Genomic DNA, 72,089 nt, shown 5'->3' with positions numbered 1-72,089 from the left:
AATGCCGCGACCCTTTAATACAGTTCCTCATGTTGTGGTGACCCCCAACCATAAAATGATTTTCGTTGCTACTTCATAACTGTAATTTTGCTACTGAATGCATTCTCTAAGGCCCAAGGGACCTCCTCTGTGTTATAGGAGGGGCCTTCTGGGGGCTGAGGGAGGCTGGTGAACAGAGCTGCCTCCAGGGCCATTAATGAAGACCTGGTTATCATCTTAGTGGCCCAATCTGCAAGTGTATTGCCTTTAATTATGTCTGTGTTCCCCGTCAGTTATTACTGCTACTTCCTGGGGGAGTGTTACAGCTACCAGGGGTTCTAAAATTTCTTTATGGTGTTTAATGGGGGAGGTTTTAACTGTTAAAAGTCCTCTTTCTGCCCTAGCTGGTTTGGCTCAGTGGATAGAGCGTCGGCCTGCAGACGGAAGGATCCTGGGTTTGATTCTGGTCAAGGACACATACCTAAGTTGCAGGCTCCTCCCCGGACCAGGCCCTGGTGCAATAGGCAACCAATCAATGTGTCTCTCTCACATTGATATTTCTCTCTGTCTTTCCCACTCTCTCTAAAAATCAATGGAAAAATATCCTTGGGTGAAGATTAAAAATAAACAAATAAATAAAAATGTTTAAAAAGTCCTCTTTCCTTCAAAGTAGCAGCATGGGCATGTAATACTAGAAACTCATACTTGGATTCAATATAGATATTAACCCAGAGCTTTTTCCCTAACTGTAAGGCACTAGTGAGTGCTGTAAGTTCAACTTTTTGGATGAAGCATTAGGGAGCTGGTGTTTTGCCTCTGTTGTTTCCTGAAGACTGACAATGGCATACCCCACCTTCTTTTTACCCCATTTTGTATAAAACTACTGGGATCTAGAAACCATTCTGCTTCAAGGTTAGGCAAAGGCTCATCTTTTACTAGTAGGTCAGTCCTGCTTGAATATACTTGTTCAATAGTTCCTGTTCATTGATGTGTGACCTGGGTTTCTTTGTTTATTGGTAGGAGAGTGGCAGGATTGAGAGTTTGGCAACCCTTTAGGGTTAATTCAGGAGAGTCAAGGAAGACAGCTGATATTTACTTAGCCTTCCCCCTATGAGCCACTGGTGTCCCTTTATTTCTAACACAGCTTGATGGGGGAGGGTATTTGTGTGTGTGTGTGTGTGTGTGTGTGTGTGTTCATTTTTTTTGGGGTGTGTGTGTGTGTGTGTGTGTGTGTGTGTGTGTGTGTGTGTGGTGGTGGTGGTGGTGGTGGTGGTGGTTTTTACCTCTAGTGGCCTAGAGTAAGTTTATTGGCCTCTCCTACTAGGAGCAGTGGCTGGTACAGTTGGAACACAATGTGGCCAGACAGCTGCTATAGGATCTAGTTGTTTTGAAAAGTGAACTACTGGTCTTAGAGTTAGATCCAACTTCTGGGTGTGGATACCAAGTGCTATTCCTTCTCTCTCTGCTAGATGTAAGTAAACAACTTTCTAAATTTGGCAGCCCTAAGGTGGGTGCACTGCTTAGTTTGACTTACATCCTTGAAGGCATGGTGGCATTCAGGGGTCCAGTCTATAGGCCCCTTTGTCATCTCCTTTTAAAGCAGTGGTTCTCAACCTTTCTAATGCTGCGACCCTTTAATACAGCTCCTCATGTCGTGGTTACCGCGACCCACAGGTTGAGAACCACTGCTGTAGAGCCGCCTAAGACCATCGGAAAACACAGATATTTACATTACGATTCATAACAGTAGCAAAATTACAGTTATGAAGTAGCAACGAAAATAATTTTATGGTTGGGGGTCACCACAACATGAGGAACTGTATTAAAGGGTCGCAGCATTAGAAAGGTTGAGAACCACTGTTTTAGAGGGTTCTCTCTCTTTTAGGGTAAGATACCCCTGGTTGTAGGGATATCTTTATTGGGTGGGGAGATACATTCATTGCCCTGCCTGATATTTCAGTCTCAGGTTTGACAAAGATGAGGACAGATTCTGGAATATTATTAATTCCTGGCCCACAGTGAGAAGTTAAATTGTCCATCAAAAACATAAAAATGTGGGTACATTTTTTTCTATGGTTAATGTTGCTAGGGTTATGATAGTTCTTAGAATGAACAAGATGTCCCTCTCTAGTAAGAGAATGAAGAACCCTGGAACTACAAGAAAAGCATGATTGAAAGCAAGATTTCTTTAGATTTAAAGCAAGGTTGTAGTGAGAGATTGAGCATTGAGGATGCCATTTAGCCCAGAGTTCAAACAGGTTTTGATCCACATGAGTAAGTCAGAGTGGAGTAAGCAGCCCCTGTGTCTAATCCTATATAATAAAAGAGTAATATGCAAATTGACTATCACTCCAAGACACAAGACGGCCGCCCCCATGTGGACAAAGATGGCTGCCTCCATGTGGACACAAAATGGCCACCACAAGATGGCAGGGGCAGATGTGGGCAGTTGGAGGTGACCACGTCGGCAGAGGAGGGCGGTTGGGGGAGAACAGGCCAGCAAGAGAGGGCAGTTGTGGGGGACCAGGTGACCAGGAAAGGGCAGTTAGGGGGGAACAGGACTGCAGGGGAGAGCAGTTGGGGGGGATGCAGGCCTGCAGGGGAGGGCAGTTGGGGGGCAGGCCTGCAAGGGAGAGCAGTTGGGGGGACCAGGGTGGCAGGGGAAGACAGTTGTGGGGGGACCCAAGCCTGCAGGGGAGGGCAGTTGGGGGGGACCAGGCCTGCAGGAGAGGGCAGTTGGGGGGGGACCAGGCCTGCAGGGGAGGGTAGTTGTGGCCAATCAGGCCAGCAGGGGAGGGCAGTTGGGAGAGACCAGGCCTGCAGGGGAGGGCAGTTGGTGGGGTCGGGGGGGACCAGTTGGGGGGGGACCCAAGCCTGCAGGGGAGGGCAGTTGGGGTGGAACCAGGCTTTCAGGGGAGGGTAGTTGTGGGCAATCAGGCCAGCAGGGGAGGGCAGTTGGGGGGACCAGGCCTGCAGGAAAAAGCAGTTTTGGGGGACCCAGGCCTTCACAGGAGGGCTGTTGGTGGGGGGGGGGGGACCAGGCCTGCAGGGGAGGGCATTTGTGGGGGATCAGGCCTGCAGGGGAGGGCATATGTGGGGGATCAGGCCTGCAGGGGAGGGCAGTTGTGGGCAATCAGGTCAGCAGGGGAGGGCAGTTTTGGGGGGGATGCAGGCCTGCAGGGGGGGCAGTTGGGGGGACCAGGCCTGCAGGGAAGGGCAGTTAGGGGGGACCCAGGCATTCAGGGGAGGGCAGTTGGTGGGGGGACCAGGACTACAGGGGAGGACAGTTGCGGGGGGGGGGGGGGGAACCGAAGCCTGCAAGGGAGAGCAGTTGGGGGGGGGACCCAGGCCTTCAGGGGAGGCCAATTGGTGAGGGGACCAGGCCTGCAGGGGAGGACAGTTGAGGGGGGGACCCAAGCCTGCAGGTTAGGACAGTTGGTGGGGGACCCAAGCCTGCAGGGAAGGGCAGTTGTGGGGACCAAGCCTGCAGAGGAGGGCAGTTGTGGGCAATCAGGCCTTCAGGGGAGGGCAGTTGGTGGGGACCAGGCCTGCAGAGGAGGGCAGTTGGTGGGGGGGACCAGGACTGCAGGGAGGACATTTGGAAGGGGAACCCATGCCTGCAGGGGAGGGCAGTTGGTGGGGACCAGGCCTGCAGGGGAGGGCAGTTGGGGGGGACCAGGCCTGCAGGGGAGGGATGTTGTGGGCAATCAGGCCAGCATGGGAGGGCAGTTGCGGGGGATGCAGGCCTGCAGGGGAGGGCAGTTGGGGGGCAGGCCTGCAAGGGAGAGTAGTTGGGGGGGACTGGGACTGCAGGGGAGGCAGGTTGGTGAGGATTCAAGCCTGCAGGGGAGGGCAGTTCGTGGGGGGAGGGAGCAGGCCTGCAGGGGAGAGTAGTTGGGGGGGGGGACCAGGCATGTAGGGGAGGGCAGTTGTGGGGGGGGGGACCAGGCTTGCAGGGGAGGGCAGTTGCGGGGGACTCAGGCCTTCAGGTGAGGGCAGTTGGTGGGGGGGACCAGGACTGCAGGGAAGGGCAGTTGGGGGGACCAGGCCTGCAGGGGAGGGATGTTGTGGGCAATCAGGCCTGCAGGGGAGGGCAGTTGTGGGGAGGACCAGGCCAGCAGGGGAGGGCACTTGTGGGGGACCCAGGCCTTCAGGCAAGGGCAGTTGGTTGGGGGGGACCAGGCCTGCAGGGGAGGGCAGTTGGGGGACCCAGGCCTTCAGGCGAGGGCAGTTGGTGGGGGGGACCAGGCCTGCAGGGGAGGGCCATTGGTTGGGGGGACCAGGCCTGCAGGGGAGGGCAGTTGGGGGACCCAGGCCTTCAGGCGAGGGCAGTTGGTTGGGGGGACCAGGACTGCAGGGGAGGGCAGTTGGGGGGGGGGGGGGGACTAGGCCTGCAGGGGAGAGCAGTTGTGGGCAATCAGGCCAGCAGGGGAGAGCAGTTGGGGGCTCCAGGCCTGCAGGGAAGGGCAGTTGGGGGGGACCAGGACTGCACTGGAGGGCAGTTGTGGGCAATCAGGCCAGCAGGGAGGGCAGTTGGGGGAGGACCCTGCCTGCAGGGGAGGGCAGTTGGGGGGGACCCTGGCCTACAGGGGAAGGCAGTTTGGGTGATCAGGCCAGCAGGGAGGGCAGTTAGGGGTGACCGGGCCAGCAGAAGAGGGCAGTTGGGAGGGACCAGGCCTGAAGGGGAGGGCAAATAGGGGGACCAGGCCTTTAGGGGAGGGCTGTTGTGGGCGATCAGGCCTGCAGGTGAGGGCAGTTTGACGGGGACCAGGACAGCAGGGGTGGGCAGTAGGGAGGGACCAGGCCTTCACTGAAGGCAGTTGGTGGGGGGGACCAGGTCTGCAGGGGAAGACAGTTGGGGGGGATGCAGGCCTGCAGGGGCAGTTGGGGGTGACCAGGCCTGCAGGGGAGGACAGTTAGGGGTGACCAGGCCAGCAGGGGAGAGCAGTTAGGGGCAATTGGGCCGGCTGGGGAGCAGTTAGGCATCAATCAGGCTGGCAGGAGAATGGTTAGGGGGTGATCAGGCTGGCAGGCAGAAGCGGTTAGGGGCAATCAGGAAGGCAGGCAGGCGAGTGGTTGGGAGCCAGCAGTCCTGGATTGTGAGAGGGATGTCCGACCACCCATTTAGGCCCACTGGGATCTGGCCTAAACGGGCGGTTAGACATCCCTCAAGGGGTCCCTGATTGGAGAGGGTGCAGGCTGGGCTGAGGGAACCCCCCTCCCCCATGCATGCATTTTGTGCACTGGGCCTCTAGTGTATAATAATAAAAGGGTAATATGCTAATTAGACCAGAAGTCCTTCCAGGTGTCATTTTGAACGTCCTTCCAGACGAAGCCAGGGCCACAGCAAAGCCCAGGTCCTGGGTGCCTGCAGCGGCTGGAGGGAAGCAGCCCAGGTCCCAGCTGCCAGAGGGAAGCTGGTGCCGGCAGCCGGGAGAAGGAAGGCCTACTCTTGCATGAATTTTCGTGTATCGGGCCTCTAGTAAAAATATAATGGGCTTACCTTCCACATCAAGGGTTACCTGAGGCTACTCTGGTGTGATGGTCAGGTGCTCTGGTGGGAGGACTCAGGCACCATCAATTCTCCGATGTTTTGACCATCATTGTTTTAGAGGTACTAGGTTCCCTCTGAGCCTGAGACACTCATTGTTCCAATGGCTCTCCTCCTTACAGAGGGGACATGGAGGCAGTCGTGCCAGAGTCAGTTGTGAGCACTCCTTTCTGTGCCTTTCTTGTCCACAGGAATAGCATTGCCCCTTCAATGTCCATTGTAGCCTGGGGGCCAGGTAGCCCTAAGGTGTCCTGGCCTTAAAGCTAACGAGTGAGCCTTTGTTTCCATTGGGCTGCATTTTGTTTTTCCTCTGCTCTGTCTCCGTTGTTGTAAACACTGAAAGCCATCCATACCAGTTGCTCAATGGGAGTTTGGGGTCCCAAGGCTAGTTTCTGTAATTTTCTCCAGATGTCTGGGGCTGCCTGCTGGATAAAATGCACCCCAGAAGTCCTGGGCCCTCAGCAGACTTAGGGTCAATATTTACATACTTTTGCAAAGCTGCTGTTAATCACCCTGAAAAAGGGAGGAGTTTTCATTCTTTTCTTGAACAACCTCTCTTATTTTATCATAATTAACAGGCTTAATTGTGCATCTTTTCATCCCCTCTATGAGGCACATAATCATATGGGACCAGCAGTCCCTTCCCTCTTGTCCTTCATCTGACCTGGTTTGATAGACACAGTTAGGGGCTTGATCTGGGATTGCATCCCACCCTGGTCAGTATACTAGCATATGATGTTGAATATGATGACCAGCTATTTCATCAGCAAAGGCCCCAGCAGCTCCTGTTATGCACTGCTTTTCATCTACAATACAGTAGTGGGAGAGAACAATCTAAATTACTCCGAGTCAGGCCATAAGTCAGTGTCAAGTGATTAAACCCCTCTATGAATTTACTAGGACTATTTTTCTTTACAAAGGGCCAGGTCAGACATAGAGAAGGGAACATATACCTGGCTTATTCTCCCACTAGGCTCCCCATTTGTAACATGAGGTAACATGTTAGGGTTTGGGTGATACTGAATCTACTCCTGGTAATGGCAGGACTACATGCAGGGGCAGGTGCCAGTGGCTCTCTAGTGGAGGAGGGGTTAGGCAGTGGCTGCATTTTGGGAGACAACAGAGAAGTGAGCTGGGGGACAGGCCACTCCATGCTTGGGATGAGTTCTGTGTGATCTGCTTGGGACAGAGACCGGCTTTTTGCTGGGACTGAGCGGAGAGTGTCCTCTAGTTCATCTGATCCAGCCATTGTGGCACCACACATCCTACAAGACTTCCTTTATCCTGGTAAAGGGCCATAAACATCAGAATTTAAGGTTTTCCACTCAATTTATCTTCATTTTTGCAAAACAAATCTAACTGGAAAATAGTGTTATAATTGAGAGATCCATTTACAGGCTAGACTTTTTCATCCCTGAGTTTGTATTGGGGCCAGGTGACATTACAAAAGAAAATGAGGCACTGTTTCTTTTAATTATCACCCTTAAAGGTGGCCCAATTGTTATGGAGACACCCTAGGGGGAATCTTAGAGAATTATTTTGGCACCACTCATTTTGTCTCCTTTTACAGCTGGTGACCAATTATTAGACCCCCAGTACCAGGATGTAGGGCCCAGGATGGAGAGTCACTCCAGTTAAGGGCTTGGTCCCAGTGAAAAGTGGCCTGGGTTGTCAACAAAGGAAAATATGGAAAGGGTGCAGGAAGTGATTAGGGAGGTAGGTGGTCCAGCAGACAGTGGATAAATAGGGGCTCTGGAGAATTTCCCAGAGGAGTATGAGTTTCCCCTCTGACTAGGTATAGCTGAGGTGCATAGCATGAGGACTGGAACCAGAAAGAGAAACTTGGTGACAGAAGATAAGGTGTGATATGACAAGAATGAAGTTTTCAAAGTCAGTGTTAAAATGCCCCAAATAGAGGACCAGGAGTTATAGTATGAGTCACAATAGTAGCATCATCTGGGAGCCTGATTAATGTGCCTTGAACCAAGTCAAGAAAGGCAGGTCCCTAAGAGAGAGGCCTTGTTTATCCTGTGTCCTGAAGGCAGACTTACCAACCATCATGGTGGTGGCCTGATACCCTGAGGTTTGATTTACTCTGTTCAGACAGGGGACTCAACTCCACACAGGCAAAATGGGGAGGGAGAGGGTCCATATGCATATCAGGGGTGATCAGGCCCTGACTCACCGATCCTATCCCCCAGGAGTCACCTGAGGATGGTTGTGTGCGTAGGTTACTCTGGGTCCAGAGGGCAGACTTACCCATGGTCCCAGTGTTGATGAGGAGCCTCTTGATGAAGGATTTACTCCCCTGCAGACAGGCAGATTTACCCCCACACCAATGATGTTAGAAGTGACAGGAAAGATGAATTAAAGGAAGAGTAAAGGAGAGATTACAACTTCAGGTCCCATCTGTGGTGCCAAAAAGTATGTCACTGGGAAGAGACCGGCACCAAGGTGGGTCTGTCTCCATATGGTCTGGACTGTGTAAACCAAGCATGTCAAACTCGCCGGCCGCATGCGGCCCACAATAAAAATTCCATAACTTATTTTTTACAATATCCTGTGATACATAATTATTAATAACGAACTACAATGTTTGCTAATGACTGATTACTATAATTGTGTTGCATTCATTTCCCTTACACGCCTTACGCACAGGCACATCATTTCTCTCCACTAATACTAGCAGCAAATAGTTTAGCAACTGATTGCCATGTCATTAGTCTTGACTGACTTGAACAGGAAATATTTCGCTTCCAGAGAACAAGAAAAATAGGTTTATTTGTGTTACACTTATTAATTTGTGCAGTTATTCAGTGTCTGGTAAGTTAATGTTCAAGAAAAAAATAATTTTTATTAAAATGTTCTATTATTTTATGTTAATGATTACTCATTTATTTCAGCCCTTTGTATTCAGCATGTCTCTATAGAAATAAACCTATGTTTCTATGAAAATTGAAGCTTTTGTTTTTGCGGCCACATAAACTTAAACCTTGTTTATTTGTCCCATGTTAGCCTTTGATTTTGACATGCTTGGTGTAAACCATTTCCTCCTAAGTGTCCTTGCTTAGGGAAGATAAGTCCTTGTGATTTATTATCTGGCTGTAAATTGTTCAACCAGTTTGTTTGGCTATCTGTCTCAGTTTCCCCAGTCTACTTGCCAAGGAATTTTCATAGCTTCTTATTAACCTGCCTCATCCCCAGTCAAAAATGCAGATGTAATTTTTGACTTCCTCAAAACTTAACTACACTCATCCCTATCCCTCAGTATCCAGCGGGGATTGGTTCCAGGACTTCTCATGATATAAAAATCCCTGGATGGTCAAGTTTTTTATATAAAACTAGTAGCCCTGTGCATGAATCCATGGGCGAGTAGCTTGCTGCAGCTTGCCTCAGCTGGCCACCCGCCCACCACCGCTGGTAGCTCTCTGCTGCTCGTAGCTGCTGCCCCACCTTCCTGGAGCTCTCTGCCTGCTGGCCCACCCTCCTGGAGCTCCCCCTAACCCCTCCCCCCTCATAGCTTGCTGCCCTGCCCCCTCCTGTAGCTCTTTGCCCCCTGCTTATAGCTCGCTGCCCCACCCTCCTGATGATCCGTGATCCGGTTATCATGAAGTTGGTTGTTACACCTCAGGGCATAATGGATAATTAGCATATTCCTCTCTTATATAGGATGGCAGAGAGCAATGCATACAGTTGGCCCTTTGTATCCACAGATTCCCAAGTATGTATTAAAAACTGTTTTCCATCTGGGGTTGGCTGAATCCATATATGCAAAACCTGGGGATACAGAGGGCTGACAGTGTATTTTTTGAAAAAAATTTGGATATAAGTGAACTTGAGCAGTTCAAACCTGTGTTGTTTAAGAGTCAACTGTACATATAAAATAACCAGCCGAATACCTGGGACTAGGACGTATAGCAAATAATGTTTTGTTCAATGTCATTTCATTGTAACATTGATGAGGAAAAAAATTTTATTCCAGCTGGGCCACTGTCTGTGTAGAGTTGGTACATTCTCCCCATGTCTTTGTGGGTTTTCTCCAGGGATTCTGCTTTCCTCCCACATCCCAGAGATGTGAATTTGAGGTGAACTGGTGTGTCTCCATTGTCTCAGTCTGAGTGAGTGTGGGAGAGGGCATGAGTGCCCCTATGATGGAAGGGCATCCTGTTCAGGGTGGAGCCTATCTTTTTAAAAAAATATTTTTATTGATTTCAGAGAGGAAGGGAGAGGGATAGAAACATCAGTGGTGAGAGAGAATCATTGATTGGCTGTCTCCTGCCCGTCCCTCACTGGGGATCAAGCCCACAACCCAGGCATATGCTGCTGACCAGAATTGAACCCGGGACCCTTCAGTCCACAGGCCGATGCTCTATCCACTGAGCCACACCAGCCAGGGCAGGGTGGGTCCTATCTTGCACCCGGAGCTGTTGTGAGAGGCTCCAGCCCCCCTTGACCCTGAGCTGGAATAAGCAGTTTAGATAATCATTCTGTTACTTGTTTTTATTCATCTTTCTTAAATGTATATATAACTCACATTTATATTAATGTCTAATATTAGAAATGGTTGGGGTCTTTATATAGAAGTTTGGTGGTGTTTTGTGACCAGAGATATTCTGATATGAACTTAATTCTTGTTTATATAAATTAGTCTTTGATAAAATTGGTTTCCTTATATTTTGTTTTGCTTAAAATTGCAGTTTCCAAGAACTTATCAGCGACGTTAAGTGAGGACTTACTGTAGTCCACAAATAGAAGCTATAACTGGTTATTATGGTTATTAACCTTAGACATGGCCAGACCTCCTTTCATCCTTATGAACTGGGTGTCTTGGTTCCTACTGCTCCTCTTTCCCATCAGCACTGATTGGGAAAGGCTTATCTTGGATGTGTTCTCCTTCCTCACTCCCTCTTTTTAGCTGGACATAGCACGTACACGGAAAACTTGGGCCCTGAGTAATATGAATGTGTCATTTCTGTCCCTCCTGAGCCAGCCTCAACTGAAATTTCCCCAGAGACTTTTGTACATTGGGATATCCTCAGCATCTCCTTTCTGATTCTGTCTACTTTTTGATGCCCCTTCTTCTCCCCTTGCCACTCAGCGTGGGCCACAACACTGTCTCAGTATGTTTGTTACACCCATTGCTTACAATACCTGAAAAAAGTGAAGGATGTAAAATAACAGGACCTATAGCCTTAGTCTCAGGGGGCAGAAATTCAGAATGCTTGGGGAAGGAGTTGACTGTTCCCTAAAGCAACTCCCCAGCAGGAGCCCCACAACCGATTGTGAAGAAGCAGAGACCAGAATGGTGAGACTGCTTTGGTTTCTGGAAGCTTCCCAGGTTCCTCCTGAGGCCCTTTGGCCTTGTGGCCTCTGAGTCACCTTAGTACAATAAACTGCTTAAGTTAACTTGGACCGAACACAGAGCTACTACAAATCCAGTCTCCTCCGCTGGGCCCTGGTGTAACCAGCAGTCTTTCCACACTTCTGCTACCGTTTCCCATTCTGCTTCACAGAGAAAAAAAACTTTTTTTGGGGAAAACTCTCAATTTTGAGCAACCTCCAAACACGAATCTTTCCCACCCTTTCTTTCTTAGTGTAGAGAGGTCTCCCTTCAAATTCAAGGTTAATCCTTTCACTGTAACATGTATTTCATTCCTTTTCCTCCTTCACTGACTCTCCTTCATGAATATTCAAATTTTTCTTCTCCTCTACTCTTTTATCTCAGCATATAAACTTGATCAACTACCCAAACCTTTTTTTAAAAATCCAATTTTAATCCCACACACTACTGGTTATTGTATACTTTTTCTTGTCTTCAACCAAGCTTCTAGGAAGTAGTCTACACCCTTCATTTCCATGTCCTCACCTCCCATGTATTCCTTGGGTCTAGAGCCATCTGACCTCTCCCCAAAATCTATGCTGAACACACTTTCACCAAAGTTTCAAATTACTTCCAAACTACTAAATTTACTGGAAATATTCTGATTTATTTGACTAATTGATGTCACTTGGCACTGTTGGTCACCCTATCCCTGCATCTCTTTTCTCTGTTAGCTCCTATAGGCTATGCTCTTCTTACACCTAATAGAGCTTCTTCACAGCATCCTTAATAGACTCCTTTTCTATCATTCGCTATTTAAATAAATTAAAAAGACAGTTCAATCCATACTCATTTCTACCCTCATCACTCTTCCCAGTGACCTCATTAGTATCTACCAGAAGCAGACCTTGGCAATTTGGGGATGTCCAGAATCTGAATCTCCTTTCTATGTTACAGGTCTTGAAGGTAAACACAGCCCACTTTCCATGACTGACATTGAAAAGGTTGGGTCTTTGCTTTCCCAGCTCTTTGCAACTAAAACAGAGGCATGTAACCTAGGCCTGGTCAAGTAGCCCCAGCAATGTAGATTCTGCAGTAAGTGATTAAGAGAACTAGAACAACAGCTAATTCACCCTGGTGGCAGTGGCCACAGTAGGGTCAGCTTTATTCCATGTTGGGGGAAGAGGAAGGCTGTAGTGGTGTGGGTACTGGTCATGGTGATACTCAGTGTCCAGTGATGATGTAGCGGCAGTATTGTCACTAGGTTGGTTCTAGCATCTGATTTTGACTTTTGCTCTGGTGGATTGGCATCCCATTGTTCCTGCTTACTTTCTAAGTTTGTGTCTCCTGCCTGGCAATCCCATGACCCACCCAGTGCCTTTTCAACAAATGGCTTTTCTGCTTAAATCAGCCTATGTAACCACTGATGGTGAGTTTCTAGGACTCCTAAATCTATGTATCCATCCTTTCCCACAACCTGGGTATGTGCCCTGACTGGGAATCGAACCCCTGACCCTTCGGTGCATGGGATGATGCTCCAACCAATTGAACTACACCAGCCAAGGTGGATAAGTTGCCTTTTAAGAAAACTCTTCACAGGCAAACTCATCTCCTCAATCTGCATTTTCTTCATGTTCCTAGCTTAGTAAATAACACCTACGACATGTTTAGTCTAAACCTTGAGAGGGAAGCATCTTAGATTTCTCCCACCCTCACTTAAAGTGAACCTATTTTACCTCATGAAGATCTCCAATTTTACCTCTTCATACATCTCAAATCAATCCCTCCTTTATATTCCTATTCCTCCTCACTAGAACCATTGTTCTAGCTTTCTAACGAGACCCCTTATCCCGGTATCTACTCCTCCGACTATTCTCTACTTAGCGGCCCAAGGAAATCTTTCCAAAAACCAAAATTAATCATTTTATTCCTCTACATAAATCCTTCCATGGCTCACTACTGGCCCCAAGATAAAACTTACACCCTTTCTTTGGATCTGCCTCCTACTTGACTTTTACCACCTTTTCACCTGCATCCTATACTCCACCCAGGCAAAATTACACGTTTTTCCCAGACCATGAAGTACATGTTTTTGCACTCCAAAAGTACTTGGGCCCAGCTGGCGTTGCTCAGTGGTTGAGCATTGACCTATGAACCAGGAGGTCACGGTTCAATTCCCTATCAAAGCACATGCCTGGGTTGCAGGCTAGATTCTCAGTGTGGGGCATACATCATTGATGCTTCTATATCTCTCTTCCTCTCCCTCCTCTATTAAATCAATAAAAATATATTTTTGAAAAAGTACTTGGTGGGACTGACAGTCACAATGCCACCTCTACCGCCTCCCCTCTTCTACTCCACAGAGATGACCCATCAGGCCAGGCGGGGGACTCTATCACCCTGACCAAGATAATTAGTTTTTATATGGGTTAGTGACCTAAGTAAAGCCAATCATAATCTTCCCCTCAAAGCTCTCTTGCTTTTGGGGACATGATGATAGGAGCATATAAGATTGAAGCAGCTGGCATTTAGTTATCTCTGCCACATAGAGAGTGTGTGTCCATGGCAGGAAAGAGAATGAGACCAAGGCACAAAGTAAAGTAGAGCCCTGAGTGATGGAGTGGGAGAGACATGGTGACATTTGGTTGAGCCCTGAATTCAGCTCTACCTGAAGCCAGTAATACCACCACACAGTTCCCTTCTTGCTCAAGCTGGTTTGTGTTGGTTCCTATCACTTGTAATTAAACCAGCCCTCATTCAGAAATGGGAGTGTAAAAACAACAGACTCCAGAATGTGGAATTGTCAGAACTGAAGTGAAATTTCAGTGGGTATCCGATGGTCCTTGGTTGAAAAGTTGGAAATCCTTGTTATCTGGTATCAAGTCAGCTGGTTAAATGATCTATTTTATCTTGAGATTTGGGTCATGCATCCATCATAGATGGAGATTTCAGGGACACACTGGGAAGATGTCTGGATATTGGAGTATGCTGGCCTCTTCTCAAGATTTTCAGTAAGGTTCTGCAGTTCAGCTTTCTTCTATGCTGGCAGAACCAGAACTGTACACAGCTGTTTAGAGTTGCCTTTCCTGCCCATGGCTAGCAAGCTAAGACTGCCAAGGGTCTAGTAATCATGTGTCTTATAGATGATAAAACCAGATCCTCCTCCTCCAGCTAAAGTGAGTGAGAACAAAGGTATAGAGATAGGAAATCCAACAGGAGATACTGGAGCTTAGGGCTTGGGAAGTTCAAGAGATAAAGACTGATCCTCCATGCCACACCTGAATGATTTTTTTTCCTCCCAAGTTAAACAGTATTTATTTCACTTAGCGTCCAGACAGTGCCAAGGATTCTGGTGCCTGGGGACCTTGGCTGTGAATCCTGTGGGAGAGAGTGGGATGTATTGGTCACAAACCTCATACTCCTTGGACTCTCTAGGCTACCTCCTTCTTACTCTGCCTTAGTTGGCACCCCACCCATGCCAAGTAGCCCCTCCACTTCCCCATCTATAATAGAAATGCCACACGACAGACCATGGGATCTGAATTCCCAAGCAGATACCCAGAGGACAATGATGCAACTCAGAGTGAGTTAGTACCCTGTGGAGTGCACCTTGGCCAATGGGAAACAGGAGACATGAAGGGAACAGATAGATCAATTCCCCCTCAATTCTCCTCTTCATGACCTGCTCCAAGGTGTGGTTTCTCCTTGCAAACACCTTGTACTTAGCAAACAAACCTGTAAGATCTTCTCTCTCCCCCCTGGCTCATATGAAATTGTGGTCAACACAGTAAAGCATTGTCTTACATTCCTTCACATCTTTCATTGCCTCACAATTCCCTCATAGCTCCCCTCCACCTGGTTCCCACCCCACCCTCTGCCCTTACCTCCCCGCCACTGTCCTCATCCATAGGTGTATGATTTTTGTTCAGTCTCTTCCCGCACCCCCCCATACCCTTTTCCCCCTGTGAATTATCAGTCCACTCCCTTTCTATGCCCCTGATTCTATTATATTCATCCATTTATTCTGTTCCTCAGATTTTTAATTCACTTGATTTTTAGGTTCACTTGTTGATAGATATGTATTTGTTGTTCATAATTTTTATCTTTACTTTTTTCTTCTTCCTCTTCTTAAAGAATACCTTTCAGCATTTCATATAATACTGGTTTGGTGGTGATGAAGTCCTTTAGCTTTTTCTTATCTGTGAAGCTCTTTATCTGACTTTCCATTCTGAATGATAACTTTGCTGGGTAGAGTAATCTTGGTTGAAGGTTCTTGCTATTCATCACTTTGAATATTTCTTGCCACTCCCATCTGGCCTGCATAGTTTCTGTTGAGAAATCAGCTGACCATCGTATGGGTGCTCCCTTGTAGGTAACTAACTGTTTTTCTTTTGCTGCTTTTAATATTCTCTCTTTGTCTTTTGCTCTTGGCTTTTAATTATGATGTGTCTTGGTGTGGTCCTCTTTGGATTCCTTTTGTTTGGGGTTTTGTGCGCTTCCTGGACTTGTAGGTCTATTTCTTTCACCAGGTGGGGGAAATTTTCAGTCATTAATTCTTCAAATAGGTTTTCAGTATCTTGCTCTCTCTCTTCTTCTGGAACCCCCATAATTCTGATGTTGGTACACTTGAAGTTGTCCCAGAGGCTTCTTACACTATCTTCAAATTTTTGGATTCTTTTTTCTTTTTGCTTTTCCAGTTCAGTGTTTTTTTGCTTCTTTGTATTCCAAATCTTTGACTTGATTCTTGCATTCCTCTAGTCTGCTGTTGGGTCTCTGTATAATATTTTTTATTTCAGTCAGTGTATGTTTAATTTCTAGTTGGTCCTTTTTCATATACTTGAGGTTCTGGCTAAATTTATTGGCCTTTTCTAGGAAATTCTTGAAAAACCTTATAACCGTGGTTTTGAATTCTATATCCAGTCATTTGTTTTCCTCCATTTCTTTAGTTTGTGATCTGTTACTTTGTCTCCGCATTTTCGCTGCTTCCCTGAGTTGGTAGGGTAGCTTTGTGTGCTAGGTTTCCTATATGGCCCCGTGGGTCGGCCTCCCTGAGGTAGAGACTCTTGGTGCACCCCTTTGTGGTCTGTGTGTACAGCCTTGTTGTAGTTAAGTCTTGATTGTTTTTGGTATCACTGGGAGGAATTGACCTCCAGGCCAAATGACTATGAATATCAGCTGTGTCTTTGCCGGGAGACCTGTGCTGGAGACAGCCTTATAGGACCAGACTTGCAAAACTGCAAAAGCCTCTGTGCTCAGCTTGGATGGGGCGGAGTCTCAGGGCTGAGCAGACAGTCTTGGCTTCCTGTCAGCCCTGCTCTTGCGCGTGCGCCTCCAAACCTCTGCCTTCTGTGGCTCCCCTGAGTTTCCGCCTGACATTCCAGATTCCCCCCGTAAGAGCCTGGGTCCCCAGGGCTCGCCCGGAACTTGGGTTCAGTGCAGTCGGGAGCTTCTGACTCCCTCCCGCTAAGGAAAGCCAGCGGTAACCTCAGCAGTCAGTCTTCTCTGCATGCACGCGCACGCCTCCAGACCCCTGCCCGCCGCAGCTTCCCCTGAGTCTCCGTGCGCTTTTCTCTCTACCTGACAGTCCAGACTCCCCCGTATGAGCCTGGGTCCACGGGGTTTCGCCCAGAACTGGGGTTCAGTGCAGTCAGAACTGGGGTTCAGTGCAGTCGGGGGCTTCCTTCCCCCTCCCGCCAGAGAAAGCCAGCCAGGCACTCAGCCGCCTTTCCTTTCTGCGCATGTGTCTCTGTGCCTCAGTCCTTTGCAGCTCCTCTGATTCTCTGTGAGCTTTTCTCTTTCCTTCTAGTTGTAGAATTTCCACTCAGCCAGCCTTCCTGTGGTTCTGGATGATGTCCGTTTTGTCTTTTAGTTGTAGTTTTGAAATTGTTGTGCGAGGCAGCAGTTTAGGTGCTTACCTTTGCTGCCATCTTGGTTTCTCTCGAGGATGTGTGTGTGTTTTTGTTGGACTTAGGATCATTGCATTGATAGGCAGGCACACTTTTGAAATTGTATGTTTGTCAAGAAAAGTATAGGTGGATGCTGAGCAATAAAGAAGTGGAATATAGTAGATGCATATTGCTTATTTGTCCATCATCCCTTCCTTTGGGGAGCCATTTCTCCCCTCCACACAGTCCTGGTGAAGTTGTCAATTATGGTGGTCTACTCTTGCACCCTAGAGGTGAACACATGCCCATTCTGGCCAAAGTTATCCCTAGGACTTTAGAGCTAGAACTAGTGAGGCCAAGTCAAAAGATGGAGACATCATTATTTGAATCCCTAGTTCCAGCCATGCCTGAAGGCAGATATATCCTTTGATTTATCAATTATGTAACCCAATTAATTTCCTATTGGCTTAAACATGTTTGAGTTTTTGACACTTGTAGCTGAAAGGGTTCAGACTATTAGATGCACAAACAACAGAGACACAAACACCATGTTGTTCAAACTCATTAGAGATTTTACAAGTCTTCCATGATCTTATAGGGGTCAGCAAACTTTTTATCTAAAAGATCAGATATTTTAGAGTTTGTGGGCCACACATAGTCTCTGTATTATTAAAAAATTTTTTTACAATCCTTTAAAAATCATTCTTAGTTACAAACTAAGGCCTATAGGCCATACAAAAATAGACTGCAGGCCAAATTTGCCCACAGACCATAGTTTGCTGACCCTTTACCTAGACTCTGCCAAACTCTGCAGCCATTAGCATACAATCTGGCAGTTCCTAACTATGAAGCAAAGTATTTTAAAATACCATTTTGGTTCAAGTCTCTTGATGTGACTTTGTAATGAGTTAAGGTTCAGGGTAGAGTTAGGAATGAGAAAAAAGTCTTGGTGCCCATTGTCTGCACATAGTAGGCACTGAATAAATGATAATCGTTATTATTTCTTGGTAATTAAGGTAATTTATCAAAATGATGCACTGTCCAAATGTCTTTGTCCAAAAGTCCCAGTTCATCCTCAAAGACCCTCTCCTCTCCTCTCCTCTCCTCTCCTCTCCTCTCCTCTCCTTTCCTTTCCTTTCCTATCTCCTCCAGGAAACCTTTTTCTGATCTATCAAGTCTGAATTAGTACTCTTCTTGTTATCATAGACCCTACGTGGCCCTCCATTATAACTACATTATCGGTCTGTCTTTCCTCCTAACTTTGGAACATGCCTGAGCCCAGGCTCCTAGCACAGTGCTTAGCACCTAGTACTGAGGGGGCTTCTATACCTCTATGTGAACATCTGTTTGAATATGCAGGTGCTACCTATCTCCATCAGTGTCTAGGGTGGTCAGTCTACGTGTCAGCGTTGTGCTGATGTACAGGTGCCCTCAACACTGGCTCCTCTCTCAGTTGGAAATTATTAGTTGATATATACCACACCTTACCTGGTAATTTTATTACTGGATCTATTTTTTCATCCCATTCCTTCCAAAAATGAGTCAAGGACAGAGGACAAGGTAGGAATAAGTTTTCTTAAAAACTGTTATGAAGGATGAACCCTCTGATCCAACCCTCACATCCTTTACTGTCTGATTTACTATCAGATAAAAGGCCTCCAGCCTCATCAACATCTGGGGATCAGAGTGCCCACCACACAGCTGGGGCCACAGACCAGTCTGATCCATGTCTATGGGGTGGAGAGGAAATTATCCTTCTGAGAAAAATATGTGCAAGTCCCTGCAGGCCCAGGAAAGGCTGGCAAAGGCAAGATGAATCATGGTGTTCTAAGCTGAAATCTTTTGCCCATCTCATAGACGCAGGCAGGAAGTACCACCATTGATCAGCTTTATATGGCACCCACTGTATACAACAGACAGACAAAGACAGACAAAGCACACATCACTACTAAGCTGAACACTGCTAACCATCTAGAAGCACCTTGGATAAGCATGTGAAACACTATTGCATAAGAAAGATATACTTTTTAAAGGAATGAAGAAGTATTTTGGCACAACATCTACTCTCCCGGGTCCTGGGTAAAGAGGGACTTTAAATTCTGAAGCTTCTACATATTGAAAATTGTCCCCTTTTTAATGGCAGTATATACAGCAGCAAACTTCCAAGTCTGTTGTCACGGCCCTCTACATGTATCCTGAATCTCCTTTACAGGTGGTCAAACTTAGAAACAGAAGGTGGCCGGGAGCAAGGGGACACTGAGGCTGGCTCCAGGTGAGGGCAAATAGGAGGCGTCTCCGCTCAGCCAAAGGCAGGGCCTCTGTCTATATCGAGAGGAAAGGGGAAAGCTAGGGTGGCCCAGACTCCCCTTTTCTCCCAGCCCAGAGAAGCAGTGGTTCCACAGGAAAGGCTGTCAGGAAAGAGAGGCAGGTCCCCCCTTGGTGGTAAAGGCCAGGGCAGGGCAGAGTTCCTCCTGAGGCCTCTTCGGTGCTGCTCTCTGCGCCTGGGTACTGAGGGTCCTCTGCTTCCATAAGTCTCTTGTCACCTGCATCTGAGCCTGGGCCTCAAGTCCTTAATTATTTTAGAAAGGCAGGATGGGGATATGGTTTAAGAGAATAGGTGACACAGAACAATCTCTCTACAGCCTCCCTTTGAATAGGCTTGGGCTTTTAAAAGTCTACTTCACCCTGTCTCCTAGGGACATTTAAAGGCAGCTTTTATGAGACTCTATACTGTCTTTTGTGTTTCTCTTGTATGTGGTTTGTTTTAATATATATATATTCTTTAAAAAGCAATAGTCCTTTGGTCCTCAAACTCTAAGAAATGATATGACTTTGAACAAAGTAAATCTGGGCTTCCCTTGCGGAGAAGCCCCTGGCACCCCCACGTCCCTCTGCTGGTTCCCTTTGACAGTCCATCTTCAGCCAGCCCCAGCGGCCTTCCAGCCTGAGCTTCATGCCACAGGCATAGAACAACCACTTGATGAAGACAATCCTCAAAGTGGCCTGAGCCCCAGGCACTGGCCTTGGGTCCAATCCACCTCCGTCTGAGGCTGCTCCTTCAAGAAGGGCTGCTTAAGCGCTTCTGTGCTTTTCCTCTCTTTTCTTCTTCTCACTCTTCCGAATCTGTTGTTGGTATTAATTGATAAGGGGCAGGGAGGTAGGGGGTGGGAGGCAAAAATCAGTCTGGAGGGCAAGATAAGACCAGCAGCTTGCCCCATCAGCTACATCTTAGGTGAGTGCCTGGGCCTCTCTTCCAGAGGAGCACAGCTACAGCAGGGCCCTAGTCAGCACCCTAGCCCAGCACCCAACCCAGAGGGGCTCCCTAGGGTAGTTCAAGTGAGGCAGGCCCATGAGGACCTTCTGAGATAGCGAATCTCTAAAAGGTTCAGGCAGCTAGCCCTGCCAGAAACCTAACAGAGCCTGTCATCTCCCTCCCCATCACCTACCAAGCCCCACAGGTCCTTCTTCTTCAGCCTACTTGCTTCTCTCCTTATCTCCATGTTAACTGCCATCTCCCCAGCTCTTACATCATGTTCCCTTTTTGCTTAAATTCCTCATGATTTTCCATCATCTTCAGGATAAAGTTCAAACTCATGGTCGTTAAGACCCTTCATAAGCTTGCCCAAACCTACTTTTCTAGTCTCATTCTCCATCCTCCTGCCCTCCTTCAATTCGAGTTCTCTATTCCCATGGCCCGCCGTGGCTATCTCTGGAGTAAAAATAACTAATTGTCTCTCCCAGAATATGGGGACAGGAAATGTAGTCTAATTTATCTCAGTTCTTGAATTGAAGGAAAATCACAAAGTCTCAAACTAAGGATTTGAGTTTCTCCTAACTCTTGGCTCTTCTCTTCCAGACTTTTTCATAAATAAATGCCCCAACATCCCACAAAGAACAAAAAGCTGAGAGGGTCTCCATCACTCAGACCCCATTTGCCTGGGGTCTACCAGGGACGCACCTTTCTGTGACTGGGCAGTGAGAGCAGATCAGTAAGGCCTGTTGGCATCCTTGGGCCTCTTTAGCTGGACCTTGAGCCTCTTCATGCCGATCTGAAAGCCATTCATGGCCTGAATAGCTGTCTGGGCACTGGTTGGATTGTCAAAGCTAACAAACCCTGGGGATTTGGACACAGAGGTTAGCTGGGAACTCTGCCTGGCAGACTTCCCTCCTCTCTCTCTGACCAGCCTTCTCTTCTCCCTCCTCCTCAGGCCGTTCCATCAAACATATACCACATCCACCCTCCATTGTTTGCCTGTACATGTACACACACTCATACTTACATGGTCAAATGGTTTGAATTTCATAAAGGTGTGATTCTTGGAAGGACCGGAAGCAATTCTGAGTATGTGGGTGTTGGTTGGGGTGTTTCCCTGTGTTTCCCTAGCCTGGGTTGACTCTTTCCCTCCTTAACTCCCATTCTGGTCCTCTGAACTGCAGTTGGAGTTGGAAGGAAGCTCTGGTCCAGACCCAGACACCTCCTGTCCTGGACAGACTCTAACAAACATCTTCCAGATACCTGATCTTCCCAGATAAACCTGAATTAGACTTGTTCCTGGTCTGGGCTTAGCTCTACCACTGGTCTGTAACTCTGCTTTGTGCTATATGCTCAGTGTTTGGGAATCATTGACTTATGGAGGCACAATCTTAGGCTCTGTAAGGAATGTTAAAGTTGGCAGTGGGGGAGGCTCAGGGGTTGGGCTCAGCTTACCAAAACACTTGCTCTGGTTGGTGGCTCGATCCACAAAGACTTTGGCAGAGACGACAGCTCCAAAGGGCAGGAATGTCTGTACGAGCTCTGCATCACCGAACTCCTGAGGCAGGTGATAGATGAAGAGGTTACAGCCTTCGGGCCCTGCAGGAATAGCAGCAGGCTGGGTCAGGGAAGGGACCCTGAGTGCAGCCCCACCAGGTCCTGATGTCCAGCCCTGTCCCTCACCTTCTCTTTGTTGCTGGGGCAGGGCTGACGGCTGCTGAGGGAAAGCTGTGCTCGCTGGGGCATAGGCTGACGGGCAGGCTGGTGAAAACAGAGGTGGGAGTGGGCACCGAACCTCAGGAGCCATCCCCCAAGCAAGGCCCCGTCTGCCTGGCCAACTTTGACCAATTCAGCCCAGTCCACGGTAACCCTCACCCTTAGAGAGGCCGCTCTGGGCCCAGGGGTTGGGGGAATGGGAGGGTTGACTCCTCAGAAAAGAGCATAATGCCCCCACGCCTCACCCCCAATTTCCTTATTCCTTTCCCGGACCTTTCAAACCCTCCCAGGCTGCGTAGAGCCCAGTGAAACCTGCGTAGTGGTGCATCCCGGCGTAGGCCTGCTGCAGCGGGTCAGCCACACCTGGGCTCGGGGCTGGGGAGAGAAGGGCACAGGCCACAGTGAAGGCCTGCCGGTGGGCAGGATCAGTGAAAGGCAACAGGGGAAGAGGAGAAATCCTTTCCAGGGAGACCCCCCCCCCCCCACACACACACACTCTGCTCCCCCAACTGCCCCGTTTCCCCTCACCCTTGCCCCCGCTCCTCACTCCATTTCGGGGAGATTTTGGCGGAGCGGGGGCGGGAGGGGGCCCACCTGGGTAAGGGGAGAGCCCGTTATGGTAGAGCGTGTCAGGGCCCGGTTGCCCGTTGGTCTGAGGGGTCAAGGAGCTGAATCCATGGACGCCGGGAGGGGAGCTGGCTGCAGGCGGCGGAGGTGGCACGGTCAGGCCCAGCCTCCCTGGGCCCCGCCCGCCCCGCCCCGCCCCGCCCCGCCCCGCCCGCCCGCCCCGCCCGCCCCGCCCCGTACCTGCCGCGGGGAGCAGCGGCGCGGCCACGAGGCTGAAGGCCGCCACGTGCTGCATCTGCGCTGCCACTGCGGCCCCCGGGCCCAGCCCCGCGCCTCGGGCCGCCGCCAGCAGGGCCGCCTGCTGCTGCAGGACCTTTGGGAGGAGAGCGTGGCTGTGGGGGGCCCAGCGGGGACCCGGCCTGGGCCGCCGCCAGCCCACCGCGTCCCCGGGCGCCCGGCACCTACCGCGGCGGCGTAGGCTCCGCAGGCCCCCGGCGGGCCGGCCGTCGGCTGCAGGCGGCGCAGGGCTCGCTCCCGGTCCGTGTCGGCCAGCTTGACCACGAGGCTGGATGAGGCACCCTGGGCGGGGCGGGGAGGCCACGGCGCCTGGTCCAGAGCAGCCTTGGCCCTGGGCTGAGCGCCTTGCCCCCCAGGCCCTTTCCGAGGGCACTGATCACGGGGGGAGGAGCCGGTCCCCACCCCGCGGGCCTCACCCTGGCCCCGGTGCCCGCCCTCACCGCCAGGGTCCGGCTGCCGTGCAGACTCCGGATGGCCGCCTGAGCTTCCCCCTGACTCCCAAACTTCACAAAGGCACAGCCTGGGGCAGGACAGAGGGATCGGCGGCTCAGGCCAAGGGGCCAGAGGGCCCGGGGCTCAGGGAGAGTGAGGATCACCAGGAAGTCCTGGGTCAGCTCAGTCACCTCTACTGGTGCCGTCGGGGCTCCGCAGGACGGTGCACTCCTCGATGCGGCCGAAGGGCTGGAACAGGCGCCGCACAGCATCCTCGCCCTGCTGCTTGCCCAGCATCCCCACGAACAGCTTCCGGTCTTCTGGGGACAAATCCAGCAGTGACTTAGGGACCCCAGTCCTCTTGGACTCCCCAGAGCAGCCAGAGGAACGTAGGGAGGTAGCCCACCACAGTCTCGCACAGGAGAGATGTAGGGAGAGAGAAGGACCGGGCTAGGAGGTTGGGTTTCTTTGAGGGGCAGGATGATCTACAGACAGATCTAGAGTAAAGGAATCCAACCCAGATTTCCATCAGGAAACCATGGGTCTTAGGAAAAACGGAAAGACTCACTGCTGCTCTTGTGGAAATGGATGAGTTGATGTAGTTGGTTGCGTGGAGCCCTGTATTCATCTTTTATATGTGTGACCTTTCTGTTCTTAAAGTTTGGAAAAGGCCATTTTTGGACCATTTCTGCCCTATTAAGGGAGGAGGTCCTCAGAGAAGGTCTTTGTATTCATACTGGGTTTGGAGAAGAGAATTGTACCTTTGTGGGTTAGCCCAATGGTCGGCAAACCACGGCTCGTGAGCCACATGCGGCTCTTTGGCCCCTTGAGTGTGGCTCTTCCACAAAATTCCACGTGCGGGTGCGCACGTACAGTGCGATTGAAACTTCGTGGCCCATGCGCAGAAGTCGGTTTTCGGCCTGGGCGAGTCTATTTTGAAGAAGTGGCGTTAGAAGGAGTGGGGGTGTCAGTCGGTCGGGCCGCGGGATACGCAGCGCGGGGGAGGCGCGCAGTTCATGCACGAGTTGAGTGAGCCGGTCAGTCAGCAGTCTCATGTGCAGTGGTTAGTGCTAGTCGCGCCCGCAAACCGCATGCGGGTGACAAAGGTACCTACTCGAAGCATAAAGTTACCTGTATTTTCCCAACCAGCTGCAAATCCTACAGGTATTTTTGTCGTCAATTTAAGAATTGTAATTATTTTGTGTTGGTGGCTTTATTGTTATAAAATGAAACTTCTTTTTAGGTGCCCTGTTTGACATGGCTACAAAGAAGAAGCAAAGAAAAACGGAAGACGAAAACCGTGAATTTAAAGTTGAATGGACCGAGACTTGCGCGTTTATTCAAAACTTAAATGGCCTTCCGACCTGTCTTATTTGTCAGGAAAAAATGGCGCATAACAAGAAATCAAATTTGGAGAGACACTTTACAACTAAACACGTGTCATTTAGTACTTAATATCCTGTTGGTGATGCAAGGAAGAAAGCAGTTGAGGAACTTCAGAAGAGTCAAGAAAAATCAAGTTCTGTATTTAATTACTGAATGCAATCTTCCAACAATGTTAATATTGCAAGTTTTGTGGTTAGTCAAGAGATTGCTAAGAGAGGAAAACCATATACAGACGGTGAATACATAAAAAGTTGTTTTATAAATGCATCTGAAGAGCTATTTCGGGATTTTAAGAACAAAGCAGATATTCTAAAAAAAATTAAAGAGTTACCATTGTCTGCTAAAACAGTGAAAGACAGAACAGTCAAAATGTCTTCGAATATAACCGACCAGCAAGTCGAAGATCTTAATTTGGTTTCAGCTTTATCAATAGCAGTTGACGAGTCTTGTGACATAAATGATACAGCGCAAGTTTTACTTTTTTTAAAAAAAATATATTTTATTGATTTTTTTACAGAGAGGAAGAGAGAGGGATAGAGAGTTAGAAACATTGATGAGAGAGAAACATCGATCAGCTGCCTCCTGCACACCCCCTACTGGGGATGTGCCCGAAACCAAGGTACATGCCCTTGACCGGAATCGAACCTGGGACCTTTCAGTCTGCAGGCCGATGCTCTATCCACTGAGCCAAACCGGTTTCGGCACAAGTTTCACTTTTTGTATGATTTATTTCATCTACAGGTCCTAAAGAACTTTTAGGATTATTGCCACTCAAAGGTCAAACATGTGGAGAGGATATAGCAAATGCTGTAATTGAGTGCATTGAAAAACATCATATTCCACTCGATAAAATTGTCTCAATTTCAACAGATGGGGCGAAAAGTATGACCGGCGTAAGAAATGGGTTTGTTGCTATTTTGAAAGAAAAAATTAATCACGAGATACTTACTTACCATTGCATCATTCATCAAGAAGCGCTTTGTGCGCAGACATTTCCAGAAGAAATTTGCAAAGTTATGGAATTGGTGATTAACATTATCAACTCCATTATAGCTAAAGCTCTTAATCATCACCAATTTAAAGAATTTTTAGTTGAAATGGAGAGTGAGTACGCAGATCTTCTGCTGCATAACAAGGTACGTTGGTTATCAAGAGGAAACGTTTTGAAACGTTTCGCTTCCTTATTAACAGAAATTAAAGCATTTCTCCTTGAGAAGGGTGTTCACTATCCAGAACTAATGAACCATCAGTGGATCCAAAAATTTTATTTCATGGTAGACGTTACATCTCATCTAAATCAGCTTAATCGTAAACTACAGGAGAAAGGAAACACAATTTTTTCGATGTTAGAAGAAGTTATCTCATTCGAAAACAAATTATCTTTTTTTAAAAAATTTAATAAATCTTTATTGTTCAGATTATTACAATTGTTTCTCCTCCCCCCCCCCATACCTCCCCTCCACCAGGTTCCCTCCCCGCCTCTGCCCTTACCTCCCCGCCCCCGCTGTCCTCATCCATAGGTGTATGATTTTGTCCAGTCTCTTCCCGTACCCCCAACACAGACACCCCTTTCCCCCTGAGAATTATCAATCCACTCCGATTCCATACTCCTGATTCTATTATCTTCATCAGTTTATTCTGTTCTTCAGATTTTTAATTCACTTAACTTTTAGATTCACTTGCTGATAGGTATGTATTTGTTGTTCATAATTTTTATCTTTACTTTTTTCTTCTTTTTCCTCTTTTGAAATAATACCCTTCAGCTTTTCATATAATACTGGTTTGGTGGTGATGAACTCCTTTAGCTTTTTTTTTTTTTTTAATATATTTTATTGATTTTTTACAGAGAGGAAGAGAGAGGGATAGAGAGTTAGAAACATCGATGAGAGAGAAACATCGATCAGCTGCCTCTTGCACACCCCCTACTGGGGATGTGCCTGCAACCAAGGTACATGCCCTTGACCGGAATCAAACCTGGGACCCTTGAGTCCGCAGGCCGACGCTCTATCCACTGAGCCAAACCAGTTTCGGCTCCTTTAGCTTTTTCTTATCTTTGAAGCTCTTTATCTGACCTTCCATTCTGAATGATAACTTTGCTGGGTAGAGTAGTCTTGGTTGTAGGTTCTTGCTATTCATCACTTTGACTATTTCTTGCCACTCCTGTCTGGCCTGCATACTTTCTGTTGAGAAATCAGCTGATAATCGTATGGGTGCTCCCTTGTAAGTAACTAACTGTTTTTCTCTTGCTGCTTGTAAGATTCTCTCTTTGTCTTTTGCCCTTGGCATTTTAATTATGATGTGTCTTCGTGTGGTCCTCTTTGGATTCCTTTTGTTTGGGGTTCTGTGCGCTTCGTGGACTTGTAAGTCTATTTCTTTCACCAGGTGGGGGAAGTTTTCTGTCATTATTTCTTCAAATAGGTTTTCAGTGTCTTGCTCTCTCTCTTCTTCTGGCACCCCCATAATTATGATGTTGGTACACTTGAAGTTGTCCCAGAGGCTTCTCACAGTATCTTCAACTTTCTGAATTCTCTTCTCTTCATGCTTTTCTGGAGGCGTGTCCTTTTCCTCTTTGTATTCCAAATCTTTGACTTGATTCTTGCGTTCCTCTAGTTTGCTGTTGGGTCTCTGTATAATATTTTTTATTTTAGTCAGTGTATGTTTCATTTCTAGTTGGTCCTTTTTCATATCCTCGAGGGTCTCATTAAATTTATCGGCCTTTCCCATGAAATTCTTGAAAAACCTTATAATCATGGTTTTGAACTCTATGTCCATTTGTTTGTTCTCCTCCATTTCTTTTGTTTGGGATCTGTTTCCTTGCCTCCTCATTTCACTGCTTCCCTGAGTTGGTTAGGGTAGCTTTGTGTACTCGGTGTCCTATTGGTTTAACAGCTCAGCCTCCCAGTTACCTGAGGTGGACGCTCTTGGTGCACCCCTTAGTGGACTGTGTGTACAGCTTTGTTGTAGTTAAGTCTTGATTGTTGTTGGTGTCACTGGGAGGAATTGACCTCCAGGCCAATTGGCTGTGAGGACCCGCTGTGTCTATAAAGGAAGAATTGCTGTGCTGGAGACACGTTTATGGGGTGGGACTTGTTCCAGTAGGGCTTTGGCGCTCACTGAGTCTGCCTCTTGAATGTGTCCCTTACGAGCGTGGTTGAAATCTAGTGTCGGTCGTTTCACACTGACCACTAGGATGTCCTAGTTTCTGGATCTCCAATGGGGTGCAGGTCAGCTACTGTCTGAGGCCACCCAGCAGGAGCTACAGAAAGAACTAGTTTTCTCCTCTTTGCTTGAGTGGTTTTGGAGCAGTCTGACTGGAGCTGCAGTTTATTTGGATAAGCTTCCACAGAACAGGCCATTTATATGCAAAAGCTGCTGTGTGGAGCCTGGGCAGGTTTGTAGAATGTGCGGGGCGGGGTCTCAGGGCGTCACTAGGCTAGGGCGTGGCAAACGGCGATGGCTGCTGTCAGCTGTCTCTGCCTTTCCGCATTTCCAAGTCCCCTCGTCCCACGCTCCAGTGCAGTAAACAATGATTGCTGGGCAAAAAAGTCACTCTTACTTTCCGACCTGATGGCCGAGAGTCCAGCTTCTCCCCGTAGGTGTCTGGGTCCCCCGCGTGTCCCCAGAAACTGGATTTCAGAGTGATCGGGAGCTTGTCTCCCTTCGGGTTGAAAAAAAGCTGCGTGCCCCGTCGCCTGCCATCAGCCCGCTACATGCGCCTCCATACCTCAGCTTTTCCGCATTTGTTCTCCTTTCTTTTTCCTTCTTAGTTGTAAATCTACCATTCAGCCAGCTTTCCCGTGGTGTGTGAGGCAGCAGTTTAGTTGTTTAACTTTGCCGCCATCTTGGTTCCTCCCCGTCACAAATTATCTCCTTTTGCTCAAGATTTTGAAAGAGAAACTTTGATTCACTTTCCAAGCCTGTTGAAACATCGCCAAGAAAATAATTCTGATATTGACATTTGCTATTTCAAAACAACACTTTTAAATATGAGGGAAGCTTTTCTCAACAGGTTTCAGGAATTCAGAAACAGCAAAGCGACATTAGCCTTTGTTAAAAAAACTCTTAATGCTACTGTAACAGAATTAAATTTTTCTCTCTTTAATATTGACATTGGCAACTTTGAAATGCAACTGCTGTATTTACAAAACAAAGAATTGTGGAGCTCGAAATTTGAACGTCATAGTGCTGATATAGAAATATTGGAGAAAAACAAATGTGAACTTAGTTCACAGCACAAGTGGTCTGCTTTGAAAGACCTGGAGAAGGAAGATATGTTGATTTTTAACACCTGGAATAGTATTCCTGACTCATATAATCAACTGAAAAAAACTAGCGTTTGCTAGTATTTATGCGAACAATCATTTTCAAGCATGAACCTTATCCAGAGTAAATTGAGAAGTCGTCTTATTGATGAGAACCTGGAATCGTGCCTAAAATTAAAAACAACAACATACAAACCTGACTTACCCAAACTTTCCAAGGAGATGCAAGGCCACTGTTCACATTAGTGTTTGTCAGTCATTGTCATGATTTAATTTTATGGATATTATAAGGGATTTAATTTTATCAATAAATAATATCGTTATTAAGTATGATATCAAGTTTTATTCAAAGTACCTATAGTTTAACTAAGACTTAAAACTTTAAGTAAAGTTTATTAAGTTAATTTTAGGGAACGTTGTGGAGTGAAAGAAGATGTAGTGTCGAGGACTAAGAAAGGTATGTTGAGATGGTTTGGACACATAGAGAGGATGGACAAAAGGAGATAGACGAAACAAGTACACAAGACGAGTGTGGATGGGAGAGTTGGAAGGGGTCGACCTCAGCGAATGTACCTCAATCAGATTGAGGATGTTTTTAGCAAAGGCCAGCTTAGGAGTACCCTAATTAAGTTAATAACAATGCACCTACCTATATAGTTTAAGTTTAAAAAATTTGGCTCTCAAAAAATATTTCAATCGTTGTACTGTTGACATTTGGCTCTGTTGACTAATGAGTTTGCCGACCACTGGGTTAGCCTGATGGCAGTGGATAGAATCAATGGAATCAATGTCCCTTCCTGCTCAAATCGAGGGTTCTGGGTCAAAAAGCAGCACCAGAAGCAGTTGTCTCATCATTCTGTCTCATCCTCAGACACTGAGCTCTGGAATGATGACTCCCAAACCCCAGCACCAAATTCAACTTGAGTGCTCCCAGAGACCTAAAAAAGGCAGGAACCTTGGGTTCCTAAGCCTCCAGCATTATCATTTCCCCCACTACACTTGCTAAGCCCCTGACCCCCCCCTTTTTTTTTTTACCTCCCACATCCACCCTTCCTTCCCTCACTGAGCTGCCAGAGCCCTCACTGAGCCCTGCTCCCTCCTTTCTGACTTTCTCTCTTTTCCTGTCCTGATCCCTCTCCAGGAGGAACAAGTTCTGCGCTACCTGAGAACAAGTCTGATCCCTCCCCATGTCCACCCTTCCTCTGGGAGTGGCAGAGATACCAGAAAAGGGACTGTAAGCTGGGCTATGTTCCTTGGAGAAAGCTGGAGAGCTGGGGCTGGAGACCAGGGCTTAGCTGCACATCCAGTAAATCAGGCCTCAGGAGCACTATCCAGGAGCCTGGGGTAGAGAGGTCTAATCCACAGGGCCTGCTGTCAAAGCCCCGCTTCTTTCTGCATCAAGGTAAGTCTCTGAATTTGGGATGGGGCTTTCTCCAGGTGATACAAGTTGGGGGAGAAGAAGTGGGTGGGGCAGCTGAAACCGGTTTGGCTCAGTGGATAGAGCGCCGGCCTGCGGACTCAAGGGTCCCAGGTTCGATTCCGGTCAAGGGCATGTACCTTGGTTGCGGGCACATCCCCAGTAGGGGGTGTGCAAGAGGCAGCTGATCGATGTTTCTCTCTCATTGATGTTTCTAACTCTCTATCCCTCTCTCTTCCTCTCTGTAAAAAAATCAATAAAATATATATTAAAAAAAAAAAGAAGTGGGTGGGAATCTGGCTTCAGGTTTCACCTTCAAGGTCCTGGAGCCCAAGAAAACCCATCCCAAAGTCCTTTACTCCTTCACAAGCATGGCTAGGCTGATGCGGGTCCTTGGATCTCGGGCACAATGGAGCAAGGCTGGTGAGAGTCAAAAGGAAGAACAGACTACCTGAAATTAGCAGTGAAGGTAATCTCAACAAGGTTATATGTGTGCCCATATTTCACCGGAAGGTATGGGATTCAGCCCAGGCTTTCCTGGGTACCCAGAGGTATCTGTCAGTCAATGCCATGTCTGTGTGGAGGATGGGGGCTGCAGTTTATGTGAGACAGGCATAGTGTGTTTCAGAAGAATCTGTCCAGAGGATTACTGCCCAGCCATCCTGAGGGAGAAGAGATGGATAATGTACTTGTGGCCAGAATTCTAGAGGAGGTGCTGACCTTCTGTAGTGAGAGTACAATCTGGTGGGTGTGCTTCACTTCTGGGAGTGTTAGCCACAAAACAGTGCCATTGGAACATACCACTGGTTTCTCAACCTTTTAAAAAAGCAGTGGAATCCATTGTTCTAACAAAATATTAGGATGAAGTTCAAAATACAGGAGAAAAGCAAAACTGCTCTGAGGTCAGAGAAGTGTGTGTGTGTGTGTGTGTGTGTGTGTGTGTGTGTGTGTGTGTGTGCGCGCGCGCGCGCTGGAGTTCCTCTTGCTTCATTTCCCCCCTAATACTCCCTAGATGGGGCTCCAAGGAAACTTCTTTGAAAACCACTGACCTAAAAGAGAATAGAGTTCCAGAGGGTGTATGAAGAGGGATCTGTGATCATCCTATTCAGGAACCTGAGAAGACAGGAAAGGTCTTTCATCAATCTCTTGACCAATATGATGTTGGTGGCTTTGCCTTGCCATTGGAGGATAGGCCTCATCTGGTCAGGGAATTAAACCTCAGAAAACGGTGTCATTGGTCTGAGGTTGAACATTCAAATATGTCCATGGGGTTGCAATAAGGCCCAGGCGGGGCTGGAGAAAACCCTGGCCCTCCAGAGTCCCAAGCTTAAAGGGGCTTCATGACGCCCTAATTTATGGTGCAGCTGTGTCATTGGGAAGGGTCTACAAGAGAGTGATTGTACCTAGGTAAGATGTCATGCCATATGGACCAGCATCCAGATAGGTAGGAAAAGAGATGTCAAGGCTACGATAACACCCCTAGGATGGAAAAGAGAGTTGTGTGGATAGTAGTCTTATCTTTTATCTGCTCTTCTTCTTGTTGATCTTTTCTGCAGATGTCTGTCAGTTCAAGGTCATATTACAAACCGTGAAATTCTTTTTTTCCAGTTAGAGTCTCCCAAGTTTCAAATTTCCATTTCCATTACAAGGCATGGACCCTGTGGCTCTGGGCTACTGTACTGTACAGAATTTGGAATTGAAATGAGGCCAGGATATAGGCTGGGCTCTGTGCTGCCTGTTTCCCAGGTATTACCTTGAATCTTGATATTCTCTGCCATTTTACAGGGATCTGAATGGTGTTTGGCAGGTGACAGTGACCGTAAGTTTTAGATGATCCACAGCCCTCAAGATTTGGAGGGCTGATCAATGCCCCAAGGGAGAGATAATGATGTGATTTAGTCCAGATAATTAAATTTCCTTCAGGTCAAACTCTACCAATTTGGTATAAAAGAAAAAAAAAAGGAGTCTGTAAGAGTTAGGTCAGAAATGGCTGAATAAAAGCATTCCTTGGGTGGTGGGTGGGTCCCTAGAAAGATGGGAGTATCAGACAGGGAGGTTCAACCTTCCTGAAGTGGGAGGAATTGAAAGATAGCATCAGTGTGGAGGTGAGACACAGTGTTGGAAAGTAAATGGTATACATTTTCCTGTTGGCAAACAATGTGAACTCCTTGCTCTTCTATCAAATACATTTTTGAAATCGAACCGAGTTGTTTGGGTCCAAGAGGCCCATCTCCATGAAGCTGGTCATACAGGCCAGGGACTCTGATATTGCAAATGATGGTGTTGAGAATCCAGAGTCAGTGCACTCCATCTTCCTCAGGAATGGCACCGAGATGCTGTTCAAGAAGGGAGGCCTTGCCTCAAGTTGTCCCAGAGGAATTCCTGAGGTACTTTCAAGTTTCTGGCCTCTAGGTCCCTCATACCCACTCACCTCCATATAGGATGTCATGATTGTACAAACTGTGTAGGGCAAGGTTTCAGCAGTGAGATACCAACCACCAACCACCAACCACCAAACACATCCTAAGAATACTGGTCCACCTTTCCTTCCAAATACCAACACAAGAGTTTCTGCTGGCGGCAGCATTTGGAGCCAAGCATCTCTCCCTGTGCTCTTAGGGATAACTGAAGCTTAAGGAGCCAAGGAAGACGGAATTAGCACAAAGGAAATATCCAGGGCAAACAGTCTTCTGGAAAGATCTGATGAGCATCAAGAAGGGCTTTAATTGCACACACACATCCCTCTTAGAACTGATAAACAAATTAAGCAAAGTTGCAGAATACAGAATTAACAAACAAAAGTCAGTTGTGGCTCTAGTCAGGTGTTGCTCAGTGGTTAGAATGTTGGCTTGATTCATGGTCAAGGGCATGTACCTGGGTTGCAGGTTCAATTCCCAGTGCCAGTGGGCATGTGCAGGAGGCAACCAATTGATGTGTCTCTCTCATATTGATGTCTCTCTCTCTCTCTCTCTCTCTCTCTTTCCACTCTCTCCAAAAGCAATGGAAAAAATATCCTTGAGTGAGGATTAAAAATAAATTTTTAAAACTCAGTTGTATTCCTATACACTAGTAGTGAACAATATGAACAGGAAATTATGAAAATAATTTCACTCATAATAGTATCAAAATAGCCCTAGCCGGCTTGGCTCAGTAGATAAGAGTGTCGGCCTGCAAACTGAAGGGTCACAGGTTCGATTCTGGTTAAGGGCATATGCTTGGGTTGCGGGCTCAATCCCCAGTAGGGGGCGTGCAGGAGGCAGCCAATCAATGATTCTCTCTCATCATTGATGTTTCTACCTCTGTCTCCCTCTCCCTTTCTCTCTGAAATCAATAAAAACATAAAAAAATAGTATCAAAATGAATAAAATACTTAGAAATAAACTTAACCAAGGAGGCAAAAGACTTATACCCTGAAAACTACAAAATATTGCTGAACTTAAAGAATATGTAAATAAATGGAAGATAATCCCTGTTTGTGATTGAAAGACTTGATATTGTTAAATGTCAACACTACCCAAAGTGATCTACAAATTTAATGCAATCTCTGTCAAAATCCCAACGGCATTTTTTGCAGAAATAAAAATCCATTCTAAAATCACGTGGAATCTCAAGAGACTTTGAATAACCAAAGCAATCTTGAAAAAGAAGCAAGTTGTGCTCTGGCTCAGTTGGTTGAGCATCATCCATATATTGAAAGGTTGCTGATTCGATTTTTGTCCAGGTTGCAGGCTCAATCCCTGATTAGGGAGTGTGGGGGAGGCAGCCGATGGATGTTTCTCTCTCTATCCCTCTCCCTTCCTCTCTCTCTCAAATTAATAAACATTTTTTTAAAAGAAACAACTTGAAGGTCTCACACTTCCTGATTTTAAAACTTATTACAGCCTGGCCGGTGTGGCTCAGTGGTTGGATGTCAACTCGTGAACCAAGAGGTCCTCAATTTGATTCCCAGTAAGGGCACATGCCCCAGTTGTGGGCTTGATCCCCTGTAGAGGGTGTGCAGGAGGAAGCTGATTGATGTGTCTCTCTCATCAATGTTTCTCTCTATCCCTCTCCCTTCCTCTCTCTCTAAAACAATCAATGAAAACATATTTAAAAAATAAGATGTAAAAGCTTATTACAAGGCAATAGTAATCCAACAATGTGGCACTGGCATAGAGACAGACACATAGATCAGTGGAATAGTATAGCGAGCACAGAAGTAAGCCCTTGCATATATAGTAAAATGATTTTGACACGAGTGCCAGACTTTTCAACAAATGGTGCTGAAAAAAATTGGATGTTTGCATGCAAAAGAATAAAGTTGGACTGCTACCTCACATCATATAAAAAATGAACTGAAAATGGATCAAAGACCTAAACATAAGTGCTAACACCATAAAAGTCTTAGAAGTAAACATAGGGGGAAAGCTTCATGACCTTGTACTTGGCAGTGATTTCTTGGATATGACACTAAAAGCATAGGCAACAAAAGTAAAAATAGATAAATTGTATGACAACAAAATTAAAAACTTCTGTGCATCAAAGGACACAATTAGAGTGAAAAGGCAATATAAAAAATGGGAGAAAATATTTGCAGATCATATCTGATAAGGGTTTATATCCAGAATATATAGAAAGCTCCTGACAACAATAAAGCCAAATAATCTAATTAAAAAATGAGCAAAGGACTTTAACAGACATTTCTCCAAAGAAGATATGCAAATGACCAAGAAGCATATGAAAAGATGCTCAACAACATTAAGCATTAAGGAAATGCAAATCAAAACCACAATGAGCTACCACCTTACACCCATTAGGATAATTGTTATAAAAAACAAAAACAAAAACCACTAGTGTGGCAAAGATGTAGAGAAATTGCAACCCTTGTGCATTGTTGCTGGGAATGTAAAATGATATTACCACTATGAAAACCAGTATGGTGGTTCCTCAAAAAAATAAATACGGAATTATCATGTGATCTAGCAATACCAGTTCTGGGTATATATCCAAAAGAATTGAAAACAGGGTCTCAAGGAGATATTTATGCATTCATGTTCACAGTAGCATTATCCATAATAGGAAGCAACCCACATGTCTATCAACCAATGAATGCATAAAATGTGGTATATACATACAATGAAGTATTATTCAGCCTTTAAAAGGAAGGGAATTCTGATATATGCTACAACACAGATGAACTTTGAGGACAATATGCCAAGTGAAATAAACCAGTCACAAAGGCAAATACTGCATGATTCCACTTATATAAGGTATCCAGAGTAGCCAAACTCATAAAAACAGAAGGTAGAATGATGGTTATCAGGGGCTTGAGGGAGGACGAAGGGGGAATTATCGTTTAATAGGTACAAAGCTTGAGTTTTGTAAGATGAAAGAGTTCTGGAGATAGGTTGCACACAATGTGAATATAGTTAACACTACTGAACTGTGCACTTAAAAATAGTAAAGATGGTAAAGTTTGTTATCTCTAATTTACCACAATAATAATAATAATAAAAAGGTAAAGAAGGGCTTTAGGGATGGCCGAAAATTAGGGACTTAGACCAAAAAAGAACTGTGTCATCATCCTAATCCAGGAGGGTAATAAGAAAGGTAAACCCAGCATGACTTCCAGATTCCCTTAAGAGAGACTTTCAGCCTCCCATGACGCCTTTTCCTTTTGCAGGCTGTGCAACTGTACCTGAAGGGCTTATAAGACATTTCGCCATGTCCATGGCCGAAAAGTGTTACAACAATCAGCTTTGGGCAATCCACTCTGAGCTAAGCTGAAGGAAAGCGTTTTCTTTCTTTCTCTTCCTTCCTTCCTTCCTTCCTTCCTTCCTTCCTTCCTTCCTTCCTTCCTTCCTTCCTTCCTTCCTTCCTTCCTTCCTTTCTTCCTTTCCTTTTTAAGTATATTTTTATTGATTTCTGAGAGGAGGGGAGAGGGAGAGATAAATAGAAACATCAATGATGAGAGAATCATTGATCAGTTGCCTCCTGCACACCCCACACCCTGGATCGAGCCTGCAACCCTGACTGGGAATTGAACTGTGACCTCCTGGTTCATATGTCGATGCTCAACCACTGAGCCACACCAGCTGGGCAGAAAGCATTTCTTTTTACCTTTGGAAGTAGGATGCATTTCAGGAAGTGAAATGTTAACTTGAGTAAAGTCTTAAGCAGTACTATGAAGCTTACCCAGCCAGGTCTTATTCAGAAGAATACTTTTTAGAATTAAATAAGTATAAGGATAAAAGACAGATATGACTGCCAACTGACAGAATAGTTGTTGCTAAGGTTCATATTTTATTTTAGTCAGAGGACATGTCCCACTATTATTAAATTCTAAAAATTCTAGCTTAAAGTTTAACGGGAACTCAACATTTAGTTGTTATTAAATACTGAATTAAATAAATATTAGAAAAATTTGGGAAAGAGGGCTCACCTAGATAGTAATATATGTCTATTACTCAAAATCTAGGCTGATATTTAAACAAGCCCTTGCAAATTCAGGCAGAAATTACTTAATTATAGGATAGGGATAGGAGGGTTGATATGAAGACAAATTATTGGATTTTGAGTTAAATCAAGTTTCAAGATTAAAAAAGAGATGCTCACCTCAGAGAATGCTTAAAATTTTAGTTAAAAAAATAAAGTGGCCCTGGCTGGTGTGGTGCAGTTGGTTGAGCGTTGTCCTGTGCACCGAGGGTTGCTGGTTTAATTCCGGGTCAGGGCACATTCAGGCTCAATCTCTGGTGGAGGCAGCTGATTGATGTCTCACTACTCTCACATTGATGTTTCTCTCTCTCCCTCTCCTTTTCTCTTTCTCTAAAAATTAATAAAAAATAAAGTGAAAAGAGTGCATGGATTGACTATTTAACCTATTTCTGTACCTTAGGAATCTTGGATACGAAATATTTGCTGAGTAAAAAAGACAGCAAATTTGGGGGATGGAACCAGCAGAGCAATCCCCGTTGTGATTATGACTTTATTGATTTTAGGCTATGAAACTGGAAGAGAGGAGAGGATATATAGTTCAATGATTTTGTAGATTTTGCCTTAGGACTGAAAAATGCTTTTCCTATAAGATTGGTACTTATAATTTAACGTATTTTTCTTAGTGCTTTCATAGTAGAAATATCGTAAGTTAGGAAAAATCAGCCACAGTCTTCATGCTGAAGAGCAAAATAAAATAGACCTATTCAGTTACCATTGTCCAAGAGATTTAGGGATCTCTAGCTCTGACCTCATATAATTTGAGGTTAACATTTTGAAAAGTATGAACGTTGAATTTTTATGCAGACCAACATCTTAATGTTTACATTTAAGTAAATCCAAATGTTACAGGGAAAGTTTTTGGCACTATGTATGTTTACTGTAGAAGTGGGTACCTTTAGTATATTAGAAGATAATTTTATTTAAGAAAATTAGAATAATCTTCCTTTGAGAGTATACTGCTCAGTGCCCCAGGATATAAAATATAGGCATGGAGTATATGAACAGCGTGAATTTAGCTACAAAATTTATGGGAACTGGTTGGGATACATTAAAAGGCTGCTATAATATAGTCATGAAGACCTGGATAACCATCTGGCACTCCAACTGTTACCAAGACTGGAGGGGATGGCCTTGGAAGAAGAGGACCCCAGCACCTCCTATCAGCCAGATCCTGTTGTGTTGCTGCTATTATTGAATTGCAACAATATATTATTGTTACAAGCATTGAATGTGCATGTTACCAATATCTTCTATAAGTAATACAATATACAATGTGCTTAAAATGCAGGATATTTCAACCACAAACCTCATGTCTCTTCATTAAAAACAAGAGAAAGACTACTCTGTTGATTGGCATCAAAACTCAAGAGACAGAATGTAAAGTAAGCATTTTTGTGTAGAAGGTAAATGGGAAAAAAAGGAGTCTTTGGGCCAAAAAAGCAAACCTGATAGGTTTGGTTAGACTCTCATAGTGCTGGTCCACTCTAAAAATTGAGTTAGTTGGCAACATTTAATATAATTAAAATGTATTTTTTAAAATTAAATTATGACAGTCTCGTCCACTTAGGGTTACTTACCTGACTCCTGTAGCATTTGAATTGGTGACCCCAATTTTATGGAAAGAAATATCTAATAATCACTTGAAGAAAAAAATAGCAGAATTTTGGAAGATTATATTTGTTTTGATACCCCTTGGATTATGCCTGCTTTGATACTAGTATTTTTTTAAAAATATATTTTTATTGAATTCAGAGAGAAAGGGAGAGGGAGAGAGTGAAACATCAATGATGAGAATCATTGATTGGCTGCCTCTTGCACGCCCCTTACTGGGGATTAAGCCCTCAACCTGGCATGTATCCCTGACGGGAATTGAACCTGGGACCCTTCAGTCCAAAGGCCTGCACTCTATATACTGAGCCAAACCAGCTAGGGCTTATCAGATATAAAAAATCACTGTTAGGCAATCATTGTTAGGCATTTAATTTAGGAATAATAAAAAACACGCAGATGCACAGGCTGTGACCATTAACTATGATGATTTATAGAATGTTTGAGATCGCAGAGATAAGACTTGAATAGGACAAGATGTCCCACATTGGTGTCAAATGTTACATTTCAAAAGCAAAATCCAATACCATTTTAAAAGTTGAGTTTCTAGAACTTTGGAAGAGATATGTGATAACATTGAAGAAAATGAATACATTTTTGAGGAGGGGAAGATGGCTGCGATGGGGGAAAAAGACCGCAAGATAGTGTATGAGTGAGAAAAGAAAGGGAGAGTGTGCGGTTTCACGGGGAGTGTTTGTTGGTGAGTTGAGGGACAGCTATACTCCAGGAGACTGTGGGGGTCTGCCATACGAGGCTCCCCTGACCGGGCAGCCCCCATTGCTGCTGTGTTCCCTCCTGGAGCGACTGGCTTGGACGCGGAGACTGCACCATCTTGAAGGGGAAAGTGGATGTTATCGGAAGCTTGAAAAGCCCAGGGAATCTACAACTACGGCACCCACTAAATGCTGCAAACCCGAGAACACTGGTCCCCAAGTGGCACAAGCACACGGATTTAGAGGAGTTCTACACTCCCTCATGGAAAGGAGAGGGAGAAATACATAACCAGACACCCAGAGAAGAGAGATCCTGGGGAGACAAAGAAACAGCCCACATATGAAAGAAAAGCAGGCATCACCAGAAAAGGAAGTAAATGAAATGGAAGCAAGCAACCTGTCAGAGAAAGAATTCAAAAAAATGGTCATAAGGTGGATGAAAAGAATGGAAGGCAAATTCGACAATATGTGTAAGAACCAAGAGGAAATGAAGAAGAACCAAGAAGAAATGAAAAATGACATCGTGGTTGTAAAGAACTCAATAGAAAGCATCAAGAGTAGACTAGAAGCAGAGGACCGCATCAGTGAGCTAGAAGACAAGGTAGAAAAAAATACCCAAGTAGAGCAGCTTCTAGAAAAAAAAAATTAAAAAGCAAGAGGAGAGACTAAGGGAACTTTGGGACAACACGAAACAAAACAAAACATCCGCATAATAGGGGTGCCAGAAGGAGAGGAAACTGAGCAAGGAATATAAAACCTGTTTGAAGAAATAATGACACAAAACTTCCCTGATATAGGCAAGAAAAAAACCACACAAATCCAAGAAGCTCACAGAGTCCCAAGCAAAATGAACCCAAAAATACCGACACCAAGGCACATTATAATTTAACTGGCAAACACCAACGACAAAATAAGAATTTTAAAGCAGCGAGAGAGAGACAGAAAGTTACCTACAAAGGATCCCCCATCAGACTAGTGACTGATTTCTCAACAGAAACACATCAGGCCAGAAGGGAATGGAATGAAATATACAAAGTCCTGTAAAGGAAGGGTCTGAATCCAAGAATACTGTACCCAGCAAAGCTATCAATCAAAATTGAAGGTGAAATCAGGAGCTTCACAGACAATAAAAGACTGGGAGTTTATTACCACCAAACCAGCAATGCAAGAAATGCTAAAGGGTCTGCTGTAAAAAAAAGAAATAGGAAGTGAAGAAGGAAAACGGGTAAAGAATAAAAATGCCGACAAACAAGTACCTATCAATAATAACTTTAAAGGTAAATGGATTAAATACCCCAATCAAAAGACATAGGGTAACGGATTGGATAAGAAAACACGACGCATATATCTGCTGTCTACAAGAAACCCACCTCAGAAAAAAAGACGCACACAGACTGAGGGTGAAGGGATGGAAAAAGGTTTCCCCGGTGAATGGAAAAAAAAAAAAAAGCTGGTGTGGCAATACTTATATCTGACAAATTAGATCTCAAAGTGAAGGACATAAAAAGAGATAAGGAAGGCCACTTCATAATACTAAAGGGAGAAATCCAACAAGAAGAAATAACTCTGGTAAACATATACGCACCCAATATAGGAGCACCCAAATACATAAAAAAACCTCCTGGAGGATATCAAGGGAGAGATTGACAGCAATACAATCATAGTAGAGGACTTTAATACCCCACTATCACCATTGGACAAATCCTCTAAACAAAAAATCAGCAAAGAAACATCAATCCTAAATGACTCACTAGACCAGATGGACTTAATTGATATCTTCAGAACATTTCACCCCAAAGCCACAGAATATACTTTCTTCTCAACTGCACATAGGTCATTTTCTTTTTTTTTTTTTTTTTTTTTTTTCAATTTTTTTATTAAGGTATTATATGTGTACATATCTTACCATTGCCCTCCCCACACCCCCCTCCCATATATGCCCCCACCCCCCAGAGTTTTGCATCCATTGGTTATGCTTATATGCATGCATACAAGTCCTTTGATTGATCTCTTATCTCCCCCACCTCTCCCTAACCTTCCCCTTGTAATTTGACAGTCTGTTTGATGCTTTACTGTCTCTGTATCTATCTTTTTGTTCAAGATTATAATGTTCTTTATTATCCATAAATGAGTGAGATCATGTGGTATTTTTCTTTCATTGACTGACTTATTTCACTTAACATAATGTTCTCCAATTCCTCCCAGGTTGCTGCAAATGATGAGAATTCCTTCTTTTTTATGGCAGCATAGTATTCCATTGTGTAGATGTACCACAGTTTTCTGATCCAGTCATCTGCTGACGGGCACCTAGGCTGTTTCCAAATCTTAGCTATGGTGAATTGTGCTGCTATGAACATAGGGGTGCATATATCCTTTCTAATTGGTGTTTCTAGTTTCTTCGGATATATTCCCAGGAGTGGGATTACTGGGTCAAATGGGAGTTCCATTTTCAGTTTTTTGAGGAAACTCCATACTGTTCTCCACAGTGGCTGCACCAGTCTGCAATCCCACCAGCAGTGCACGAGGGTTCCTTTTTCTCCGCATCCTCGCCAACACTTGTCGTTTGTTGATTTGTTGATGATAGCCATTCTGACAGGTGTGAGATGGTACCGCATTGTTGTTTTGATTTGCATCTCTCGGATAATTAGTGACGTTGAGCATGTTTTCATGTGTCTCTTGGCCTTCCTTCTGTCTTCTTTTGAAAAGATTCTATTTAGGTCTGTTGCCCATTTTTTTATTGGATCATTTATCTTCCTTTTATTAAGTTGTATAAGCTGCCTGTAGATGTTGGAGATTAAACCTTTATCAGTGATGCCATTTGCAAATATGTTCTCCCATGCAGTGGGCCTTCTTGTTGTTTTGTTGATGGTTTCTTTTGCTGTGAAAAAGCTTTTTATTTTGATGTAGTCCCATTTGTTAATTTTCTCTTTAGCTTCCATTGCCCTAGGGGCAGTGTCAATGAAGAATTTCTTTTGGCATATGTCTGACATTTTGCTGCCTGTGGATTGCTCTAGTATTTTTATGGTTTCCCGTCTTATGTTTAAGTCCTGTATCCATTTTGAGTTTATTTTTGTGTATGGCGTAAGTTGGTGATCAAGCTTCATTTTTTTGCATGTATCTGTCCAATTTTCCCAACACCATTTATTGAAGAGACTGTCTTTATTCCATTGTATGTTCATGCCTCCTTTGTCAAATATTAATTGAGCATAGTGGTTTGGGTCAATATCTGGATTCTCTATTCTGTTCCATTGATCTATATGTCTGTTCTTGTGCCAGTACCAGGCTGTTTTGAGAACAGTGGCTTTGTAATACAGCTTGAAATCTGGTATTGAGATCCCTCCTACTTTATTCTTCTTTCTCAGGATTGCTGTGGCTATTCGGGGTCTTTTTTTATTCCAGATGAATTTTTGGAGAGTTCTTTCAAGGTCTGTGAAATATGCCGTTGGTATTTTAATGGGGAGTGCATTGAATCTATAGATTGCTTTGGGTAGTATGGACATTTTAATGATGTTGATTCTACCAATCCATGAACATGGTATGTTCTTCCATCTGTTTACGTCTTCCTCTATCTCTTTTTTCAGTGTCCTGTAGTTTTCCGTGTATAGATCTTTTACCTCCTTAGTTAAGTTTATTCCTAGGTATCTTAATTTTTTTGGTACGATGGAAAATGGGATTGCCTTTTTAGTCTCTCTGTCTGTAAGTTCACTATTGGTGTATAGAAAGGCCATAGATTTCTTGGCGTTAATTTTGTATCCTGCTACATTGCCGAATTCATTTATTAAGTCTATTAGTTTTTTGATGGAGTCTTTTGGATTTTTTATGTACAATATCATGTCGTCTGCAAATAAAGACAGCTTTACTTGTTCTTTTCCAATTTGGATGCCTTTTATTTCTTCTTCTTGTCTAATTGCAATGGCTAATACTTCCAGTACTATGTCAAACAGGAGTGGTGAGAGTGGGCATCCCTGTCTTGTTCCTGTTCTTAGGGGAAATGTTTTTAGTTTTTGTCCATTGAGTATGATGTTTGCTGTGGGTTTATCATATATAGCTTTTATTATGTTGAGGTATGAGCCATCTATTCCCACCTTGTTGAGAGTTTTTATCAAGAAAGGGTGTTGGATTTTGTCAAATGCTTTTTCTGCATCAATTGATATGACTATGTGATTTTTATCTTTCAATTTGTTTATGTGATGTATCACGTTTATTGATTTGCGGATATTGTACCATCCTTGCATTCCTGGGATAAATCCTACTTGGTCATGGTGTATGATCTTTCTGATGTACTGCTGGAGCCGATTTGCTAGAATTTTGTTGAGGATTTTGGCATCTATGTTCATGAGGGATATTGGTCTGTAATTCTCTTTCATTGTGTTGTCTTTATCTGGTTTTGGTATTAGGGTGATGCTGGCTTCATAGAAGGAGCTTGGAAGTGTTCCTTCCACTTGAATTTTTTGGAATAGTCTGAGGAGGATAGGTTTTAGTTCTTCCTTGAATGTTTGGTAAAACTCTCCTGTGAAGCCATCAGGCCCCGGGCTTTTGTTTGCCGGAAGCTTTTTGATGACTGCTTCAATTTCGTCCATAGTTATTGGCCTATTGAGCTGTTTAGATTCTTCTTGATTGATTTTTGGAAGGTTATATTTTTCTAGGAATATGTCCATTTCCTCCAGGTTGTCCAGTTTGTTGGAATAGAGTTGTTCGTAGTATTTTGTAACAATCCTTTGTATCTCAGCGGGGTCTGTTGTTATTTCACCTCTTTCATTTCTGATTTTGTTTATTTGGGTCCTCTCTCTTTGCTTCTTGGTGAGCCTGGCTAGAGGTCCATCAATCTTGTTTATCCTTTCAAAGAACCAGCTCTTGGTTTTGTTGATCTTATGTATTGTTTCTTTGGTCTCTATGTCATTTATCTCCGCTCTGATCTTTGTTATTTCCTTCCTTCTGGTTACACTGGGCTTTTCTTGCTGCTCTTTTTCTAGCTCTTTGAGTTGTAGGGTTAAGTAATTTATTACCATTGTTTCTTGTTTTTTGCAATAGGCCTGTAGAGCTATGAACTTCCCTCTCAAGACTGCTTTCGCTGTGTCCCATAGATTTTGGATTGTTGTGTTTTCATTGTCATTTGTTGCCATGATGTTTTTTATTTCTTCCTTGATGTCTTTGGTAACCCAGTCCTTGTTTAATAGCATGCTGTTTAGTCTCCATGTGTTTGATTTCTTTGGATTGTATTTATTGTAGTTGATTTCCAGTTTTATGCCACTGTGATCTGAGAAGATGTTTGATATAATTTCTATCTTCTTGAATTTGAAGAGACTTTGCCTGTGACCCAGCATATGGTCTATCTTTGAAAATGACCCATGTGCACTTGAGAAGAATGTATATTCTGTGGCTTTGGGGTGAAATGTTCTGAAGATGTCAATTAATTCCATCTGGTCTAGTGAGTCATTTAGGATTGCTGTTTCTTTGCTGATTTTTTGTTTAGAGGATTTGTCCAGTGGTGATAGTGGGGTATTAAAGTCTCCTACTATGATTGTGTTGCTATTAATCTCTCCCTTGATATCCTCCAGGAGTTTTTTTATGTATTTGGGTGCTCCTATATTGGGAGCGTATATGTTTACCAGAATTATTTCTTCTTGTTGGATTTCTCCCTTTAGTATTATGAAGTGGCCTTCCTTATCTCTTGTTATGGCATTTACTTTGAGGTCTATTTTGTCAGATATAAGTATTGCTACCCCAGCTTTTTTTTCATTTCCATTTGCCTGAAAGATATTTTTCCATCCCTTCACTTTCAATCTGTGTGAGTCTCTTGTTCTGAGGTGGGTCTCTTGTAGACAACATATATATGGGTCGTGTTTTTTTATCCATTCAGCTACTCGATGTCTTTTGATTGGAGCATTTAGTCCGTTTACATTTAAAGTTATTACTGAAAGGTATTTGTTTGCAGTCATATCTATTTTTGTGTCTGTATTCCTTCTTACCTGTTTATTTCTTCTTTTTACAGTATTCCCTTTAGCAATTCTTGCATTGCTGGTTTGGTGGTGATAAACTCCCTGAGGCTTTTTTTGTCTGCAAAGCTCCTGATTTCCCCTTCAATTTTGATTGATAGTCTTGCTGGATATAGTATTCTTGGATTCAGTCCTTTGCTTTGCAACACTTTGTATACCTCCTTCCATTCACTTCTAGCTTGTTGTGTTTCTGATGAGTAATCATTTGACAATCTGATGGGTGTTCCTTTGTAGGTAACTCTCTGTCTCTCTCTTGCCGCCTTTAGGATTCTCTCTTTATCATTTATATTTGCCATTGAAATTATGACATGTCTTGGTGTGGGTCTTTTGGGGTTGATCCTGCTTGGGACTCTCTTTACTTGCGTAACTTTTATCTTTCCCATATCCGGGAAGTTTTCTGTCATTATTTCTTCAAATAGATTTTCTAATCCCTGCTGCTCTTCTTGTCCTTCTGGCAGCCCTATTATACGCATGTTACTTCGTTTCATGTTGTCCCGAAGCTCCCTTAGGCTTTCCTCCTGCTTTTTAATTTTTTTCTCCAATTGCTGTTCAGCTTGAGCTTGTTTCTGTACCTGATCTTCTAACTCACTAATTCGGTCCTCTGCTTCTTGTAGTCTACTGTTGAAACTTTCCATGGTGTTTTTGATTGTAGCTATATCACTTTTCATTTCTTCCTGATTCTTGCATAAGTTGTTGATTTTCTCATCCATCCGATGTATAAATTCCATGACCATTACTCTGAACTCCTTTTCGGTCATGTTGCAAGCTTCATTTTCACTAATTTCCTTTCTTGGCGACTCCACATTTTCTTTCCTCTGTGAGTTATTTCGTTTCCCCATTCTGGCTATTACCAGAAAGCTCAAGCTTCTGTTTGCGTGGACCTGGGCCGTGTGCTGTGGGGACTTCGCTCCACCCTAGTTTCACTGAAGTGCTCTGACACTAGGACGTGTGGCTGTCTTTGGTTGGTGGGAACCAGACTTGCCCAGGATCAGTGTCCCCAGTGTTCTGTGTGGTCTCATGTGCACATTTAGAATCAGGGGCCCTGTCTGCACCACACTGTTGGTATGTGCCGAGAATGAGATCCTTAGCTTGTGCCAGGAGTCAGAGTTTCCCTGTGTCTGCACCAAGACTCGAGTGTCAAAGTCTCTGTTGCCTTGTGCGGTTTCTCGTTGAGAATCAGGGTCCCTGTGTGTGCACGCACCAACAATTGGGGTCGCTGGCTCTTAGTGTGAATGCGCTGTGAGTCAGGGATCCCAGGCAGCTGTGTCCGGCGTGCCAAATTCCCTGAAGTGGAGCTGCGTCCTGTGTGTGCTCTCTCTACTGAGCCAAACCGGCTAGAGCGCACATTCTTAAAAACCTGAAGGTGAGCCTGCTCAGTGCACTCTCCCAAAGTCCCAGAAGGGGGGCGGAGTCCGTCCTGCGCGCCAAATTCCCCAAAGGGGAGCCCCTCTGTGCACGATCTTAAGAATCTCCGGAGGGGGAGCTGTGACCCGCGAGCCAAATTCCCCCAAATTCCCCGAAGGGGAGCCTTCTGTGCGCACTGACAGATTTCCCCGACGGGGAGCTGCTTCTGTCCCGTGCGTGAGCGCGCGCCAAGTTCCCTAAGAGGGAGCGCGTCCCTGTGCAAAGCTTGGCAGCTTGGGTCGGGGGCGGGTCTATCAGTTACTATGGCGCTGTCTGTGCACGCCCCTGTGAGCAGCTTGGGCAAAGGGCGCGTCTATCAGTTACTATGGCGCTTTCCGCGCGCCTGTGGGCGCTCAGCAGCTTGGGGGAGGGGCAGGTCTATCAGTTACTATGGCGCTATCAGCGCCTGCGAGGAGGGGGATAGGCTCTTTGACTCACGGAAATCTGCTGGGAAGTCTGGATTCTTGTTGTCCTTTGGTCTGAAGCTGTGATAGCAGTTCTCTGTCCCCAGTGGCTGCAGGGTCCTGGTTTGTGTCAGAAGCCAGGATCCGAGTCTCAGGCAGCTCTGTTTCTCAAGATGGCGTGGTCTCTGCGTCCGCACCAGCCGCCCCGCCGAGAAGTGTCCGCTTTGTGCGCGGGGCTCCGCCGTCTAGGGCTGCCCTGTTCGGGAGCCCCTTGGAAGACCTGCAGAATCTAACTGACCCTATCTCATACACACACACACACCACACACATCTACACTCTCCTCTATGGGTTCCTCACTCACACTCTCTCTCTCCCTACCTTCCTGCCGGTCGCCATCTTTCACATAGGTCATTTTCAAAGATAGATCATATATTGGGTCACAGGCAAAGTCTCTTCAAATTCTAGAAGATAGAAATCATATCAAGCATCTTCTCAGATCACAGTGGCATAAAATTGGAAATCAACTACAATAAATACAACCCAAAGAAATCAAACACATGGAGACTAAACAGCATGCTATTAAACAAGGACTGGGTCACCAGAGAGATCAAGGAAGAAATAAAAAACATCATGGCAACAAACGACAATGAAAACACAACAATCCAAAATCTATGGGACACAGCAAAAGCAGTCTTGAGAGGGAAGTTCATAGCTCTACAAGCCTACTGCAAAAAACAAGAAACAATGGTAATAAATTACCTAACCCTACAACTCAAAGAGTTAGAAAAAGAGCAACAAGAAAAGCCCAGTGTAAGCAGAAGGAAGGAAATAATAAAGATCAGAGCAGAGATAAACGACATAGAGACCGAAAAAATAATACAAAAGATCAACAAAACCAAGAGCTGGTTCTTTGAAAGGATAAACCAGATTGATGAACCTCTAGCCAGGCTCACCAGAATCAAAGTGAGAGGATCCAAATAAACAAAATCAGAAATGAAAGAGAATAAATAGCAACAGACCCCACCAAAATACAAAGGATTGTTAAAACATACTATGAACAATTATATTCCAACAAACTGGACAACCTGGAGGAAATGGACAATACCTAGAAAAATACAACCTTCCAAAACTCAATCAGGAAGAATCTAAACATCTCAATAGGCCAATAACTATGGAAGAAATTGAAGCAGTGATAAAAAAGCTTCCAGCAAACAAAAGCCCGGGGCCAGACGGCTTCACAGGAGAGTTTTACCAAACATTCAAGGAAGAACTGAAACCTATGCTCCTCTGACTATTCCAACAAATTCAAGAGGAAGGAACACTTCCAAGCTCATTCTATGAAGCCAGCATTACCTTAATACCAAAACCAGATAAAGACAACACAATGAAAGAGAATTACAGACCAATATCCCTCATGAACATAGATGCCAAAATCCTCAACAAAATTCTAGCAAATCAGATCCAGCAGTACATCAGAAAGATCATATACCATGACCAAGTAGGATTTATCCCAGGGATGTAAGGATGGTACAGTATCCACAAATCAATAAACATGATACATCACATAAACAAATTGAGAGATAAAAATCATATAGTCATATCAATTGATGCAAGAAAAGCATTTGACAAAATCCAACACCCTTTTTTAAAATTTAATAAATCTTTATTGTTCAGATTATTACAATTGTTTCTCCTCCCACCCCCATATCTCCCCACCATCCAGTTCCCACCCCTTCCCCCCGCTGTCCTTATCCATAGGTGTATGATTTTTGTCCAGTCTCTTCCCGTACCCCACCACACAGACACCCCTTTCCCCTTGAGAATTATCAATCCACTCCCATTCTATGCCTCTGATTCTATTTTGTTCACCAGTTTATTCTGTTCCTCAGATTTTTAATTCACTTGACTTTTAGATTCACTTGTTGATAGATATGTATTTGTTGTTCATAATTTTTATCTTTACTTTTTTCTTCTTTTTCCTCTTTTTAAAGAATACCTTTCAGCATTTCATATAATACTGATTTGGTGGTGTTGAACTCCTTTAGCTTTTTCTTATCTGTGAAGCTCTTTAGCTGACCTTCAATTCTGAATGTCAGCTTGGCTGGGTAGAGTAATCTTGGTTGTAGGTTCTTGCTATTCATCACTTTGAGTATTTCTTGCCACTCCCATCTGGCCTGCATAGTTTCTGTTGAGAAACCAGCTGATAATCTTATCGGTGCTCCCTTGTAGGTAACTAACTGTTTTTCTCTTGCTACTTGTAAGATTCTCTCTTTGTCTTTTGCCCTTGGCATTTTAATTATTATGTGTCTTGGTGTGGTCCTCTTTGGATTGCTTTTGTTTGGGGTTCTGTGTGCTTCCTGGACTTGTAAGTCTATTTCTTTCACCAGGTGGGGGAAGTTTTCAGTCATTATTTCTTCAAATAGGTTTTCAGCATCTTGCTCTGTCTCTTCTTCTGGCACCCCCATAATTCTGATGTTGGTACGCTTGAAGTTGTCCCAGAGGCTTCTTACACTATCTTCAACTTTCTGAATTCTCTTCTCTTCTTGCTTCTCTGTAGGAGTGTCCTTTTCCTCTTTGTATTCCAAATCTTTGACTTAATTCTTGCATTCCTCTAGTCTGCTGTTGGGTCTCTGTATAATATTTTTTATTTCAGTCAGTGTATGTTTCATTTCTAGTTGGTCCTTTTTCATATCCTCGAGGGTCTCATTAAATTTATTGACCTTTTCCATGAAATTCTTGAAAAACCTTATAACCATGGTTTTGAACTCTATGTCCATTCGTTTGTTCTCCTCCATTTCTTTCATTTGGGATCTGTTTCCTTGCCTCCTCATTTTTGCTGCTTCCCTGAGTTGGTTGGGTAGCTTTGTTGTCCTATTGGTTCAACGGGTCAGCCTCCCAGTTACCTGAGGTGGACACTCTTGGTGTACCCCTTTGTGGACTGTGTGTACAGCCTTGTTGTAGTTAAGTCTTGATTGTTGTTGGTGTCACTGGGAGGAATTGACCTCCAGGCCAATTGGCTGTGTCTATATTGGAAGAATTGCTGTGCTGGAGACACGGTTATGGGGCAGGACTTGTTCCAGTAGGGCTTTGGTGCTCACTGAGTCTGCCTCTTGAATGTGTTCCTTATGACAGTGTTTGAAATCTGGTGTTGTCTCACACCGACCACTAGATACACTAGTGTCTGCATCTCCAATTGGGTGCAGGTCAGCTACTGTCTGAGGCCCCGCAGCAGGAGCTACAGAAAGAAATACAGTTTTCTTCTCTTTGCTTGGGCGGTTTTGGAGCAGTCTGACTGGAGCTGCAGTTAATTTGGTTAAGCTGCTACAGAACATGTCATTTATATGCAAAAGCCACTGTGTGGAGCCTGAACGGGTTTGTAGAATGTTTGGGGCGGGGTCTCAGGGCGGGGCGGGGTCTCAGGGCGTCACTAGGCTAGGGTGTGGCAAATGGCGATGGCTGCCGTCAGCCGTCTCTGCCTTTCCATGTTTCCAAGTCCCTGCGTCCCGCGCTCCAGCGCAGTAAACAATGATTGCTGGGCCCACTTCTGCAAAAAAGTCACCCTCACTTTCTGTCCCGATGGCCGAGAGTCCAGCTTCTCCCCGTACGCATCTGGATCCCCCGCGTGTCCCCAGAAACTGGATTTCAGAGTGATTGGGAGCTTGTCTCCCTTTGGGTTGAAGAAAAGCCATGTGCCCAGTCACCCGCCACCAACCCGATTCACGTGCCTCCGTACCTCAGCTTTTCAGCTTTTGTGCTCCTTTCTCTTCTTAGTTGTAAATCATTCACTCAGCTAGCTTTCCCCTGGTTCTGGGTGGTAGATGTTTTGTCTTTTAGTTGTAGTTTTGAAATTGTTGTGCGAGGCGGCAGTTTAGTTGTTTACCTTTGCCGCCATCTTGGTTCCTCCCCAACACCCTTTCTTGATATAAACTCTCAACAAGATGGGAATAGAAGGATCATACCTCAACATCATTAAAGCCATATATGATAAACTCACAGCCAACAACATACTCAATGGGCAAAAACTAAAACCATTTCCCCTAAGAACAGGAACAAGACAGGGATGCCCACTCTCACCACTCCTGTTCGACATAGTACTGGAAGTATTAGCCACTGCAATTATAGAAGAAGAAATAAAAGGCATCCAAATTGGAAAAGAAGAAGTAAAGCTGTCCTTATTTGCAGATGACATGATATTGTACATAAAAACCCGAAAGACTCCATCAAAAAACTATTATACTTAATAAATGAATTCGGCAATGTAGCAGGATACAAAATTAATGCCAAGAAATCTATGGCATATCTATACACCAATAGTGAACTTACAGAAAGAGAGACTAAAAAAGCAATTCCATTTACCATCGCACCAAAAAAATTAAGATACCTAGGAATAAACTTAACTAAGGAGGTAAAAGATCTATACGCGGAAAACTATAGGACACTGAAAAAAGAGATAGAGGAAGACATAAACAGATGGAAGAACATACCATGTTCATGGATTGGTAGAATCAACATCATTAAAATGTCCATACTACCCAAAGCAATCTATAGATTCAATGCAATCCCCATTAAAATACCAACGGCATATTACACAGACCTAGAAGAACTCTCCAAAAATTAATCTGGAATAAAAAAGTCCCCAAATAGCCACAGCAATCCTGAGAAAGAAAAACAAAGTAGGTGGGATCTCAATACCAGATTTCAAGTGTATTACAAAGCCACTGTGCTCAAAACAGCCTGGTACTGGCACAAGAATAGACATATAGATCAATGGAATGGAATAGAGAACCCAGAAATAGACCCAAGCCACTATGCTCAATTAATATTTGACAAAGGAGGCATGAACATACAATGGAGTCAAGACAGTCTCTTCAATAAGTGGTGTTGGAAAAATTGGACAGATACGTGCAAAAAAATGAAACTAGACCACCAACTTACACCATACACAGAAATAAACTCATAATGGATAAAGGACTGAAACATAAGAAGGGAAACCATAAAAATACTAGAGGAATCCACAGGCAGCAAAATCTCAGATATATGCCGAAGCAATTTCTTCACCGGTATAGCTCCTAGGGCAATGGAAACTAAAGAGAAAATAAACAAATGGGACTACATCATAATAAAAAGCTTTTGCACAGCAAAAGAAACCATCAACAAAACAACAAGAAAGCCCACTGTATGGGAGAACATATTTGCAAATGTTATCACTGATAAAGGTTTAATCTCCAACATCTACAGGGAACTTATACAATTTAATAAAAGGAAGATAAATGATCCAATAAAAAAATGGGCAATGGACCTAAATAGAATCTTTTCAAAAGAAGACAGAAGGAAGGCCAAGAAACTTATGAAAACACTAGAGGCGCAGTGCATGATTGAATCATGCACGTGTAGGGTCCCCTACATGCTTTCGCTTTTGATCGCGTGGTAGCTGGGTGCCTGTCTGCTGGTGCACCAGGCCTTTCAGAAGCCTCCGGCGCGGCGGTGGCTTCCGAAAGGCCTGGTGCCAGAGTGGACAGGCACCCAGCTCCCCCGCTTTTGATGGTCCGCGCGGGACGTGAGCTCGCTGCTCCAGACGCCCCTTCTGTTCCGCAGCATAGCCATGGCAATTTACATATTACCATTTTATTAGGTAGGATGCTCAAAGTCATTAATTATCTGAGAGATGCAAATCAGAATGACAATGCGGTACCATCTCACACCTGTCAGAATGGCTATCATCAACAAATCAACAAACGACAAGTGCTGAGGAGGATGCAGAGAAAAAGGAACGCTCCTGCACTGCTGGTGGGAATGCAGATTGGTGCAGCCACTGTGGAGAACAGTATGGAGTTTCCTCAAAAAACTGAAAATGGAACTCCCATTTGACCCGGTAATCCCACTCCTAGGAATATATCCCAGGAAACTAGAAACACCAATCAGAAAGGATATATCCACCCCTATGTTCATAGCAGCACAATTTACAATAGCTAAGATTTGGAAACAGCCTAAATGCCCATAAGCAGATGAGTGGATTAGAAAACTGTGGTACATCTACACAATGGAATACTACGCTGCTATAAAAAAGAAGGAATTCTTACATTTGCAGCAGCATGAATGGACCTGGAGAGCATTATGCTAAGTGAAGTAAGCCAGGCAATGAAAGAAAAATACCACATGATCTCACTCATTTATGGAAAATAAAGAACATTATAACCTGATGAACAAAAAGATGGCTACAGAGGCAGTAAAGCACTGAACAGACTGTCAAATTACAGCTGGAAGTCTGGGGAGTTTGGGGGAGGGGGGGAAAGAGATCAACCAAAGGACTTGTATGCATGCATATAAGCACAACTAATGGACAGAAGACACTGAAGGAGCGGGGGTTGGAGAGGGCATGTGACAGGGGGGTAGGGGAGGCTGGGGGAAGGTCAATGGGAAAAAAGAAGAGATATATGTACTACTATATGTAATACTTTAAACAATAAAAAAAAGAATGCCAAAAAAATGAACACATTTTGATTAGTAAGAAGATTATCTAACACAGATCAGTTGGTAGTAAAATACTTAGAAATTGTAAAGGCCCAAGACTTAATACACATGCCTCCTCTCTCTTACATATGTGGCAGAGAACATTTAGAAACTAGGAGTGAGAGCAGGAAGGAATTGAAAGATCTTGTCATCAAAACCTGCAAGAAGGATTATCCATGGATGCATTTGGAGTATATATTCCTTAAGACCCATCACTTGTCAAGTAATATCTGTGTAACATGTAACTACTAAAATTATGAATTCTACTGCCAGACAGATTTGCTTTTCTTGATCTCTTGAGCTGATCTGAATATAAACAGGTATTGATGTGGGATGCCACATGCAGAGAATTTATCAATGATGTGATACTTGAAAAACTTGTACAAAAAGGAAGAGAAAAATGATAAAACTCAGGCTGGTGTCACTGGTTGGGGCCCAGATGACCAGGACATATGGACCAGAACAAGCAGAAGTATCATTGGCCTGGAGGCTTCCTTTGTGCAACTGCCCTCAACCTGACAAGAAGTGTTGGATTCCAAACAACAGGAGAGCCCCAGCACTGTGAACTTAGTTCCCGAACCAGACTCCAAGTTGCACCATGTTCTTCTGAGCTCTGGGCATGCCTGCCCACCCGCTTCCTCCTTTTTCTATTGACTGCTTTTTGTTCATCCTTGACATTTCAGCTTAAACATTTCTACCTCTGGGAGTCCACCTTGACCTCCCTAAATAATTATGTGCCTTTTGTTTGTGTCCCCACAGTTCTCCCAGGACTTGAAAAGAACTGATCATGCTGAATTATACATCGCTTTAGAGCTCCATGAGGCCAAGTGCCAGGTCTGCCTTGCTCACATCTGTATTTCTAATATGGAGTAGAAGCTATTGGTTGGATGGTTGAATAAACTGCATTCCAGCCTGTCTGCTTCTTAGCTCATTGGATACTCTCAGCTGTGGGACTATAGTGTTTGTAGGTAGGGCATAGAAGCTGGCCAACAATGACCTCGATGCCTAACAGAATTTCAAGCAGAAATTTTTGGGACAAGTAAACCAGAGGTTTGGTATGTGGCCTGTCTGGAAAGAATGAGATGAGAAAGGAGTATATGTGTGTGGAGGGGAGGAAGGAAACTTAGTAATATCTTTTTAGGCAAAGAATGGGTGATACCATCTTGACCAGAAACTGAGAATTGGAGACCAGAGGTCAGAAAATCCAAAAGGATGAAAGAAGAATTTCTTAGAGGAACTAACTCTACAATAGAACCATGGAGCTACCAGAGCCCCTTGTTCTGAGCATGAAGTCTGAGAGGGTATGCAGAATGAGTGGAGGTCAATAAATGTCTGTCATTTGGATGCCATTCTCTCCCTGACCTTGGAAAGCTTCTTTCTCCTAACAAAGCCATGGCTGATCTTGGGTAAGGCAGGCAGAGGCTTATCTAAGGAATATAGTCAGCAGACATCAGGGAGGGCTACAGGTGAATGAAGAGGGAGAAAGACATCAAGAACTGACACCAACGTTAGCATTGCTTTTCCAGCATGGAAGCTGATCAAAAAGCACAGGTTTCAACCGCTCCTGTTCTTAAGGAGCATTGGTCTTTCTGCACCAGGAAACAGTGCAGCTAAAAACCTTTCAAAATCATCCCATGGTCTTCAGCATAGAGTCAAATTCCTTAATGTGGCCTACAAAGTCTATTATATCAATCTCATCTTTGACCATGAATAGCCAGGCAATTACAATGAAGTAATGAGTGGCCCAACCTAGAGTGGACTGGGTTCTCTGCAATCAGAAGAACCTAGAAAAGGAGACTAACTCTAGCCTTATTCTTAAAACAAAGAAGAACCTGGAAAAACAGGAATAAACCCTCTCTAGGGGAAAGGCGACAAGAGCCTCCTTCCTCTATCTCCAGCATCTGCTTAGGCTCTTCCAGCCTCTTTTGGGTCTGGGGACCCTGGGGCCTCATCCCTTCTTCTTTATTTTTAAGATTTTAAAATTGATTTTTAGAGAGAGGGGAATGGAAAGAGAGAAACATCAACCAGCTGCCTCTTGCACACCCCCTATCAGGGATGGAGCCCACAATCCCTGGCATGTGTTCTGACTAGAAATTGAACTGGCAACCTTTTGGTGCACAGGACGATGCCCAACCAACTGAGCCACACCAACCAGGTCTCAACCCTTCTTAGTCTGAGCTGGGATGGCTAAGCTGTTTCTAGAATGGAGCAACTCTGGACCCCACTTGTCCCCTTACCCAAGGAAGTTCTAGTAATAAACCATGGGTAGAACTGACTCCAGGAGTGGATCCATCATCCCCTACATGGGTGATACCCCAGGTTTGTCAGGCAGGGAAGTTACCTCCTCGGCCCTCACTGGCAGCTGGCTTCACTTGGATTGGACGGTTCATCTGAAAGACATCGGACCAACATACCCAGTCAGCATGACTGCCTGGCCCTTGGGCCTCCCGGCTTCTCCATCCCTGACTCCTTAGGATCTAAGCTCTGGCACCTTTGAACTCTGCACTCCACCTGTCTCACTTGGGATTATAGATTTTCTCCAAGATTCCTTTCTTAAACCTGGGAATTTACAAGGTGCTTAAAACCTGAAGGGTTGGGTGTTAGAAAGCTCAGTGGCAAGTGCAGGAGAGACTGTGGAGACTAATGAGATTCTCTTGCCTTGGGCTCTGGGCAGGGACCATGTGAGGCCTGTCCCTCTGGCTCCTGGACTTCCTTGAAGGCTTTGGGTGGGAAAGTAGAACTGATCTTGCAGATTTGTGGCCTCAAATAGAATATAATTCTGTGTCATTTAGATTAAATAATCTGGAACCAGACAGACTTAGTGCTGTCTATTCCCAACTCTGCCATTTAATGGTTGTATGATTTCCAGTAAGCTACTTTCTTATTCAACTTGTTAAATGGGGGAGAACCTTTACCAAGCTTTTGTGTCACCATAGTTTCTACACCTCAGTCCCCTCCTGGGTCCCCCTTCCCCTGAGGATGTTGGAGTTCTTCAGGGCATCATCTTCGGCCCTGCTCATTCTGCTCCTCTCATTCTTCCTGGATAATCTCATCCAGCCACCCATCTTCTGAGCTTCAGACCCACATGCCCAGCTGCTTGCTGGGCATCCACTAGAAAGTCTCACTGGCACCTTCCACTTGACACATCAAAACCAGAGTTCATCTTTTTGCCCAAACCTGATTCTTCCAGTCATCTAAGCTATAAACCCAAAAAACACCTTGATCCTTCCTCCGGCGCCCCCCTCCCCAACCAATTTTACCTTCTAATTCAGGGGTTCCCTGATCAGGGGTGGATAAAAATCACTTGGGAACCAAATCAGACTCTTAAGTTGGGGGATTTGTACAAGTTCTTAGGTGATGTAAATATACTCCACTCCACACATTCCCATTCCCCAATCACCCTGAGACAATTCATGACTGAATCCCAATCTCACTTTCCTCTTATGGGTGTTGTGGATCACATGCAATAATGGGGGCACAAAAGGTCTTTGTAAATGGCCAAGAGCTGGGTGCATAGGGTGTGAGGAATTATTGTTGGGACAGACAGCTGATTGCCAGGAGGAAAGAATAGTGGCCTTCTAAGTCATGGAGAAGGAGTACTGATGTCCATATGGTCTGAGAAGGTTATAATCTGGCTCCCTCCTCTCAGGACATGCACTATTTTTGCACCAATCAAGAGTCATTCCATCCTCTACCAACGTGCTTGTTGCCGAGCAGCAGGCAGCTTCCTGTTACCATAGCCACAAGTGCTACCTAGTAACCATGGTAATGCCCTGGCAGTCACAGCTGAGCAATTTCCTTTGGATAAAATTTGAAGATGGGGAGTGAGGAGGGCTTATTTAAAAAAAAAAAAAAAAGGAAAGGAAAACAGGCCAAGCCTCAATCAGTGCTATTACCCTCTCACCCAAAGCTCATGTTCTTGTCTGCTCTGCTCTGACGCGCCCATCACTGGTGGGGGAGCACCTACTGTGAGTGGGGACCAAGACACCAGCAGGACTCAGGCTGCAGTCTAGAGAGGGTGACAGATCAATCCAAGCAGATCAGGGTGAGCTGGACAGGTCTGGACTGGCCTGGACCAGAGACCAGGAGGACAGGACCTGTCCCTTGGCATGGCCACCTGTGATTGTGGAGGAGAGACCAAGAGATAGAAGAGTGGAGACACGAGATGGAGAGAAATGGGAAGACAGAAAAAATGAGAGAGAGAGAGAAAGAGACAGACCTAGAAAGGGGCAAGGGAAGAGAGAAATACTGGTGGAGATGAGAAGGAAATAAGGGGACAAGGGGTCAGGAGGGAAAGGCAGGGAGGAGAGTGGTGAGGGGGGAAGGAAAGAGGAGAAGATGCTTAAATAAATATTGAGCATTTCTCTCTGGAGCCTAGAGTAATGAACACATGTGACAGCAGTGGTTTCCACAGCAGCTGCCTCCTCAGGCTGGATTTCTGGGGACATAGAGCTCATCGGTGTTCTGGGGGATGACCCTGTCCTCCTCTCCAACTTTCCCACTCTTTGATGGAGAGTGGGCATTAGGTGGTACGTACATGTCCCACATGGACCAGGAGTGAGAAGCTGGGCAGCTAGGCTTTCCACCACTTGGGCATGCTACTAGCATTTTCTGAACTCTGTGAAGATCCCCAGGCTGGGCCTTTTGGGGAGACAGTGATGACCACAGGAACCATATCCTCAAAGTCTCACAGAGGGGAACATAATGCCACCATTTGCTGAGAGCCTAGTGTGTGCCAGGCCCTTCCTGGGGCACTTTACATATATTGTCTCTAAATTTCTTTCAACCACTGTGCAAGGTAATATCATTGTCTCCATACTATAGAGGAGAAAGCTGAAGGTGAGGGAGGATAATCACATGTTTAAGATCACATGGTGGGCAAGTAGTTGAGCTAAAATTTGCACCCAGTTCTGTCTGACACTGAAGTCAGTGATTTTTGCATTGAGCTGCTGGACTCTGTTTTTAAGACATGAACACAAGAAAAGGGGCACAGAGGGACTGAAGCCTTAGGAGGAGTGCTCTGGGAGAAGCTGACTCCAGGTGGAGAGGCTGACTCAGGGAAAACTTCATAGAGGAGGCAGATTTGACCTGGGGGTTCATTTGCAGGACTGGAGTCATTGGGTCATGTGGAGATGATGGGAGAGGTAGGGCTGCAAGCTGAGCACTCCAGATGCCTTGGGCATGGAGAGGGAGCTGCCAGTCTGAATAAAGAGCAAGGGTTCTGGTGGGTATGGAAGTAGCCAGCATGGAACAAATTACTTTAGAGTCAGATAGACGTAGCTCAACCACTGTCAACTAAGTTCTCTGAGCCACATTAGTAAAAAGGAAAATCATGACCTTACTTTGCAGGGTTGTGGTGAAAATGACAATGGCTAGGTCTTAGTAGGTGCATCAAATGTAATACGGGCTTCTTCTTCTTTTCTTTTTTTAGTGGGAGGGTGTGAAACAAAGATAGGCAGGGGCCAGAACAGGACAGGTTTTGAAAACCATGACAAAGTATTTTGACTTTGTTGTATTTCAAAGGCAATAAGGATCCAGGGAAGGATTTTAACTAGGGGACTAATCTTATGAAAGATCCCATGAGCTGTCACCATGCCGAGAAAAGATTTGAAAGGGGAAGATTAGAGGTAGAAAAACCAGTGTGATACAGGTAAGGGGGGAGGGTAATCTAGAGAGGGCAGAAAGAAATGGACAGATTCAAGAGATGTTTCAGGAGAATTAACTGGACTAAAGTTCTAGTGGATGTGGCGATTGAGGGAAAGGAGAAAATGTTGGCTGACTCTGTTTATAGCTTAGGTTTTGGGGAAGTTGGCAGTTTGTAAGTGCAGGGAAAATCTGCAGGAGAGTAACCCAAGAGGATGAGGACAAAATTGAGCTCTGGGCCCTCGGTTTCCACAGGAAATGGTTAGGGAGGACACCCACAATTTAGGTGCACTGCATGTGGCTGAAGGAGAAAAAGGGTTGCCCACCTGAATTTCCCAGTCAACCCTGCCCTGCCTTGTTCCTGCCACAACCAGGGGACAGACTTGGGAGTGGGATGAGATAATCATGGTTCCCCTTTGGGAACCTTTACCTTCTTGGCCAAGAACTTGTCATGAGAACTCAAGTAAGTTCTTGAGCTTGTCTGAGCACCTATTCCCTTGATAGTTTCTTAGGTAGAGTCCAGGCTCATGTGTTCTTCAGAACCAGCCTTGGATGGGAAATCAAGAGAGAGAACACCAGAAAGAGAAGAGAACAACCTACTCCAGAGAGTGAAGTGGGGAAGGTTGGAGGCAGTATAGATAGGCACGAAACCCTGGTCCTTCTGCCCCATCAACAGAGGGAAGGCAATACTATACCCCTTATCTCTCCTTGATTTGCCTAAAATCCCTGCCTTTGGTCTCAGCACTGATCTCTTCAGACTCTTCTGCTCTGATGCCAAATCCTCCCTCCACTCAGCACTCATGCCCTCAGTCCCTTCCCCTACCATGGAAAGAGTGTTTATCAGAACTTTCCTGAAGAAGGGACCACTGGTGATTCTCAGAGAGGTGTCATGGGTGCAGGGAAGGGTAATGCAGAGAAAAAGCAAATGTCAGTATTTTCAGCACATTGTTCTATCTTACCCCCTTCTCTAATTCAATCTACTACCAAGTCTCATTGGTTCTAGAATCTATATAGAGATCCTCAAGTTCCTCCTCTTCTCCCATTCCTGCCCTATCCCCAGCTCCAGGTTAGTGTCATCATTCATTTGCACTCAAGCAACAATGTTCTAAAGGGTCACCCTGCCTCCAATGTTGCTTCCTTTCCAAACCAACCTTCACACTGTAGCCTGAGTGATCTTTTAAAACCAGTCCCTCTTCCATGCTTAAAAGCTTCCAATGGTTCTCCATTGCAAGCCTCCCAGTAAAGCCCGAGATCCCAATCCCAAGACTGGCAGTCAAAATGTGTGAGTCCTGCCTGCCCTGCTGCCCAAGATACACAATACTCTCCATTCATATAGAGCCTTAGCCATCTTTGCTGGACACCTTCCCTACCAGTTCTCACACTGACCCCAGAATTCCAGAAGTGGCCTTTGTCTTTAGGTTTCCAGATCCTCAAATATGATGATACTAGAGGCCCGGTGCACAAATTTGTGCATGGGTGGGGTCTGGCTGGCCCACCCTGATTGGGCCTATTGGGCCAGGCTGGCCAGAGGGAGGAGCCACGGGCAGTTGGCAGGCCGGCCCCACTCCCTGGTCAAACTCCCAGTTGAACTCCCGGTCGAGGGGACAATTTGCATATTATCCTTTTATTAAATAGGATCTGATCACTATTCAGCTCTGATAGCATCTCCTCTGTGAAGCTTCTCCCTCTTCACTCCTGATGCTTCTTTTACACACTTAGATGTGAACCCCCCTGAGATGCAATGAGTTACTTCTAGGCTTGAAGCTTTTTGAGGACAAAGGCTCTGACTCACTGGGTGGCTACTAGCACATAAATGCCTTTATGTGACTTAGAAAAAATGTGTCCCATTCTCTGGATGACACATTTCTGTGCTAATGCACATGGCTTGGTCAGTAGAGCATGACTGGATTTTAGCCCCTATCTGCCCTTTCCACTCAAGCTGTTTTGTGCAGGGCACAACCTGCAAAAGCAAATGTACTCAGTTATATCTGTCTCCTTCACAGTGTTTTAAGGGTTGGATGCCCAAGGGAAAGAAGGTCATAGGCAGGGAGAGAGACAAATAAAAGGACAGCTTCTGAAGGTAGGGCTGAGGTTGGGCTTCACCTTCCTTAGGTAGATTCTAGAGCCTAAAGTGAGACTGAAAGAAGTATTTCTAGATTCATGGAGAAGGAGCTGCAGAAGATGGAACAGATGACTGACGTCTGAAGGAAGACAAGCTTTGATAGGTGACAAAAATTAGCAGGTGGAAAGGAACCAAGGAGAGGTCCCAGATCAGCAGTTACCCTAGGGCCATGGTCGGCAAACTGCGGCTCGCGAGCCACATGCCGCTCTTTGGCCCCTTGAGTGTGGCTCTTCCACAAAACACCACGGCCTGGGCGAGTCTATTTCGAAGAAGTGGCGTTAGAAGAAGTTTAAGTTTAAAAAATTTGGCTCTCAAAAGAAATTTCAATCGTTGTCCTGTTTATATTTGGCTCTGTTGACTAATGAGTTTGCCAACCACTGCCTTAGGGGTTTCTCTTTGGAGCTAACCCAACATTTCCTGGGCCCAATGATAGTCCTGCCTGTCTCTAGGAGCCCAGATTGATATTATTTCTGCTCTCCAGCAGATGGCAGCTATGCCCAAGACCTAGTGCTTGCAGAGAGCTGGGCACCTCCCTCCCTCCATGCTGGTGTGGGTGTGAGGCCAGGTGACTAAAGCTGCCACTGCCCCTGGCAGGCCCAGAGAAAAGATTGATGGCACAGACATTGCTGGGGCTGGCCAACAAAGCCACTGATTTTCATTTAGGAGAATTAAATATTAATTTTCACTTTGTTAAACTAGAGAGGGTGAATAAAGCCAATTCCTGCAGTACCAAAGGAAGCCAGGCTATATTGGAAGACTGCAGATGAAATGGTCAGAGGGGGGGCAGATGTATTCAGTCACCAACCCTTCCAGAATCTTAGACTTCTGTCTGTCACCACATTGGCTCAGGTAACTGTGAATGAATTCTGGAGCCAGACTAGCTGGCCTCAATGCCCAGATCTTCCCATTAGTAGCTACAAGACCTTGGGCAAGTCACTTAATTTCTATGTGTAATTTCTTCACCTGTAAAATGGGAATGCCAATAACAAAACCTTCTTCATAGAATATTAAATGACTTCGAACATGTAAAGTTCTGGAATCAATAAATATTGCCTTCCTTATTTCTCTTTTCTCCCCCAGAAATTATCACAGAAGTCTTATATCAGGTGCCCTCAGACTCATAGAGTCCTCTAGGTATTCCTTATCTTGTGGAGTCCTATGGCTTGTTGAGAGGGGTTTTATTCTCCCAAAGTTCATCTTAATTCTTTCCAGGGGCTTTCACTTGCTTTCAGGATAAAATCCAAACTCTTCAGCCTAGCATCTAAAGTTTCCTCTTCAACCACTGCCCTCTATGGATCTTCTCTGTGGCCAGGCCCATGCTCTTATAGGCCCTCCTCCATGCTTCCAACCTCATTTTATACCCATCCTGTTCCTTTTGTCTCTGCACCTTTACCATGCTCTTTCCTACATGAAATGTTACAGTTTGCCTCAGTGATAATTCTAATTTGAGCAGCAGAAGTCACTTACTCCTATGGTTGGATGAAAGACTTCTACTACTCCTACAAATAATGCTACCATTTTACCACTACTACCACCAGCTAACTATTGACTGCTTACTGTCTACCAAGTACTGTGTTAAGCACTTTACATGACTTAGTTTATTTAATTATTATAACATCCCTATGAATTCAGTTTTACAGAGAGGAAGGTTAGGCTTAGAGAGATAAAGACTTGCTCCATGTCACAGAGTTAGTGAGTGGTGGGGTCTGGATCCACACCCAGGTCTGTCTGACTCCAAAGCTTGCATACAGAGGATTGGTAAGGGTGATATGTTGGTGTTACTTGACACTGAATCTTCAAGAGTGAGGCTCAAGTTGCTTCAATCACTAAGATATATTCTAGGATCTGACACCTCATTAACAGCTTGATCACCTCTAGGCAAAGCTTGTCCCATTTCTTGGCATATGCAATTCAAAGGGATGACTTCTTTATACTGAACTGAAATTATTGTGTCTGTTCTTTATACCCATTGATCCTGATCCTGGCCCCTGGGGCTACCCATAAAAACCAAATCCCTTTAGAATCTGAAAGTGGTTATCCCCACCTCTAACAGTAATGTTTATCAAGATCCTACTCTGTGATAGGCTCTTGCTAAACCTCAGTTAATCCTCATGAGAGCCTAGTGAACTAAGTGTTAGTATAACCCACTCTTTATACCTGAGGAAATTGAAGTTCAAGAAGCTATATAATGTATTCAGAGACACCAAACTGGTAAATGGCAGAGCTGGGATTCAAATCCAGGTCTTTGAGACTAGAAAACTAGTACTCTTAATTATTACGTTATGATGCCTCCCTATTAAAGCTCCCTGACTAAACCCTACCTTCTCAGCGAAATATCTCCAATTTCTTCAAACTATAATTCCATATATTAGTATATTTTATGTCCTATCATGGTCTCTTTAGGGTAGGCTAATGACCCTCTTAAATCTGAAGCCTAGAACTGGATATAGTCCCAGGTTTGACCTGACTAGGGGCATTTCATTGTGCTTTTGTTTTAGACACATCACTCCTTGGACAAGAGAAAATGAGGATGGGTACTATGACTACTGCATCTTGGTGAATCTATGCTAGTTCCTAACAATCACCACTTTGTTCCTGCCACATGGTCAATAGATCCCACTTTGCCTTTTGGCCAGTGATTAGCCATTAGCCAAGGCCATATTAGGTGCCACTGATATATAATGTCCCAGCTGCCTGTAGAATCATGTCTCTCTTAACTTTAGCCAACTGTTTAAGGTATAGAGGGAAGGCAATATTGGTGAGTCAAAGTATCCCCAAAAAATTACAGGAAGAGGACCAGAGGGACCTGCCATTAAGGATCCTAGTACTGGAGGACATGAAATACCAGCCCAGCAGAGCCTCTAAACTGTGTATCTGCATCCATGCTCACACCAGTGACAAATGTCACTAGAAGCCATGATTTCAGCCAAGGTGGACAAATTGTATGGCCCACAACACTGTTGCCTCTCCTAAAAGATGGGGTGGGACACTTGGGTCTTGAGCCCATTTTTTTGAGCCAGAAGACTGAATATAAAAAAGAACTTGTAGCTGTTCAGGGCACAAGCAAGCCCTCTTCTACAAAGATGCTGCTGCTGCTAGTTTCTGGTTCCAATCCAGCTCCTACATGCTGCTTTGGTATGCATGTAGGGCATGTCCCAAGTCTGAGGTGACTCCCATCCCCACCCCCAAATGCTGGTGGACTTACCCCTGGCAGGGTCTTCTGCTCGTGCAGTGCACTCTGAGCCTTGAGAGCAGAGTCCCGGGCGCAGTAGGTGAGGAAGGCACAGCCTGGGGAGGAAGAGGCTGGCTCAGGGGATTTCCTGAAACCCCCAAATGCTCTTCCTATAAAGACCCCATTAAACTGACAAACTCAAGGTCACTTTCCTTTAACCAAAGACACTGCTTCTTCTCTGCCTCCTACCTTCTCTGAAGGGAGGGGCTTCATGTGCCTCTGACTCTTTCTCATTTTCTCTTGGCCTTCTGCCTAGGAAACATGTGTAGTCACACCCAGTCACATGCTTATACAATCCCACATCTCTCCTCACCACTCCAGCCATAATCGTGCTGAGGTTAAACCTCACTAAGCCACTTTGCCTTCAGCTTTAACCCCAGCTTTCCCTTTCCTTTTTGGAATCATACGGAGTCTCCCAACTCATTTTCAATGAGAGGAGGCAGAGAGGAGGAGGAGGGTTGGGGTCCAAGCCCAGAACCCCACAACTTCTTAATACTTCCTTCCTCCAAGTTTGAAGCCGAGGAATGGGTTAATTTGAGGCTTGGTAGATGAGGCTGGTTTAAGGGCTTCCTGTAGGTGAGAACTTCCAGTGCTCTCTCATCCTATCCAAGGAGCTTGATCTTGATAGTTCTCCCAAGTCTTCAAGATAGGGCCTCTTAAAGCTTATTGTGCCTCAAATCTGACTTCTTTAAAACAGCCAGTAGAAATAGGGCAGAGGAGGAGTCTGAATTGAACCAAAGGGTCAGTCCTAACCCTCTTTGTTCAGCCTCAGAACCTTAGCCTGCTAGGATCTCTTCCTTTCCAACAGGCATTGAGCACTCACTCACTTATTTTGATGGGGCCTTATGATGGGCTTGGGGATAAAGTGGCAACAAGACAGACACATTCTCCGCCCACATGGGAATAATGTAAAGGATTATGAGGAGCATGAATCTGAGTCCAAAGAATTGAGAAGTGTCTCAGAGTACATCGAGTTCTCAATAATAAATAGAGTTTAACCAGGTGACAAGAAGGGTGGTGATTATTTCAGACAGAGGAAATATGAAGACTCAGTTGAGAATTCAGTGTGTTGGGGAAATGGATGGAAGGCTAGTATGGTTGAAGATTGGTAATGGGGGCAGAGTGGCCAGTTAGGTATTCAGGGATCAGATCATCTATAATCTTGTCTGGATTTTGAACTTTTTTTCCTAGGAGCAGTGGAGAGCTGCTAAAGGGTTTTAAGCAGTGTTGTGACATAAGATATGTTTCTAAAGAGAGTCTTGAGTGTAGGAAGGAGAAAGACTGAAGGAAGAGAAAGTAGATGTGGGGAGGAACTTGGTGCAATTTTTCACTTAGATCTCAGCAGACTAGAAAGGCAAATGGGAACATTTTCTTCTATGTCTTCTATTTGGGTGCCCCTTAAGGTGGGTGGATATCTGCCATTTGTTGCATGAAAGGAACCTTAGAGAACTCCTGGGACAAACACTTATTGTATCAATAGGGAAACTGAAGCCCAGAGAGTGTGTCAGTGGCAGGATTGGATTTGGAGTCTCTTAACTCCTAGGCTAAGGTTGTTTTCAAAGCACTGTGGCTGCCTCCCTCTGTACCCAGCCACCAAAAGGAAAATGAGTCACTCTGGCTTTTGGACGTCACTGTTGCTGGGGAGGGGGTGGGGGAAGATGCTGACTTGGAGACCCTCCCTGATCATCTTGCAAGGCAACCCTGTCTTGGAGAGTTGCAGGTTGGTTTGGAGCTAAATCACCAAACACCTGATTCTGCTTACATCTCTGCTCCATCTTCTACCAACATGCCACATCAGCTGACATCGGAACTGGGCAGGGCTGGGGCCCTGTCTGAAAGGTTCAGGGGCCCAGTTGTGGCCTAAAGGAGCCTGTATGGACTACTGGGATGGGGATGGGAGAATGAGGAATGGAAAAACAGGGAAGCATGTAAAGACAGATGAATGAAAAACAGGAAGAATTAGAGTTAAATAGAGAAAGGGGGAGGGAGGAAAAATGGGAGGGAGGGAGAGAGAGGATAAGGAAATAGTCAGAGACTCTGATGGTGAAAAGAGTGAGAATTAAAGGTATTCTATACACTGCCCTTATTGTAAAGATGGCCTTAAAAGATTAGCTTGAACTTACATACTGAAATAAGTGTCTAGAAAATAAGAAAATAAATTGCTATGGATGTGGACAGCCAGGCAGCTGGACTGAATTAGAAGAAATCTGGGTGGTATAGTCTTGTCCTTTTATGCTCCATTTAATATAACCTCAGCCCAAAAGGTAGAAGATACACTGCTACCTAGCTGGTCCTAGATCTTCTATGGGCATTTATTTTACTGAAGCCCCTATATTAGTGTGCCTAGGAACTCCCCAAGATGCCCCAGTGGAAAAGAGGTGGCAGCCTGATTACAGCTCTCAGCCCTTAGGAAAGTACATTTAGCTGTTACCCAGGGCCCACAACTTCTTTCCTAAAAAGATCATAGAGGATAGTAGGTAAAATTGCCTTCTTCACCAAATCCTGAAACCACAATATGGTGAAGGTAAGGAGAGATAAAGGTGTTTCTCCTCATATCATGTCCTTCCCCCACCCATGTATGACATGTGACTCTGGCTCTCTTACTCCAGCTAGCTTGGACAGACTTGTCTGCATGTAAACAGCCTCCTCCTTCTCTCTACGGGAAGAAAGGGGTGTGGCTGCACAAGACTATGTTGTCTCTGTCTCTCTAGCAAGGGCAGGGAAAAGACCCCTTTCTGCCTCTTCAACCTGACCAGGACTAGACTGTGGGGAGGGAAAGCAGAAAGCTGCAGGAGGATTGCGGAGGGACAAAGATGAGATACAGGATTGGGGAGATTAGAGCATGAAAGTAGTGTGGGTTCAGCTGAGAGAAAACCTGAGATGAGGGAGCACAAGGTGGCAGGAGTTCCAAGCTGAGGTCAGGGTTCTGGACTCAAACCAGAAGCAGAACACTGTGTTGTGATTCTGGCAGGGGTAGGAGAGATTTACTATTAAACATGAGGGTGGAATTTAGAGCTAGGAGGAGGATTGAATTTTGTGAGTTAACTAGGCCTGGGTTCTGAAGAAGGGTCGAGTTTGGACCTGTGGCATTTCAGGTTGTCAGTCTAAGAGTCAAAAGAAGGCTCTGGAGGTTGGCTGGGCTTGGAGGCCAAAATGAGTGGTACAAGTCCAAGATATGTGTATGGATTGTTGGGTCTGAGTAGGGTGGCACCAGATAGGGATATTCAGGAATGATATGGTCCAGCATTTGGGAAATTGAGGTCATTAGAGACCAAGAAGGTGGAATAAGTTTCCAAATTCCAGGATTTGGGATGTCGGATGAGAGGGATGCAGGGAGGTCCAACTGAAAGGCGGGGACTGTTGGGATGTAGGAAGTTGGAGGTTAGAGTGCAGAACATGTCAGGGAATCAAAGGGATGATGAAAGGGGGCATGTCAGAGAAAATTCTGGGTTTGGGGCTCTGTGAACTGGGGAGGATACTGGGTTGAAGTGAGGCTGGTATTAGACTGGTGTAGGACTGGATCTAGGTAAGGCTAAGGTTGGGGCTGCAGTTGAGGCTGGAGTTTGGGCTGGGCCGAACTCTAATGGGATTGGGGCTGGGCTGGGCAGGGCTGGGCAGGGCTGGGCAGGGCTGGATAAGGCTGGGCTGGGCTGACCCCGCGCACCTTTATGGAGGCCGGTGAGCCGGTCCTTCAGCACCGTCAGCTCGTAGATGCGGCCGAACTCCTCAAACAGCGGCTTGAGGTCCTGCTCATCCAAGCCCCGCGGGATCTGCCCCACGAAGAGCTTGATGGCGTCGTGGTCCTTCATGGGCGCGGCAGGACCGGGGTGTAGCCTGCTCAAGCCGACGCCGCTGTCCGCGGTGCTGAAACCCAAGCGCGGGCCGGGGCCGGTGGGCGGCGCTGACCCTCCGGGCGCCGCGGCCATCTCCCTGCCCGGCCCTCCCTCCCTCCCGCCGGTCCCGCCGTCCCCTCCCAGGGGGGCGCCGCACAGGGAGGGGTCCTGGCGGAGGGGCGTCCAGAGGGTGGGGCGGACCAAAAGGGGCGGGCGCGGGGCGGGGCGGGCCCAGGCCGGCTGGCGGGACCGGGGCGGGCCGGAGGCCCCGTCGGAGCTGTCTGGGCTCCCGCCGAGCTTCCCCGGAGCCCAGCCCTAAGCTCCAGGCTCGTGATGGGTGACGTCAGGCAGCGGTCCTCGGAGTCTACGCAAATGATTTGCATAATCAGGAAGCGGCGGCCAATCAGAGCTGGCGTTGACGAGGCTCTGCTGGGGGCGAAGGGGCGGCTGGACTCCCGCGCTCCGCTCGCCATGGCAACCAGCCCGCCGACTCCGGGAGTGAGAGCGGCGCGGCCGAGGCGCGCGTGTGGCCGTGGGCCGCGGGGGGGGAAGCGGCTTCGTCAGGCGGCGCTGTCCGTGGAGTGGCAGCTCCCCTCTCCGCACACGCTGGCGCACACGGCACCGACGCCAGGTCACCGGGCCTCTCCGGAGGGGGGTGGTTAGGCCTCCTCCATCCTCGGAGCCATCCTCCTCCCCATCACACCTCTCTCACTCCGGCGTCGCCCACCCTTTCCTTACCCACAAGCCTCAAGCACGTTTGTCTTCCCTGCTTCCCCCCCCCCCCCCTTTTTTAATTGTAAAGAAAAATTTGAATAAAATGAAAACTGCAAAAACACTCCTTGAACACCGATTTCTCCTCGGGAGAGTGAGGGAACGTGTTTTAGCCACATGCCCATGTACCTGGTTCATTCCAAGTCTGAACTAAGGAGCGCCACCTACCTTTTCCAGACAGGAAAGCTAAGGGTCCGAGAGGAGATGGAGGTCAGGCCCACCCCTAACATCTGCTGAGCCCCGGGCAACAGAAGAAGCGGACACAGACACACTGTGTTTACATGTTTAAAAGCTGTCACCTGCCCGTGGCTCAGCTGGTGGAAGAGCACACCAAGACGCCCACGCTGGTTTGGTCAGTGGATAGAGCCGCCGCCTGCGGGTTCCATTCGGGTCAAGGGCACAAGCCTCGGTTGCAGGCTCCTCCCCGCCTGGACTCTGGTGGGGGCGTGCAAGAGGCAACCAATCGATATGTCTCTCTTACCCCTCCCACTCTCTCTAAAAAATAAATAAGAAATCAATGAAAAAATATCCTCGGGGTGAGGATTTAAAAAAAGAGTACACCAAGATGTTTCTCTCTGACCTCTCTCTCTCTTAAATCAATAAACATATCCTCAGGTGAGGATTTAAAAAAGTTGTAAATCAAGTTAAAATGTTTGTCTCCCATTTTTACAAATACACATTCATAATAAAAATGAAAAAATATACAAAGCTGTTTTTTATATGACAAAGTTGGCAAAATATTCGAGCTGATGGAATATTATTACTCTTGCTCATGTCTGAGTATTCTCTTGATGGGCCAGTGATGTTTGGACAGAGGAGTAATACGATAAAGATAAACAATTTATACATTTATTTTAGAAAATGTTTTCGTGCCTTTTTTTCAAGTAAAATTTCTAACCTGTGTCCACTGATTACTTTAAGAAACTTCTCAAGAGCGGCAGTAGAATTGGAATCAACAAAATATTATCACAACAAAATTCAAACTCAGAAATAAATTGTGATTTCAAAAATATATTTTTAGTGATTTCAGAAAGGAAGGGATAGGGAGAGAGAGAGATGAAAACATCAATGATGAATAAGAATCATTGATCAGTGCCACACCCCCCACACTGGGGATCAAACCTGCAACCCGGATATGTGCCCTGATCAGGAATCAACCATGACCTCCTGGTTCATAGGTCAACCCTCAACCGCTGACTCACACCGACTGGGCTAAATTGTGATTTTAAAAAAGTTATTTTAAACTTTTAATAAAAGTTCTTATTTAACTTTCATTGAGTTCATCATGTTTTGAAATTTCCTTTGACCCACATTATTTATAAATATATTTGTAGTTTTCAAACATTTAGAGATTTTCCTGTTATCTTTCTGTTACTGATTTCCAGTTTGAGTCCATTATGGTCAGAGAACATACTCTGTATGATTTCAATTATTTTAAGTTTTTGAGGTTTTACGACCTTCAGAATATGATCTATCTTGGTTAATGTTTTGTTGTTACTTAAAAAGAATGTATATTCTGTTGTTGAGAGGAGTGTTCTTACCAGTAAATGCTAATTAGATCTGTTGGTTGATGGTGTTGTTGAGGTTTATATTCTTGCTGACTTTATGTTTAGTTGTTTTGTCAACTGTTGAGGGAGGGATTTTGAAGTCTATAATTGTGAATTTATCTATTTCTCTTTTCAGTTATATTAGTTTTTGCTTTATATATTTTTCAACTGTTGGTTAGTGCATACACATTTAGGATTGCTATGTCTTCTTTTATCATCTATAATAATAAAAGCATTATATGCTAATTAGACCGGACAGCCGAACAACCTTCCGGACATAATTCTGGACGTCCTTCCGGATAAAGCTGCCCCAGTGGGGGCCGAGGCAGAGGCAGTTAGGGGCGATCAGGCAGGCAGGCAGAGGGGTTAGGGGTGATCAGGCAGGCAGGCAGGTGAGTGATTAGGAGCCAGCAGTCCCAGATTGCAAGAGGGAACCCAAATTGCGAGAGGGTGCAGGCCAGGCTGAGGTACCTGCCCCCCTGTGCATGAATTTCGTGCACTGGGCCTCTAGTTATACTATATCACTCTGAATTTGTGATCAATTTCTTGCTCTGAGATCTATTTTATCTAATAGCCAGTCCTGACTTCTTTTGGTTAATGTTTGCATAGTATATTTTTTCCATCCTTTTATTTCCAACCTACCTATACTGTTATATTTGAAATGAGTTTTTTTTTTTTTAATCTTTATTGTTCAGGTTATTACAGATGTTCCTCTTTTTTCCCTTGATAGCTCCCCTCCAACCGGTTCCCACCCCACTCCAGGCCTTCCCCTGTCCCCACTGACCTCGTCCATAAGTGTAAGCTCTTTGTCCAATCTCTTCCCGCACCCCACAACCCCTTCCCCCCGAGAATTGTCAGTCTTCTCTCTTTCCATGCCCCTGATTATATTACATTCACCAGTCTGTTCTGTTCATCAGGTGTTTTTTTAAAAATATATTTTATTGATTTATTACAGAGAGGAAGGGAGAGGGATAGAGAGTTAGAAACATCAATGAGAGAGAAACATCAATCCGCTGCCTCCTGCTGGGGATGTGCCTGCAACCAAGGTACATGCCCTTAACCGGAATCGAACCTGGGACCCCTCAGTCCGCAGGCCAACACTCTATCCACTGAACCAAACCAGTTAGGGCTTCATCAGGTTTTTTATTCACTTGATTTTTAGGTTCACTTGTTGATAGATATGTATTTGTTGTCACTTTGTTGTTCATATTTTTTATCTTTACTTTTTTGTTCTTCTTTTTTTAAATAAATCTTTATTATTCTGATTATTACAATTGTTCCTCCCCCCCCCCCATACCTCCCCTCTTCCCGGTACCCACACCACCCTCTGCCCTTACTTGCCCCCCCCGCACTGTCCTCATCCATAGGTGTACGATTTTTGTCCAGTCTCTTCCTGCACCCCCCACACCCTTTTCCCCCTGAGAATTGTCAGTCCACTCCCTTTCTATGCCCCTGATTCTATTATATTCACCAGTTTATTATGTTCATCAGATTTTTTATTCACTTGATTTTTATTTATTTATTATCATTATTATTTAAATTTAATAAATCTTTATTGTTCAGATTATTACAATTGTTTCTCCTCCCCCCCCGCCATACCTCCTCTCCACCCGGTTCCCACCCCCCCCTCTGCCCTTACATCCCGCCCCCCGCTGTCCTCATCCATAGGTGTATGATTTTTGTCCAGTCTCTTCCCGTACCCTACACACAGACACCCCTTTCCCCCTGAGAATTATCAATCCACTCACATTCTATGCCCCTGATTC

General features: G+C 45.2%; 1 protein-coding gene across 5 annotated transcripts; it reads right to left on the bottom strand.

Moving 5' to 3' along the window:
* Positions 1-20,721: 20,721 nt before the first annotated feature.
* CELF6 (CUGBP Elav-like family member 6) lies at positions 20,722-68,098 on the bottom strand (the record flags this gene model as incomplete). 5 transcript variants are annotated; one of them, XM_079790136.1, is made up of 11 exons in its annotated part: positions 20,722-20,849; positions 21,444-21,587; positions 21,672-21,749; positions 22,017-22,079; positions 22,299-22,644; positions 22,737-22,850; positions 23,009-23,088; positions 23,192-23,320; positions 55,517-55,565; positions 64,146-64,228; positions 67,837-68,098. In XM_079790136.1, the coding sequence occupies 11 exons, from the start codon at positions 68,096-68,098 to the stop codon at positions 20,722-20,724; spliced, it is 1,476 nt and encodes a 491-aa protein (XP_079646262.1). The 5 variants fall into 5 exon arrangements, with proteins under 5 accessions (XP_079646262.1, XP_079646265.1, XP_079646263.1 ...); XM_079790139.1 differs by lacking the exon at positions 21,672-21,749; XM_079790137.1 differs by lacking the exon at positions 22,017-22,079.
* Between the last annotated feature and the right edge of the window lie 3,991 nt (positions 68,099-72,089).

Source organism: Cnephaeus nilssonii (genome assembly GCF_951640355.1).
Source record: "Cnephaeus nilssonii genome assembly, chromosome: 1".
Classification (NCBI taxonomy): Eukaryota; Metazoa; Chordata; class Mammalia; order Chiroptera; family Vespertilionidae; genus Cnephaeus; species Cnephaeus nilssonii.
This window is presented reverse-complemented; position numbering and strand designations above follow the sequence as displayed.